A 72,089-nucleotide genomic window follows, 5' to 3' on the forward strand; every position below is an offset into this window, starting at 1 on the left:
CAAGCTCTTGGCTTTGATCAACATGTTCACAAGCTTATTTCTCAACTTATTTCTACTTCTTTTCTTTCTATTTTGGTTAATGGGGCTCCTTCTAATTTCTTCAAACCTTTGAGAGGTTTAAGATAGGGTGACCCTCTCTCTCCTATTCTATTCATTATTATGGCATAGTGTATTGGTAGGTTGATTGGGAAGAAAAGACAAGAAGGGAGACTATGAGGGATTAGGCCATCCTCTGCAAATGTTTCTTTTACTCATCAACAATTTGTGGATAACACTATTATGGAAGGGGAATCTTTTGTTAAGGAGGCCAAAGTGATGAAGGATCTTTTGGATGTGTATATCAAAGGATTTGGCTAGCTAATTAATTGGGAGAAGAGCTCAGTATTCTTTATCAATACTCATGTTCAAAGATAAATGAAGATTGATAGGATTCTTGGGTGTGGGATTGGTAAGCTATGCTCATGCTATCTTGGTCTCCTAATGGGAACTAAGCCTACTAGCTCCTTATGGAATGGGATTCTTGATAGGTTTAGCAAGAAGTTGGCTAGGTGGAAAGGAGTTGTATTGAGCCAAGTAGGTAAATTTCTTTTGTTTAAGTCCACTCTTTAGAATCTTTAGATCAACAGTTTGGCAGAATTTTGTGACTCTTCATGCTTCAGTGATGCTCTTTATGATCACTCCTTGTTCCTATTTTAGTGGACATTTTCCTAGTTGGAGGCTTCTTCAGTTCTTCACTAGGTTCTTACCTCTTTTTGGGGGAGGGTTTTTCCCACGTGGTTTTCTCTCTTTCCCCATTTTTTAGACGTTGCATCTTTGCATTTGTACATGGGTACCTAACATGGCCTTGTTGTTGGGACCCATCTGGCATTTCATCTTAGTTTTGTGAACTTAAGGCATTTCCCTGAGTTGCACTTAAGGGGGGGTGTTAGAGTAAATAATTAATTAATTATTAATTATTTATTCTATTTACTTAATCTTACATAGGTAAATGCATGTAGTGGTTAGTTGTTGACAACAAGGGAGTTTTTCCCCTTCTAGCATGTTCCACCTTTTTGTGAAAGTTTTCTTGGTTGTATCCCTTATCTTCTACCACCTTCCAACTTGTTCTACAAGCTTCCTTGAGGTCTTTATAAGCAACCTCTCTCTCATTGTAACACATCTCATTCTATTGTAAATACATTTTCTCTTGTGTTTGCATATTCTCTCTCATGTTCTTTTAGGGTTTTTCCCTTGCTCCATGCTCTTCTCTCTTTGGATTCTCTTTGACAGGTTTTCGGATGCAGGTGATCTTGGGCATCTTCAGAGTTGTCTTTCATTAACTCCAACAAAAGAAACTATGGAGGTATGTTTTGAGGCCTATTATTGAATATATATCCTTAGACACAAGATTTGATAGAGTTAGGACACACCATTTTGTTCTTCTCAATCATTTTCATTATGGGATTAAGGTCTCTTTTCCTTTCTATTTATATACTTCTATGTATAAAAATATTTCAATGCACAAGAAAAAGTAGAATTTGAATCCAGCCCTACATGAGGGTAATCTTCTTTTGATATACGAGCATTTCAAAGCTCAACCCCAAAGTAAAACCCCCACCTAGGCTGTTGCAACATCTGAGGAGATAGGGAGTTCAATATTTTTGTCTAACACAGATGATGTTCAGAGTATAAGTTCAGAGGATGAAGATATAAACCCTTCATGTGGAAAGAAGGATAAGGCTTTTGAGAAGAAATCACCTTCGACAGCTAAAACCCTGTGCAAGAAAAGTCCTAGGGGTTAGGGTTTAAAATTGCTAGACAATGAGATGAGGAGTATAATGAGGAAGGCGATGGGATGGATACTAACAAAGAGAATAAGGAAAAGGAGGATGATAAGAGGGAGGAGCTAGTAGCTGAAAAAAAGAGATCTAAGGAGGAGAATGTGCCCCCAGTGGGGAAAACGGATCCTAGGCCAAAGATCATTGCCATTCCTCTTTCCCCAATTTCCCTCCTCAAGAACATGACAAGGAGAAGACAGAGGATGAGAGTAGAGAGGTGGTTATAAAGGATAGGTGCATTGTTTGGAAAATTTTTAATGTTAGAATATAAAAAATGGGAATAGTGAGAGAAGCCATGAACCCTCAAATTCTTGAAGGTAAAGAGGAAAACTCCAAATAGAGGAACTCATCAATTTAGCCTTAGTGGCTATTATTGATAGTGCAAGGGAAGTTAGCATGAATTTGATTAATAATGCTAGAAATAGTATGATTGACAATTTTAGGTCAATTAAATGGCTCTACCATGAACTGAAGGAGGTCAAAGAAAGAGTAGGTTAAAACCAAGGGAATAAGTTAGAACATGGAAATTTGACAAATCAGGGGGATGGCCTCAGATTGGTGGAATTTTTTTTTAGAATTTGGAAAATTATAGTTATAATTTGGAAAACAAGATAATTTTAATTCTGACTTCTCTTAATGAAAATATATCTTCTCTTGTGAGAAAGTTGAAAGACAGGGGCTTCTTGGAGGATAATGATGAAAAGGATAGAGCTGGAGATAGGATGGATGAGGACATGACTATGGACATTACTATTAGCAACTTAGATCAAATGGGTTAGAAGAAGCAAGAGCATATGGCTAAGGAGATCCATAAGGCCTATGAAGCAATGGAAATGATGAAAGAGCTGGAAAGAAAGATAGAGGAGAAACTTAGGTTTTTTCATTTTCTTTCCTTTGGTTTGACTAGTTTCTATAGTTTTTGGTTTTTGTCTTTTCACCTATTTGTTGTTCTGGCCTTTTGGTTGGCCAAAGTACTATGGCTGGGCTTTTGTGCCTATTATTAACCTTTTGATATTTATGGACTGTGGCTAGGCTTTTGTTTCTTATTATCAATCTTTTGATATGATTTAACTTTTGGGTTTCAAGATCCCTATAAAACCTAATTTTCTAATCAAAAACTTCAAACTAGTCCTCTTAAGAAGATAGGCTTTGATACCAATTGTTGGAATTCTTTAGAATAACTGAGGGGGGGGGGGGGGGGGGGGTGAATTAGTTATGCAAGGTCTAGATGTACAAATATAACTTTTCACATCTTAGTGAGCCCATATCCATATAAAATATTCATCATGCATGCATCCATTAGATTATACAATCACTTAAACTTGTAGGTTACTATCAAATCATAATTGCAGAAATGTAAGCATGAAATATAACAAATTCAATAACACATTTGGTACAATGATTTTATGTGGAAACCCAACTTTGGAAAAACCACCAGTAACATGCTATTAATTCTCACTCTTCTAAAGTGATGCTCTGTGAAAGGCAAACCCTATTAAAGGTTACAATGGACAATGTTAAATGTGACCTAGTTAGAGGTTTCAATCACCCTATTAGGAGTGAGCCTTGTTAGAGGACTTTATATCATTCACTTAGAATATCACTTGGTTAAATGATTTACAAATTACTACTAGGTCAACCATAAGCCAAAGTATTTATCCTATATCAATGCAATGATTAGAGAGTAACAATAAGGCTTGATCTAATAAAAACTTACAACTTACTTTGCAGATTATAGATCTTTATTTCAGTCCTCCATTCCACTTGGCTTTCACACACTTTAGCTCTAATAATTTTTTCACTTTTGAAGCATCCACACCCTTAAGTCTTCTTACTTTGCAAGCCAATTGTAGACTCTATAGTTCAACCACCATAAGAAACAACACCCTAGACTCATTGTCTTTCTTGTGGTCTTGCATATGCCAACTATTGCTTCATTCCTTGTATCCCCTTATAATGAGAAATTAGAGTTTTTGTCATTCATCCTTGATCATCTATCTTAAGGTTAGGTAGAATTCAATGAATCTACCCATCTTTTTATTTTATTCCCTTCTAGAAACTTCTCCTCCAATCTTCTTTGAATACACCTCAAATAAGTTTATCTTGAATTTTGGGCCACCAACTCATCAAGGTTATCTTCCACATGGTTCACATAATCCAAGAAATCAAACTTGTGAGCTCAAATTCATCAAATTCTTGATCTTTCTCATAATGCTAACACTTGGTATTAACTTATTTCTGATGCTTGACACATACTACATTGATTGACATCCACTATCAAATCACTCAGCACAAATTAAAGTTTATTGGTGCTCGGCATCAACTAAACTTTATTCGACTTATATCGTGTCACTTAGCATACACTAAAATTTGACATTGCTCAACTCAAACTAATTTTCTATTCAACTTACACTAACTTTACTTGGCACCTACTATGTAGATTATTAAGCTTGGCAGACTCAATTCATTTTACTAGTTCTTTTGAACTTAAGTAATGTATACATCCTTTGCAACCTTAAGTAGATAATCAATGCACTATAATATCACCATCTTAACTAATCTTTGTACTTATTTTCCATATCAAAACTCAACTTTTCCTCTAGGTGATATTGTTACATCATTTGATCAAATCCTCTTGATCAATCAAAAAAATGTTAGTAATCAAATCATCTAAATGATTGTCTTACAAGCAAGTAGTAGGTTTGACATCAGTGAAAAAATAATGATTTAAACATATTCTCATTCTTGTATCAATTTTTTTTTAACAAAGTGCCCCTACAAGAATAGGAATAGGAGCAGGAACTAGAGCACGCAGCACAAGAGGTGTCATCACCTCTACAAGAGGAAGGGGCTACTCCTTCATCTGCTAAGAAGGCTAAGGTTGGACCTACTGTGAAAAGGACGTGGAAAGGGAGATTACAAAAGAAAGTTATTCCCATTCCTTAAGTTTCTAAAACCATCCCTAAGGTGAATGATGAAGAATACAAAGAAATAATCTCCCCTTAAGTGAGAGGACTCATTTAGCTAGGGTTGCTCAAGAAGAGAGAAGAATAAGATCCACTTTGACAACACCATCTATTCCTAAGAAACCTATCTAGGTTACCATTTATGAAGATGAGCAATTGTAGTAGATTGATGCTCAAGAAGGGCAAGAAACAAATATTTTCAACATTTTTGATTTTGATTTTATGCCCATACAAATTGAAATGGTGGGTGAAAAGATATGAGATACACCCATGAACCAAAATTTGGGAGAAGATTGCAACCAAATGCCACCTCTACCACTAGGTACATCACCACAATCATTTTAGGACTTGTCTTTCTTAGAAAAAGGCCCAGTCACTCCTCTTCCTCCTAATACTGAAGGACAAGAATAAGAAGCACCTGAAGAAGAGCCTAAAGAGAGGCCAACTAATGAAGTATCAGAGAAGGGATAGATACCTAAAGAACCTCAACAAACTTCTCAAGATACAGAGGCAAGGATTTTAGCTATAAAAAATTTATGGACTCCCAATGTAGATCTCTCTTTGAAGGATAAGACTCCAAAAAGGAGTGATAAGGGTAAAGGGCTAGTAGTTCAAACATCCTCTTCAGTTAAATATATGTCTCCCATGGGCACTCAACAAGTATGGATGAAGAGGGAGGTTATGATTTGGAAAAAGAGGCAGTTGGATATGAATTTTGAGGATAGTATGGATGAGTTGGTGAAAGCAATAAAGAAGCCTGAGCCACCTATGGGTGATGCACAATAATTAACCTTCATAATGAAGAATAAAAACCAAGATTTACTTTCCCATATAACTCCTTAACTCCTTAACTCCTACAAACACTTAAAGAAGGTTAAGCTTCCATTTTTAGAGCTTCTAGTGACTCTCATATCCTCTTATAGCTTCCTTTGTCTAATATACTTCTTCACTCTTTTTTTACAGACATGCAAAGGCTCATGCACCCATTAATTGATATAAACAAGGGTGAAGTCCTACTTAACACCATTTAGAGAGATAGTTTTATATAATTATTTCTTTTTTATTACTTTATAAGCATATGTTTGCATTAAAGGATCTCTCACCCTCAACACAAATTGTAGAGTTGATTTCTTATAAATTTAGGATTGTAACATGTATTTAAGGTGATTATTTTGATGCAATAATATATGCTATTGATGCTCTCATTCATAGTGTAGTTATTCTTGTCAGAGTGTGTTATTTTTGTGGATTATTCTTCATGACAATAATGGAACAAATAGTTTTGTTGTGTTAATTTGATTGTGTGTTCTTTTAGTGTTGGTGTTTGCCACATGTTGATGAATTTCATTAACATACCGAGTTGGAGAAGGGATAACCCTATTGTTCCTACATAGCTTCTTATCTCACATGAGTGTACTTTCTGTGGCCATGCAATTTGGTAAGAAGTGAAACGTCTTTTGATTTTTACTTAGCTTCCATCAACAATTGCATCGGTAGAAATTAGAAGCACAACTACTATTTTCATTGGTTTCCTACCCAATATTTTTGATGATTTAACTTACGAATGTATTTTTATCATGGTTTATGTTGATTAGGAATTACCTGTTGAAGTTATTTTCTTTCATCTCTCGTTACCTTATCTTCATTATTTTCTTTGCTAACACTTGGTTAAATTAAGAATTCATATAGTTGTATTGCTAGATTGCATATGTTAAAAAAAAAGAAAATCCCAAAAACATATCTCTTTTATGGTTATTTTTAAAACAACAAGTATTTTGAACATCTTATCTGAAATTGGTTAGAACCAACAAAGGAATCCCTATAAAAAAACACATTTATCTTCAACCAAATGGATTCTAGTAGGTAGTAAGATTTCCCAGAAGCTTGGAGTTGATCCTGGATTATATTTTCAAGAGAGGAGTTCAAAAGGATTCCTGTCATTAAGCATCATGCAAAATGAAAACTCAACAAAAGTGGCACTAAAAGGAGGGCCTAAAGCCATTTAGAATAGGAAGAAAACAACTTGAAAATTCAAAATTCTACATTTTGTAAAAGTTCATAATATTTTTTGTCCATCAATGTCTTAAGGTGTGCAAGGTGCACCATATTTTTGAGATAGTATGCTTCTGCAGAGGTGTTCTTTTTCCATAATTGACAAAAAATGGAAGATCCATATCCAACATCCTCATTTTAGTGAGCTTTAAGATCTTAAGATAGTGAGCTAGAGTTTTTAGAATTTGGTCATTTTCATAAGCCTTGCAGTGACAAAGGATTTTTGCAGAATTCTATCACTTTGATTGAACATTTCATCATCTTCCTTAGTTCCACCTCCAAACTAACTACCAATCATTCCACCAAATCTTCCACCAATGGAATTTTTTGCAAATGTTGTTGACTTACCAATCAACTTGACATGGGTACTAAATGACCTTCCTAAGAATCTTAAGAAGTTTTTCCCAAGGTTCATCTATGGAGAGATAAGAATAGTTGAAGATCACATCACGGTTTTCAAAGATATTTGTAATACTCATTGGGAAAATTTTCCATTAATTGGTACACCAATTTGCCACTAGGATGCATTGGAGGCTGGTACAATTTTGAAAAATTGTTCTTGGAACAATTCAAAACTTTCATCGACCCAGTTGTGATAAATCATCAATTCATATCAATCAAAAGGGACCTAGTTGAAAAAGTTTCATGCTTCAATCATCACTTTCATATGGCATACCATAGGTTGGAAATGCCATACACTATATCTATTGAAGCCATGGTTCAGATTTATCTAAATTCTATGGACCATCTTACGATTGTTTTCCTAAGAAGACTTCCTGCTAAAAATATTGACACATTGGAAAAAGTGTTCTCAGAAGCAAGTACCTTCACAAAATAAGCCAATCCTAATGGAGAAGGATTGATGCCCCTAGCTCAAGCTATTACCACACTATTAGCATATCCTTTTAGAGCACTAGTGATGCCTAGACAATTCATACCAATGAATCCAACATGCCCGAGATATGCACCTCCAAAAGATGCTTTCTTTGAGAAAAAGGCAACAACATCCACTAAAATAGAGAATAATGTTGTATCTGAGCTTGGTCAAATGAAGAAAAACATGTCTCAAATTACCAATGAGCTGACTCATTTGAGGTTGTTGTAAGGACAAAATAATAAATTTTAGAGAACAAATGCTAGTCCCTATAACAATAACAATTACAGTTAGAACTACAATAGAAATTTTAGTGGAAACAACAATGCAGGAAATAAAAATGCGGGAAACAATAACTGAGGAAACAATTCCAATCCTCTTGATCATAACAATGGTTTCCAAAGACAAAATTGAGAATGGAACACTCATCCAAATAATGAAAGCATTCCTACAAATAAAAACAAAAATAATGCCCAATATGTGGACATCAATCAATATGGCTATAATTAGAATGTACCTAACAATGATGGCTTGTATTATGATGGAAATTATCAAGTGAATCAAAATTCATAGAGAAATAGTAATGAGTCCCCTATGCAATTCAATTCCATGATGCTAGAATCTTATGATTCTTCATAGAAAATGGGAATGAAACAACAAGAAAATGAAGAATTTTCTTTTCCATTCAATCAAGACTTAGATACTCAACCAAAAGAAGTGTTCATCTTCTGGAATGATAATTGACATACCTACAATGTGTGAAGTTAGAAGGAACTGATGATCAATGATATTCCTCCTGCATTAGAACCAACTCCTCTAGATCTAAGAGCAAGTAATAATTGAGTACCTATTAGACCCCTGTATGGAGTACAACAAAATTAGAATCAAGGAAATGTGCTTACAATCTTGAAGAATCTTGCATGGTCTATTGAAAAGTATAGTGCAATGGAAGATTTGAAATGAAAAAAGGCCAACATGTGCATGTTTAACATGCAACAAAATTTTCCTAATCAACATGAAGCACTGATGAAAACTCTTGATCATACAAAGGTAACCCCTAATGCGAATATTGTCCCTCAAAAGATGGTGTCACAATAAGTTAATGCTTTGGAGTTCATGCCAATGATGTTTAAAGACAAGGTTGAGGTGCCTCCCTTTTTTCTTAGCATCAAAATATATGGGAATAATCTTCATAATTACTTAATTGATTCAGGATCTTCTTTTAATCTTATGTCACTTTCGATAGTACAAAGGTTGGGAGTCACTCCTTAGCCATCTAATTGAATAGTGATACAACTCAAGAAAATGGAAGTGAAGGTTATTGGTGTTTTGAAATATGTTTGGATATAGTTAACAGTTGAACCTCAAATTCAAGACATCATAGATAAACATGTGGTTGAAATTCTTAAAACATATGGATTGATACTAAGTAGAGAGTGGGAAAAATGCTTAAAGGATGGTTTTTAACTAATTTTACTCAACTATAGCTACCTTAAAAAGGGCTGAATAATAATATCAAGATTGATGTTGAGCCAAAATTGAAATCGATGATTACAAAATACAATGCAACAAACAAGGTGACATTTCTACAATCCAATTTAGGCTCTTACAAAGTGATATATTTTGATACAACTTCAACTAACGCATTAGATGATCAAAATTAAAAGACCATAATTCCAATCCCAAAAGAAGAGATCATGATGTAGTTCATAGATAGCATGGTTTAAAACTTACAATGCCTAGGTGAAGAAGCAAACCCAAGTGTTTTTCTCCTTCCCAGATTTTGTAGATTGCAAAAAGTTAGTCATTCAAATTTTGAATGTTAACATTGCCAAGAAGTGGTTGCTCAAGTATCAAATCAAATAATAAAAATAAAGAATGATCATGTTCCAAAAGGAGTACCCACAGAAAGATCAAGTTCCACATATATATTTGAAGCCATGGGGAAAGATGGAGAAGAGGTAGAAGATCTCAATATATCATTTAATGATACCTCTTTAGATGGAAGAGGTTTATCTTCTCCTCTCCTAGGAATGATTAAGATCCAAGGACAAAGACATTTCATAAATGGTTAGGGTTGGAATTTGGTAGTCATTCATCATAAGCCCAAAGTTAACAAAATTACAAAATTGAATGGAGAAATTCAAGATCAGCAAGAGAAATATATGCCTACTATATCATAGATAAAAAATGAAAAATCATCAAGTCCACCATGTGAATATTGCAATGGATCCCAAAAAAACAATCCTTTAGGGTTCAAGTTAAAGAAAAGCTACAAAAAAAAAGCATAAGTCCAGGAAGCCCAAAGAAGAACCAATCTAGACACTTAGTTTTGACGGATCCAAATGTAAATTAGGAGTTGGTGTAGATATTGAATTAATCAACCCAAAAGGTTGGTCTTTCTATGCAGCATATAGATTATAGTTTAGATGTACTCACAATGTTGTAGAGTTGAAGCCTTGATTCGTGGACTTCTCTTTGCATTAGAGAAGGGAGTCAAAGCTCTCATAATCGAAGGAGACTCCTAGTTGGTGACTAGACAAGTGACATAAATTTATTCTTGCAAAGATAGGAGATTACTCACTTATAGAAAAATAATATGGGATCTAATGGGTGACTTTGAAGCTTTGAACATAAAGTCCATCCCTAGAAGGAGAAATGTGGTAGTAGATGCCCTCACAATTTTAGCTAATGCATTACAACCCATCGAGAGAACAAAATTGAAAAGATTTTTAGTATAATTGGTTGTTTCCTAGTCTATCCTAGAAAAAATCCAAGTTTTCTAGGATGAAAAATACATACTTGAGTTTATCATGTGCAATGACCATTTTAAAGTGCAAGGGATTCATGATACTTTGGATGACAAACCTAAAGATGAAGAACTTAAAGATAAAGATGAGATCCTCAATTTGAAAACCAACACTATCCCTAAGGGGATGGTTGAGTTGGAGCACATCCTTGATCATGATGAATCAACACTTAGCAAGAGAATGGTCAAAGAAAAAGGGATCAAGGAATACAATTCATATAATTTGGGTACTGATCAAGATCTTAAAATTATAAGGGTTGGAAAGGCATGCAACACTCAAGAAAGGGAAGATATACTCCAAATTTTTAGGGAGTACAAAGATATCATTGCTTGGAGTTATGAAGAACTCAAAATCTATGATCTTGATATCATCACACATGAAATTCCATTGAAACTAGATGCCAAACATTTTCAACAAAGGAAAGGACCTATTAATCCCATTATTGAACCATTGATAATGAAAGAAGTCAAGAAATTTATTGATGCAAACATTATCTTCCCCATTTTCCATTCTACATGGGTGTCTAACTTGGTTCCAATGAGGAAAAATACCAGAGAAATTTGCCTTTGTATGGATTTTTACAATTTGAACCTAGCATCTCAAAAAGATAACTACCCTCTATCTTTACTTGATGAAGTATTACAAATTGTTAATGGATCCAAAATGATGTCTTTCTTAGATGGATATTTTGGATACAACTAGGTGATGGTTGATGAAGAAGATAGGCTGAATACTATTTTCATGATAAAATGGGGAACTTTTTCCTATAGAAGAATGTCCTTTGGGTTGATCAATGCATGGGCCACATTTCAATGAGCCATGGATGAAACTTTCAAGGGACTAATAAACAAATGTATAGTCATCTACTTAGATGGCTTTAACTATCTTTTCAAAGGATTGAAGCACTCATATTGTTGATTTAAGATAGGTGTTCAATAGATGTCATAATTATGGCATATTCACTTAATCCAAAGAAGTGTTTGTTTGGGGTCATGTTAGCCATTCTTGCCCCCCTACCAAAAAAATAAATTTTTAGGTGATCAACATGTCCAATGGTCATATTTTCAAATATTAAAATATTTTAATGTTATAGAGATACATTAAAAATATTAACTTATCCTTATATCCATAATTTTCAAGCCTTTCATGATATGTCCTGGTGAATGTTTCAAGTCACGACCATGCAACTACCTTTAATTTCCTAGTCACAGGCTATTAGCACTTAACCATCAAGGAAGCCACAAAGGTGAAAAATAGCTAGATCTACAATCAACACATCATTGCCACATTTTATGTTTGTATATAGTTTCATGTTGTGACCTTGCAATCAAGCCACGACAGCTAGAATTCATGTGGATCACAAGGTTGTGGGTGGTTAGGCTTAACCATGATAAAGGCAAGGACACAATGATTCCCTTTATCATTCATTCATAAGGTTAAAGAATTTAAATTAATGGTAAGTTATGATTGAGAGATTGGAATTTGATGTTGGTTTCATCATACGGTTTCACCGAGTTAAGAGTTGACCATGATTAAGACTATGAGGTGGTGAAGGCCTATTATGCACATGGCTGGAGGATCATGATCTTGACTCAAGGTTTAAGTTATGATATCACAACCTTTTCTCATTCACATGATTATAGAGAGGTTAGTATTAATCATGGTCAAAGCCCCAATCCTATGAAAGTTCTTGTTTGCATGGTTGTAGTGAGTTAAAAGCGGACCAAGGTTAAGGTTGTGGAGATGTGACAAGGTGCCGTGTGGATGAACCTCATGATGTGGCATTTCCATATCAAAGCATGTTGGCACAAATGCAAGCTTCAATTGCTCAAGTGTACAAAATTATGCAAGGGTTTTAGTTGTATTGTGATTGTCAAATGAAGGAAGATCCATAAATGTCGTATACTCACATTTTCAAAATGCCTGAGCATTAGCCATTGCAAGAATATGACAAGATGCCACATGGAGTCATGGGTCCGATTTCATAGTGTGGGTTGCAAGGGCTGACAAGATGCATCGGATCTTTTCTAGGTGGGTATGTTCTATTGTTTAGATAGGCTAAATTTCACCAAGGGTGCCATTTCTTCAATAGTCATTGATCAGGTGAGGATCTAGGGTTGTCGTATTCTCGCATTATGAAGGTGCTTAAGGTTTAACGAATGCAGGGGAATGAAAATCTGCCACATGTCTAGGTGGGCCAGATCTTCTAGCTCTTATTGTTGTAGCTTTGTTGGAGTTTTGTGCTGAACTATAGTTAAGGTTATGATCATGCATTCATCTCCTTTGCATGGTCACCATGAGTTTAAGACAATCCCAAGTTAAGGTGGCAACTGAACGGTGGTATTTTGGATCACAATTTCACATGGTTGCAGATATTTAATGCTAGTTGGATATTAAGTTAAGAAGGTGCAATAAAGTAAAAGGCTCTAGCTTCACAGTGTCAGAGGTAAGATAAATGTCAAAACCCTAACCATGACAATGGTGTGAGGAGTCATTTTCATGCAATTACAGGGTCATGACAGTTATGGAAATAAAGTGATGAAGGGATGTGAAGCAACAATAACAATTAGTTTGATGGTTTCATGGCTTTACAAGGTTAAAATGACTACTAAAAATAAAGGTGGTGAAGCTATGACTAGGGAAAAAGGATGGGTCAACATAATTTTGAATGCTAGGATGAGGTGCAAAAATGTTTTAATATCATTGAGCCATGTGACAGGTTGGACAATTGATTTTGTTTGACTTGCTAACATATTTGATTTGACAATGATAAAAAATACATAACCAGTGGCTCTTTAATGACCAGATTGATCTTTTGATCATGTGCAACTACTATTTTGTGTTCCCCATGCATGGTGAATGAAATTTCTATCTTCTTGTTGCTTTGGGTTATTCATCTAACACAATCCTTCAATTATGGTCACTATTTCTATCCCTTCCAAAGTTGAATATGCACATGGGGATCAAATTTTTGCATATGGGTACATACATGATCAAATCTTTTTAGATTTTGTAGTAATTGTTCTCTAAAACCTTAATGCCACTAGTTGATTTGGCTTTCAATAGAAGTTTCTCAATTATTCTTTAGCTATAAAAAAATTTTTTGGACCTTTTCCAAGGGTCGATATTTTCTCTAGTTCTAGAGCATTGTATTATATGCTCTATTACTATAGTTTCCTTTTCCTCTAAGTTAATATAATCCTCTATTGTATCTATTTCTTCCATTATCATACTATGCAATACCTTGTTTCTTGGTGTTAATGCATTTTTGATATCTTTTCAACTATATGATTGTATCTACTTAGCCTTTGAATGATATAGAGTGAAGTCTCTTCCTTATAGTGTTCTTTTCATTTCTAATCTACATATAGTTGTTGAGTTAAGCAAGGATTGAATCTATATGCTTTAAGCTTATGTTGATGAATTGTGCATTCATAGGTAGAGATAAGGTTGAACATACTATTTTGGTGTATCACCCCCTTTTGACTAGATTAGATAGTTTGCTTTGCACACATTCATTATCCCTTTTCCTCTCAAAGAGCAGTTACGTGCACCCTGATAGTAAGGAAGTCGACCTTCTCCAAAAAATCAATCTCACAATTCATGTCTTATAGTTTGGAGATTGTTTCCATGTTTCACAAGGTTTCATTTAGGTAAAATATTTAGGCATGGGTGCAAGCTTTTGTGATAATAGGTCACTAAAGGAAAGCTCCTAGGTCAGATTATCTCTAAGCTAGAATCTACATTGATCCTAAGAGAATTGAATCCATTCTAAAGTTTTCACCTCCATGCAATCATAAATAACTCAAGTCTTTCTTTGGAATGATAAATTTTGTGCAAAAAATTATAAGTGGATTTGTTGAGATAGTTTGCCCCCTTCATGATTTTATTAAGAAGGGAGTAAAAATTGAATGGGTTCCAAAAATTAATAAATCATTTGAGGACATCAAAGTGGCTTTTCCATAGCTCTAGTATTTTTTAGTCCAGATTCTGAGCTTCCATTTAAAATATACTCATTTTCTTCAAAATGTTCAGGTGCTAGGATTCTTATGCAAAATAAAGACAAAGAAGATAAAAGACCCATTGCTTTCATGAGTTGTCCTTTGAAGAATGCCGAGTTGAACTATTCTAATCTTGAAAAATAGTCTTTTTCATTGATAAAGGTGGTCAAGAAATTCTTCCATTATATACTAAGGAGCAAGGTGTATGCAATTGTGCCTAATCCAGTGGTTAAGACATTACTGGTGCAAAATGAATTGGGAGAAATACAAGGAAAATGGATGGTGATACTATAAGAGTTTGATTTAGAGATTCAACAAATGAAGTTGGTGAGAGAACAAGGATTGAAAAAGATGATAGGCAATAACAAGATTGGAAATGAGGATAAATTTAGATTTGATGATGAAATCAAACAAGAAGATCAACAAAAGAAGATTATAGTATCTCAAGTTGATATTATAGTAACAGATGTTTGATACTAGGATATTGTTTACTAGCTTTTACAAAATCAATACCCAAATTAGATGAATAGTTCTCATTGTAGAGGTCTCAAGATGAAGTGTGAATGTTACATGCTACAAAATTGAAAACTATATAAAAGGAACTATGAAGGAATCTATGTAAAGTGTTTGGGACAGGAAGAAGTAAAAGAGGTTTTGGAGTAGTTTCATGATAAGTATGGCATATGACATGGATTGGAAGAAGCTATGTCCCATATGATTTTAAAGATAAAATTAGTTGTGGCCTACAATATTCAAGGATACTTTTGAACATGTGCATACTTACCACATTTGTCAAACTAATACTAATAGAGAAAGACATCTAACAATGCCATTGTAACCAGTATTTGAGGTACACCGTGGGGGCTAGACTTTATTGGTCTAGTAAACCCACCATCATTGACAAGACATACATTTTTTCTCATAACTATAGAATATTACACACACTAGACATAAGTTGAAACCTTTAGAAATTGCATGACAAAGGTGGTTATAGATTTCTTGGAAGAACACATTATTACTAGATTTGGGATGCTATTCTTCCTAGTTTGCGATAATGGAATAGATTTTGTGTCAATATTCCTTTCCCTATGGATATTGGATTATCAAGTTCTCTTTAAATTACTATCCCTAAGGAAATGGTATGGTTGAATCTACAAATAAGAACTTGATCACGATGATAAGACGTTTGCTGAAAGAAAATCCTAAAGACTAGCATACTCAACTCAAATATGCATTATGGACAGGCTAAGTTAGGGTATATAATTCTTTAGGAGCATCCCCATATCTTATTGTCAATGGACAATAGCTAGTGTTCCCACTTAACCTCAGGATTCTTGTTTTGAAATTCATGATTGGGTACACTAGGGATGCTACCAGGGTTTAGATCAAATTAATGAATCCCTTATAAATGAATGAAAATGGATAGCTTCTTTAGGGCATATGGAAAAACATCTAGCTATCATTAAAAAATTTTTTGACAAGTAGGTCACAATCAAGTCGTTCAGAATATCTAACCTCGTTCTTTTATGGGACAAAGCAAAAGAAACAACAACCACACTATGTTTCAACACTTGTGGATTGACCCTTATCAAATCACAAAAATTTTGGTAGAAAATATTATTAGGTTGAGATCCTTACAATGGGAATTGTTTTCCTTGGAAATCAATGGATAGTTCCTAAAACATTACTTTGAGGCATCAAAGAGCAAAAATTCCAAAATTAAAAAAATTTCATTTATTCAAGTGGGTTTATTTTCTACAAGTGTGTTTTTTCTTCCAGTTGTGTGTTTAATTTTAGTTCTATGTTTACTTTCAAAGTTATTGTTGGCCAAAAGTACCCTCTTATGAAAAGATTGAATTCAAATATTTAACCCAGCCAACAGTCACACGATTTAGAGATCCAACATTTGAATATGCACAAGTGCACATTATAACCTTAGGTTATCCCTAATTTTTGAGCCATTTCATGTTATATTTTAAGTCCCAAAGTCACAACAAGATAATATTGTTCCAATCTTACAATGACCCTTAGATTGGAGGATGGTCAAGAAAATCAAGTTGTGGTAAGATTCTACAAAGCTCCTATTGGTTGAGTGGTTGGGTTGTCATAACATTGCAAATAGTTAAAGGATCATAAGACAAAGAAAGGTCTTGCTTGATGTTACAATAGTAAATGACCATGAGATTATAGGTGCAATAAGGATGTCCTCCAAGGACATGAGGTAAATAATTGGCATAACATTGGGTTGTCATGACATTGGAGATTTTATACGATCACAAGTCAAAGGAAAAGTGTTTTGACACCATGAAACACCATCAATCATAGGATCATAGGGTTGACTTCCCAAGTTGCCAATGCTACAAAGGGGGAGGTTGGTCATATGACCTTAGAGTCATAAGATCACAAGGTAAGAAGGGGTGGAGGATGGTTCTAGATGGATATCAAGTTTTTTGATCTTATGATATTCCTCTATCATAAGGTCGCACGTGCAAATGAGGAGACCGTCAAGGTTAGGATAGAAAGTTAGTTAACCATGATCACAAGATCGTATGGGTTATTGCTACAACTGTTGATTTTATTATAGACTATGATATAAGATCATGAAAGTCAAATCAACCATGCTCATAACATTGCAAGAGGAGATTGATGGTATTGCAACCTTATGCCAAGAGTGCTATCATGCCATTGTTATGTTGTGAGATTATAGGTTTTGTTGCTATCAAAGGATCGTAAGGATAATGAAGGATGGGATTGATGATATGAAGTATAGGCAATTGTAAGATTGTAGAGGTTAGGGTTATGAACAAAAGGTGACATGAAGGGCTTTGACCATAGTTGATGATCGTAGGATCGTGAGTTCTAGTGTTGACCAAAAATTTAATGAGCTTCACCCACTAAGGTGGAAAAAGAGGAGTCCCTGACCAATTAGGTAGCATGAAAGGTACAAAGTGATAGATAAATATGGTTGAACTATATTTTATATGACCTAGCATGCTGGTAACAAGGAATATGTAGCTCTCTAATGGTGAATTTGATCTTTCAATCTCTTTCAACCACTTTCATTGTTTCCTAGGCCTGATAAGTATGAGGAACACTCCATCGCCACATGTTGATCTATCTACTTAGTCAAAAGTGTTTTTCCATTTCTAACAAAAATTTTAATGGCTATCATTCCTATCCTCTCATAGATTTTTTTTGGGGAATAAGTGATCTTCCTACATTTGGATTTTTGCTATGATTATATCTTTTCTAGTTTTGTAGTAATTATTCTCTGTGAGCTTGAATGTAGTTGATGAAGTTATATATTAGGGTAGAATCTATCTAAGTTATTCTTAAACTATAAAAGAAGATTTTTAAATCTTTTTTAGGGTTAGATATTCTCTCTTTCTCTGGTATTACTTTGGCATACTACTATAATACCCTTTTTCCACTAAATTATATGACACTCTACCTTATCTCTTTCAACCATTGATGTAATGTGCAAGCTTTATTTGCCTCTCTTCGATGCACTGTGAATAGCTATAACCTATATGTATATATCTTTTTTGGCCTATGAATGATATAAGTAAATATCTTCTTCCTTGTGTCACTAATTTGGTTGTTTGATGTGTGTGTGGCTATTGGGTTAAAACAAGTCTGAATATGTATATCTTTAGATTGTCATGATACTTGTATTGTGCATGTATGGGAAGAGATTAGCTTGAATCTTTATTTTGGTAGATCACCTCCTTAGAATAGCTTAGGTAGCTTTCTTTTATGCATTCTTGCCCACTTTTTATCTCTTAGTGTAGTCTAGTTGCATCTTGATAGCAAAGGAACCCGACCTTCTCTTAAGACTCAGCCTCATTGTTCAAGTCCCACAAATTAGAGGTTGTTTCTATGTTTCACATGGTTTTCCTTAGGTAAAAACTTTAGACAAGGGTGCACACTTTTGTGACAACAATTTTTGGCACCTAGCAGAACCCTCATATTGAACATTCTAAGTTCACTAACATCAAAGAAAGATTTTATGTTCATGTTGAGGAGATAGTAATACCTTCAGTATTAAAGCCTTCAAGAGGCTTGTTTGTTCAAGTACTTGGTGACTCCAAGCTTCAAACATATTTGGTTTCCAGGCTAAAGTTGCTATGATTCATGCTCAAAACACACACTAGGGCATCTTCTAGAGGTAATTTTAAATATTTAGAGCTCTCATTTTCAAATCCCAGAAGAAAGAAGACTAGATTGTCTCTATTACTAGTTAGGAGTACAAAGGAAGTCCATACACTTGCAAGATCCATCTCCACCCCACCTATTGATAGATCTCAACCTAGGATACTATCTACTCATATCAATAGACCACTCATTTATATTTCTAGAGCACATGTTTTTGCCACCTTCAATGGTGGAAGCCCCCTTTTATTGATTTAAAGACATGATATTCCAGTGTCATCCCTCAAAAGTATAGTTGACTTCATTGGTGAAACTTCCATCTCCCCTATAGAACATATTCAAGAAATCTTAAATGTCTATAATATACATGGTATTATAGAGGATGATGTAGTAGTCAGGCTTCTAGCCTCATCCTTAAAGGGGAAGACATGAAAATGGTATAGAGGATTGCCTCATAGCTCTATAGTTGATTGCGATGGGTTAGGAGCAGTCCTATGCAAACATTTTAAGGATAAAAGTGACTATCTTTCACTTTTAGAGTAGCTGAAAAGCATCAAGAGGGAACCTCATGAATGTATGATTAATTTTAATTATAGATTTAAAAATACATGGGATAGAATACATACTACAATGAAGCCCTCCCCTTGTAATGCATTCTTGTATTACCTTAGAGCTTTCAACAGTGACATTACTACCACTCTGCAGTCTATGGGAGGGGATACTTTACCAAATGCATATGACATAGCTATAAGGGAAGAAAATATCTTGATATAGGGAGGGATGTTAGATCCAAGGCTCTTAATGCCTTTTTCCCCTAATGTTCCCAATCATCAGCCTATAATAGCCCTTATCCCTACTTCCTTTACAAGTCAACCCCTTGTTATAATCCCAATAGCTTCCACCTCATCTAATGGGGTTGATAAGATCGATGCCATGATACAAACATTAATGCAAAATATAGACAAGATTTTGCAAGATCAAGAAAGGAAGATCGAGGAAAATAGTGCAGTAATGCAAAAGATGGGTAATGTGTTGGTGACTATGAAGAGGCAACAAGCTCAAAATAATAAGCCTCCCTAACTCCAGTATCAAGGTCCCATTCATAATAGATCCCCAAACCAAATTCATGTCCCTTATAATTAGAATAGACCTATTGATAGTTCCCATGCTACAAATACCAACCTAAATGGGGAATACCAACATAAATAGGGCTTTAGTCCCTTAGATCTTGCTCAAGATCAAGATTTCTGTTGTTCTTGTAACTACTCCTATGGATATTGTATGTGTTAGAAGGCATAATAATCCTTGACATTAACTATACCAGGGAAAGAAGTTGACTAACAACACAATGCTAATCAACCTATTGATGCTTCTTTGTAAGGAAGTTTCTCCTTCATGAACCATCAGGTTGAAAAGCCTTGAAATGCAAACCAATATTCCTATTCTTACAATAATAGGAGCAAAAGAAGAGTTGTAGAAGATGTTTCCCCTTGTAATTAGGCCTCAACATCAAGTGTAATACCTCAAGTACAAGTAGTTGATCACCAAAACAATGGTAATCAACTTGCTAATGCTTCTTGGTAGCAAAGGAAAAATGATAGCAGGAGAAATGTGGATGTTCCTCAAGCTATTACATCTCAACCTTCTATACATGAAACTCCTAAGGTTTCTACCAAAGGACCTAACACATCATTTAGTGTGGTAGATCAAATTAACAAGACCAATGTGAACATTTCTATGTGGGATGTTGTTGCTACCATACCATTATAGATGAGGCTATTGCAACAAGAATTGGAAAGCATTAAGCATAGAGACTAGCTACCTAGAGAAGAAAGTGTAACAAGCCTGGTGTAGCCAAGAAAAGAAGGATAAAAAAGTAAGAAAACTAGACCTCCTCCCTTCTATGTCTCTTTAATTATAGGAGATAATCTAGTCCATAGTTGTATGATAGATTCAGGGGAATGAAATATGAGCCAATTGTTAAGGATTTATTGCAGCTAGATGGTAGTACTATCAATATTGTAGGAATCCTTAGGAATGTTGAAATGGCCCTACATGAATGCCCTAGTCATACTATAGTTCAAGGTATATCAATTGCTAATGTCAAACCATACTTTGCTATCTTTCTTTCTAGAGACTTTACTTCCCAAATAGGTGGCTATATCTCCTCTAATTAGTAATACATTTTTTTTAGAACAAGATATGGATTGGAACATTTGATCAGAGTAGAGCCTCTAGCCCTCCATCATACTAAGCCCTATACCCCTAGTCTCATCAATATCAATTAGACCATTTATGAAGAAGAGGAGGGAGACAAAGTAGATGAGCCTGCTACTTCCCTAACAAAGATACCTGATTTCCACTTAGATGAATGGGCTAGTGCATATCAGCTTGACCCTATATTAGAAGCCATTGAGATAAGCCTTTGCACATACTGTATATAAGAAAAGGATTCTCTTATTCCAAACCTAATGAAAATAAAAGAAGATGCTATTGGAATATGGAGCATGTACTATGATGGATCTAGTAATAAGAATGGATCAGGGGCTGGTGTGATGTTGGTTTCTCTTGTGTTAGAAAAGTACTACTACTTCTCATTTAGGATTCAATTTAGTTTTACTAATAGTGTAACAAAGCATGAGGCACTGATTCAAGGTCTCCTACTTGGTCAAAAAAGTGGAATTCAAGTGTTAAGTGTATATGGAGATAGTGAGATGATTGTTCATTAGGTGAGAAATTAGAATATCACTAAGAATGGTTTTCTCAAGTCTTATAAACATAGAGTGTCAAATTTTCTTGAAAGTTTCAATGCATTTAATATTCAAATCATTCCTAGGAAATAAAATAGAAATGTTGATAGACTTGTAGTGGTTGGTGCATCTTATGACATTCCAAGTAGTGTTGAAGATGAGAGAAGGAAACATATTAAGATGGTGGTTAGACCTACTATCCTTGATAACAATATCAATTGGAAGGTGTGAGTCTGATGCACAAATTGCAAGTTTCTTGTAGAGTGAAGTAGAGTTGTCAGAGAGAATTTAGTCAAGGCTACATGGTCAGTTTGGTGATCAAATCATCAAGATGAGCTCAAACAATCTATGTAAGGGTCTAATTACCTTAAAGTACACTTTCACTCTTGATAATAAAAAAAGAGATAGAGGCAGAAACCTTGTTGTAAGAAAGGATGATTATATTCTTATTGTTGTTGCTAATAGGAGAACTCTTAATATTGGAAAGGTAAGTTTTGAAATTGAGAAAGAAATTTTTGTTCATCTATGTGAAGAATTTGACGATATATTTGCTTGGACATATGATGATTTAAATGGTTTAGACCCAAGTTTGCTTCAACATACTATAGATTTAGTTGATAATGTCAAACTAGTTAGGTAAAAATAGAGACCAATTAATTTGAAGATTGAGCCATTAATGGGAAAAGAGCTATCCAAATTGATTGAGGCCAATATCATTTTTCCTATCAAGCACTCATCATGGGTAGCTAACCTTGTCCTTGTTAGGAAGAAGAGTGGAGAAATTAGACTATGTGTAGACTTTAGGGATCTTAACCAAGACTCTATTAAGGATAATCACCCTCTCCCTTACATGGAACTGATATTGTCTAAGGTTAGTGGTTCAGAGAGATTCTCTTTCTTGGATGGATTCTCTAGTTAAAATCAAGTGCTGGTCAAAGAGTCTGATAGATATAAAACTGCATTCACCACCAAGTGGGGCACCTATGGCTATAGTAAAATTCCTTTTGGACTAACAAATGTAGGTGCCACATTTCAAAAAGCAATGGAGATGGCCTTCAAGAACATGATTAAAAGGTTTGTATTGGTCTACCTTGATTATATCACCATGTATTCAAAGAATGTTGCAAATCATTCTAGCCATCTTAGATAAGTATTCATAAGAAGTAGAGAGTATGGAGTACCCTTGAATCTAGGCAAGCATGTCTTTGCCACTAATCAAGGGAATTTTTTAGGACACATTGTATATAAAAATGGTCTAACCATTGAGCTAGAGAGAAAAAAAGAAATACTTGCTCTCTCTCTTCCTAGTCACAAGAAGGGGCTACAAAGTTTCCTTGATAGGATTAATTTTGTAAGAAGATTTATTCCTAATCTCTCTACTATGGTGAAACCTCTTACAACTATACTTAAGAAGAATATGGTCTTTGCATGGACCAAGGATGGGAAATAAATTTTTGAAGAAATAAGAGAAGCCATGGCTTCAGCCCCCACTCTCATCAATCCAAATTTTGAGGACTTCATTCTTCAAAACATTTCTATTATTTTGACTCTATTGAATGATAAAAATAAAGAACAATCCATTTCCTTCTTTAGTGAAGGGCTTAAGGAGTATAAAGACAAGTAAAACTATTGGAAAAGAAAACCCTTCAGTCATAAGATTGTTATAAAAATTAAGACATCTTTTGTTCCATAATAAGATTCACTTGCTAGTACCTCACACTAGCATCACACGCTTCCTTTGGAGTAGAGATATCAATAAAGTTGGAATACTAAAGCGAAAAGTATGATGTGGACATCCAGATTACCAAGCTAGTAATAGGGAAAGGATTATGCAAATAGATGTTCTCATACCAAAAATCAAAAGAGGAGGTTTCCTTGGTATCAATATAGTAGTAGGAAGTAAGAGATGATAATCCTAGTAGTTGGGAAGATGGCATGAAGGCTTTCTTGTTAGGTAATGGATACCCTTAGGGTTTGGATAGAGAAAAAAGAAGGCAGTTTAGATTGGAGTCAATCTCCTATGTCATAATTGATGGTATTATCATTAAGAGGGATTTCAATGGGGAATTGCTGAGATGTATTGATGTAGATTAGTCTAAAAGGATGATTAAAGAGCTTCACGATGGTCCTGATGGTGGTCACTTTGCAGCAAGAACCACTACCACAAAAATAATGAGAGCTAGTTACTATTGGCCATCCTTGTTTCATGATTGCCACAATCATGTAAGGAAGTATGAAAAGTGTTCTTTCTTTTTGGGTAAGAAAAGACTTTCAGCCCTTCCACTTCATCCCATTCAGGTTGATCAACCCTTTGCTCAATGCAAATTAGATTTCATAGGTTCCAATAATCCACCTTCTAGTTTTAGTCACAAGTGGATCTTGGCTGCAATAGATTACTTTACAAGGTCGACAGAGGCAATAGCCTTAAAATATTCCACAAAGACTTCAGTAGTGGAATTCCTTAATGGAATTGTTACCAAGTTTGGTGCTCCCTCCACCATAATATCAGATAATGCCAAGTCATTTATAGGAGCTCAGATATGTGCATGGGCAATCAATCATGGTATTTACTTGAGCACATATTCTAATCACTACCACCAAGGTAATGGTTTAGCTGAGTCCTCCAAAAAAAATTTGATCAAAACCATTAAGAGGACTATTGAAGATAATCAAAGGTGTTGGCAATAGAATTTGAGAACAGCCCTATGGGATGAAAGAATAATGCCTAAGAGGGCTATTTGAAATTCTCCATTTATGCTAATGTATGGTAAGGAAGCTAAACTTGCTATTTCATTGGAATTTCCATCCATGGAACTAGCCCATCAGTTGGAGCAAATTGAAAATGATGCCATGTCTATAAGAATAGAAGAGTTGATGGAGCTAGAGGAGAAAATAAATTAGGCTATGTAGACCTTGGAGACACATGAACAATAGATGAAGAGGAGATTTGCTAAGAAGGCTAAGGTCAAAAATTTCAAGGAAGGTGATCTTATTCTCAAGTGGGATGCAAATAGAGAAAAGGGAGGGATATACTCAAAATTTTAATCCTTATGAGGTGTTCCCTAAGTCATTATTAGTTATAAATAGGTCAATGGTTTCTAGTTAAGCAAGCTTGATGGTGAAATTCTATTGATTCTAGTTAATGGAATATATCTTAAACCATTCTTCTGAGAAAGATGTTGTTTCATGTATATATTTAGATTAGTTTTCTTTCATTTCCTTCTTGTTTTCCAAGAAGTGGTAGGTACACTTTGTGTTGTTCCTTTAGAATGACAATTTTGAGGAGTTTTACAGAGTTGCAGAAGCAGAATGGGGTTATTTTGTGGATCAAAATATAAAAGAGGTGATGAAATTGATAAGTTTCACAATTTTAGAGACTCCATAGCCTAATGGATTTTTTTTATGGTCACTAGTCATATGCCAAGCAGGCCCCTTGAGTCATTAGAAATGTTGGCCAAAGTGCCTTCCCATCAAAAGATTGAATTCAAATATTTAAACCACCCAATAGTCACAAGATTCAAAGATCCAACATTTGAATATTCATAAGTGCACATTATAACCCTAGGTTATCCCTAAGTTCCAAGACATTTCATGTTATATTTTAAATCCTAAATCCATGACAAGATAATATGGTCTTGATCTTATGATGACCCTTCTATCAGAGTATCGTAGGGCCAATCAACTAGTGGTAAGATGGTACAAGGCTCCTATTGGTCGAGTGGTCAGGTTGTCATAACATCACAAATAGTCAAAGGATTGTAAGACAAAGAAAAGTCTTTCCTAATGTTATGACAGTTAATGATCATGATATTGTAGGCCTAGTAAGGATGTATTTCAAGGACATGAGGTAAAGAATTGGCATAGTGTTGGGTTGTTGTGACACTAGAGATTTCATGGATCATGGGGTTGACTTTCCATGTTGCTGATGCTATGAAGGGGAAGGTTAGTCTTATTATCTTAGAGTTGTGAGATCATAAGGTGCAAAGGGGTGGAGGCCAATTCCAGATGGACATTGAGTGTTCTGATCTTATGATGTTCCTCTATTGTAAGGTCATAAGTGCAAATGAGGAGACCATCGAGGTCATGATAGAATGTTAGTTAACCACAATCATAAGATCATAGGGTTTATTGCTATAGCTTCTCATGTTATAATTGACTACGATTATAAGATTGTGAAAGTCAAATCAACTGCTCTTGTAACATCATAAGAGGAGATTGATGGTACCATGACCTTACAAAAAGAGTGTTATCATCCCATTGTTTTGTCATGAGATTGTAGGTCTTGTTATCTAGGAGATGAAAGGTGACACAAAGGGTTTTGACCATAGTTGACAATCATAGGATCGGGAGTTCTAGTGTTGACCAAAAATATAATGAGCTTCACCTACCAAGCTAGAAAAAGAGGAGTCCCCAAACAATCAAGCAGTAGGAAAGGTATAGAGTGAGTTGAATATGGTTGAATTTTGTTTTATCTACTTGGTGTGCCAGTATCAAGGAATAAGAAACTCTCTAATGGTGAATTTGATCTTTTGATCTCCTACAACCACTTTCATTATTCCCTAGGCCTAATAAATATGATGATCACTTCATCGTCACTTGTTGGTCTATCTACTTAGTCAAAAGGTTAATGGTCATCATTCCTATCCTCTAAGATTTGTCTAGATTTGTGCTATAGTCAAATCTTTTCTAGTTTTACAGTAATTATTTGTTATGATCTTGAAGGCAGTTTTTGAAGTTCTATCTTAGGGTAGAAGCTATCTAAGTTATGCTTACACTATAAAAGTAGATTTTTTAATATTTTGTTAGGTTGCACAATTTCTCTAGCATACTACTATAATTCCCCTTTTCCTATGAATTATATGACACTATATCTTATCTCTTTCAACCATTAATGTACTATGCAAGCTTTATTTGCCTCTCTTCAATGTTCTATGGATATCTATAACCTACATGTCTATATTCTTTACCTACATGTTTGTATTCTTTCAGCCTACAAATGATATAAAGCAAATCTCTTTTTCCTTGTGCCACTCATTTTTTGTTGTCTAGTCTACATGTGGCTATTGGGTTAAAACAAGTTTGAATTTGTATATCTATGGATTGTCATGATAGTTGTACTATGCATGTACGGGAAGAGATTAGTTTGAACACTCTATTTTGGTGCATCACCTCCTTAGAATAGATTAGGTAGATTTCTTTTATGCATTCCTCCTCCCTTTTCTCTCCAAGTGTAGTCTAGGTACATCTTGATAGAAAAGGAAGTCAACCTTCTCTAGAGACTTAGCATCATTGTTCACATCCCACAACTTGGAGGTTGTTTCCATGTTTCAAAAGGTTGTCCTTAGGTAAAAAAATTTGACAAGGTTGCAAACTTTTGAGACAATAGTTGTGTCAGTCCAAGGGTTAGGTGCCATCAAGATTCTATCTTGACACTTTTTATAAACTACTTTTTCTAGTTTTGACTTTTGGGAAGAGGTATTTCTTTGTTAAAGAATTCAAATAATCTTGTTTCTTGTACCAGCTAAAGAACGAATGTTACTTGCATTAATAGAGGACTTTCAATCTTGAAATTAGAATTGAAGATCAACAACTCTCAACACTTTGAAAATTTAAAGGGTTGACTATCTTAGTTTTATAAAATCAAGGTTGATGGTAGAAAGGGATAGTTCAAACAAAAGGTTTTTTGAAAGGAATTGCTAAGGTCATTATTTGGTGTGAGAGTTTCAATAAAGTTCTTAAAAAAGGAACACAAAGCTTATCAACTAAAGAATGAATTTGAGAAATGACTCCAATGCCTTGGACACACTATTTAAGCATAGTTAGGGCATAGAAAGAAAATAAAAAAGGAAAGGTGGTCTTAAAAATGAAAGATTCCATATGGTCTGACATAAGTAATCTAACATTAGGGATATACACTCCAAAATGGCTATCTAGTATCTATACAAATGTTTTATGGAAGAATCAAATGGAAAAATGCAAGCTCAATGAAGAAAAAAATTCAAAAGATTATCTAGAACCTCAAAGGAGAAAAAGTGATAACCCATAAAGAGCCCTCAAAACAAATTCTATCATCTAGTTAGATAAGTGAGTGATAAAAATGTTTTGCAAGGATTCCTAATGAATGGACTACTAGGATGAAATATTTTCTCAAAATTTCTAAAAGCTCACAATTAACTACATCTAAGAATTTGAAGGAAATGAATACACTAAGCACACACTGAGTTTGAAGATTTGAGATTCTAAAGTTTTGACTATGAAACAACTCGAAATATACTTGAGGTATTCACAATTCAGTTAGTATTTGAAACATGTTAGAATAATTTTTCCTGATGAAGCAATGCCTTTGTCATTTCTTCCCTTTTGCTAGGGCTATTTGTTGTGGTTTCACAATGCACACCCCATTTTCCCTAGAAATGGGGACCCCCTAGTAATTTTTTTATTTTCCCAAACCCCTAATCTAGGGCCTAAGTCATTTTTTGGACTTTATCCAGAGTTTAGATCCTTCCTAGTTCTCTATTTGAGAACCTATTAGTCATAAATGGAAAATTTGAGAAGAAAGGATGATTTTGTGCCAAGGTGTGCAATAGCACACTTAGCACACATGTGTGCCTTATATAGGTGCACAAGTGCGCTAGATGAGCAAGTGCACTTCTATCTCCCTTTGGAGATTCACACCTATGCAAATGTGTAGCTGTGCACCCCCAAAGGGTGTAGATTTTCCCAAGACTATAAAAGCCAAGGACCCCCTCCTCTTCTCTCCATTATTCTTTTAGCACTCCATCAACACACATCTCCACACTTTCAGAGGTGTGCCAATCTCACAAACTGAAAACACAAACAAAGACATAAGTCACCAAAGGTGTGCACACCTTTTCTCACACTCAAAACCTAAAGAGGCTATAAAGAACTCACCAAGGAAAATAACCAAGGCAAGGTGTGTATGTGCCCATCTCCCCAAGGTGCACACATGCACACCTTTCTCACACAAGAAAAAAATTCTAGATAATGGTGTGCAGATGTGCACCTACCATTTGTTTTACCCTTAACACTAAGACCAAAGGAAGGGTGCACACATGGTAGTTCATGTGCGCACTCCATAAAGTTGTGCACCTATACTAGTGTGCAACTATGAATAAAATGACTATCTAAGAGTCATTAAGTGCACCTAGCACACCTATCAAGGTGTTTAAGGAGTGCTAAATTGCCTTCCAAAGATTTTAAAGGGGATTTGAGTTATTTTTTAAGGTTTTTCTATTTTGGGTTTGATTTTTGGGCAATTAGGGTTTGTTTAGGGTTTAATTTTCACCTATTCAAACTAATGATTTTCTATTTTGTGTAGATAAAATAACTTCCCCATGATCCTCACTTGCTGAAAAGACTAATCTAAAACCTGTTGTCTTCAAGTTTCAAGGTGCACAAAAGAAATCATGTTTTTAGGATAATCATTCGAAGATAAGAGATATTGAGTTAGAACATATAGACTAGAACACATTCCTTGTACTCTAAAATAAGCTTAAGGAGAGGTCCCTGATGGTGTTGACACTGATTAGATTATGGTTGGTGAATATGGCATCACATTCCACATCTGTATAGTCTTCTAAGTTCATTATGACTCTAGCCGAGAATTGCATCCAAAGAAAGAGTTGTCAAAAGTGTCATAGGGAGACAGTCCTAGACCTAAGACCAAGGAATGTTGAGAAATTTTTCCATATCCCAAGAGATAATCAATCTATGAAGGTAACTTATCATCAAGCAAAAAGGTTGTGTAGGGAGAATAATAAGAAGGCCACAGAGATCATCCAACAATCATTTTTTATTGATAGAACACCATTGGGATGAAGAGTCAAAAAGGTAGACATGAATAAGGGATATATGAAAGATGACATTGGATATTCTAGAGAATATTTATGGGTCTATAAAAATTTGGGCATCTTCACATCGAGATGGTATATTTTATAGAGACCATCAGAACAACCAAAATGCCAATTGATTGAGCCACAATACTAAGTGAAAACTTAGATGAAGAGCTAGTAGTAGTTAAATTTGACCTCAAGTGTTACATGACATCATATTTTGTGTACTTATTAGCAATGAGGACAACTAACTATCTAGGACTAGACAAGAAGGGAAGCATGCAAGATGCCAATGGTTGGCGCTATGTTGTATATCCCCAGTTGGTAAAGAAGAAGTTGTTAGTTCAGAGCAAGGAATTATGGATAGTGAATGATTCTTTTATATTTGCAATCATTCGATTCATAGAGGGTGAATATGCTAAGAGGTTACCAGTAGAGGCAACAAAAAGGATCACAAAGATTTGTTCCAATTACATCCATTTTAAAACATTCACTTACTTAAGGTTAGTTGGTACAATGGTGAATCCAAATAAACTCCTGAGATATCCATTAGATTGGCTCATTTTATTGAAGATTTCAAGATAGCTCACATCTCCATATGATAGAGTGAGAAAACAACATAAGAAGACATGGGTATGGCCTATTACTATGGGTGCATTTGAGGTAAAGTAATAGCAAGATATCATGACCTTTGATTTAGAGTAGGATTAATATCCCTTGGAAGATTACAACTCCCCTCGTCCCTATTTTGATAATGTTGGAAAAGTTTAACATTTGGTAGAGAAGTAGTTTGTGCATGAAGATGCCATCAAAGATCATTAGATGAATGCAATAAATGACTATGATATCCAAATTAGGGATTATTGTAGGATGAATCTATATTTGGTAGGGAACACCTTAAAGATAAAGGTCCCACTCAAATTTTTTCACCAAGGCACTCAAGACGTCTTGGATTCCTTGTAAAATTAAGACAAGATATATGATAGGCCAATTATGAATGCATAGATTGACAGGGATGACAATGCAGATATTAACCACAAGGCTAGGCACATAATTTAGTTGACAAAGGATTTGATCAAGAAGCCTTTTAACCTTGACCAAGTTCCATAGACTATTACCTTTCAAGACACAACACACCCAATTAAGGGTAAAGGTACAAAAGTTATAGTACCAAATTTCCCTTCTTAATCTCCATTCAAGTCAGAAATGGTATATCAACATAAAAGGGATGTTGGCTACTTTAGATCAAATAAAGGAAAAAATAAGAGGAAAAGAGATTCCCCAAAGCAAGTTGAGCCCAAAGTTGAAGAGTCTCATTATAAAGAGGCAACTCAAGAACAAGACACTGCATAGGTACCACCTTAGGAACAAGAATAGGAGCAAGATTCAAAGTAGGAAGCACAAGAGTTGTCACCACCTAAACTTGAGGAAGAGGCCACTCCTTCAGCTACTAAGAAGGATAAGGTTGGACCTACCATGAAAAGGACATGAAGGGGGAGATTACAAAAGAAAGTTATTCCCATTCCTTAAACCATCCCTAAGGTGGATGAAGAAGAAGATGAAGAAGATAGTATCCCCTTGAGGCATAGGACTTGTTTAGCTAGAACTACTCAAGAAGAGAGAAGAAGAAGCTCCACTATGACACTACCATCCTTTCCTAAGGAACCTATCCAAGTTACCATTTCTGAAGCTGAGTAGCTAGAGTGGAATCATACTTAAGAAGGGAAAGAAATACATATTTTCAACATTTTTTATTTCTATTTTATGCCTATACGAACTGAAATGATGGGTGAAAAGATACAAGATACACCCATGAACCAACCTTTGGGAGAGGATTGGAACGAAATGCCACCTCTACCACAAAGGTCTCTAGATACATCACCACTATCATTTTAGGACTTGTCTTTCTTAAAAAAAGGCTCAATCACTCCTCTTCCTCCTATCACTGAAGGACAAGAACAAGAAGCACCTAAAGAAGAGCCTAAACAAAGGCCAACTAATGAAGTATCAGAGGAGGGATAAATACCTGAAGAACCTTAGAAAAATTCTCAAGATACAAAGGCAAGGATTTTGGCTACAACAAATGAAGGGACTCCCAATGTAGATCTCTCTCAGAAGGAGAAGACTCTGGAAGGGAGTGATAAGGTTAAAGGGCCAATAATTCAAACCTCATCTTCAGCTAAATATATGTCTCCCATGGGCACTACACCAATATGGCTAAAGAGGGAGGTTATGATTCAGAAAAAGAGGTAGTTGGATATGACTCTTAAGGAGAGTATAATTGATATGATAAAATCAATCAAGAAGCATGAGCCACCTATGGGCGATGCAAAATAATTTTTCTTCATAATGAAGAATAAAGACTAGGATTAATTGCTCATATAGCCATCCTTCCTCCACATACCAAGGATTTGACTCGTAAGGACTATTAGATTAAAGAAGTCCTATTAGAAAATCCCATGGTAGACATGGCTAAAGTAATGATCACTATGAGCATCAAGGAGGTATTTAGCCAATTAGATAGAAATGAGTCTAAATTGGTGATGTTGCATAAATAGAATGAGCTTCTAAGAGGTTATCTTCATGAGATTGTAGGCCCTTTGTACCAAGACCACCCAAAACTTACTCTTGTTGTAGCATTGGAAAAGAAAGATAAAGGGAATGTGCAAGTCAATTCATTTTTGGGAGCATGTCAACAATGGCGTGATAGTTTTGAGTAGAAAGGTGTAGAGATAATTCATGGTAATCTGAACCTATTACATTAAATTTAGTGTAATATGGAGAAGTTGGTATCCATAGTGAACTAGGATATTATTTTGACGAATGAGGTGCAGACTTGGGCCAAGGACCTTAAAGTTTTGATAGTAGTAACGTGTCAAAGATATTACACTTTGATGGATTTATATACAATAGAAGAGTTGGATAAAATAGAAGATTGGATTGAGAAGATAGATGTTGGTAATAAGGAAATAGAAGGACTTCATGAAGATATTCAAAAGTTAAAATACCAGACTCAAGAGATAATTTTGGAAGTAGAGAGGTATTATGATGCTATTACTCTTGATATTTTTGAAGATGAGTAAAAAATAAAGATCAAGTTAGTGCAATCTTTGGTTAAGTGATTCCAAAGAACTTTTGAGGATGCTTCATCTAATGAAGATATTAGGCAAGAATTTAAGTCTAAAGAGGTATTGTTAGAACTAGACACTAGACTTGATGATTTTGTGAAGACTCAAATGGATGTTAGTAATTATCGACAAATGGTAAAGCATAAATATGAGGCTTTAGATTTACTGGATGTTACCAAAGTGACAAATATTATATAGAAATTCAAGATAAAAAATCTAGACATAGCTTTGGCATAAAGGGAAATAAAACAAAGAATCTAGAATTCTAGTTTGGGCACTTGGGAAAATTTTGGATTTTTTGAACTTGCCACCAAGGTGTGCAAGGTTCCCTATTCCAGAGGTGCCCCAAATTTTTTGAAGAAGTGATAATGCACTAACAATTAACTTCTAGTTGCTAATTTAGAGCTTTCCATGCACTATAAATGCATTTCGATGTCAGTTTAGCTCCCGCAAGTGCATAGAGAAGGTTGAGCTTCCATTTTTAGGGCATCTAGTGACTCTCACATCCTCTTATAGCTTCCTTCTTCTTATCTACTCCCTCTTTCTTTGTGTTAAGACATGTAAAGGCTCATGCACTCATTAATTTATATAAACAAGGGTGGAGTCCTTCTTAAAACCATTTAGAAAATCAGTGTATATATAGTTAGATACATTTTATTAGTTTATAAGCATATGTTTGCATTAAGGGATCTCTCACTCTCAACCCAAATTGAGGAGTTGATTTCTTATAAACTCAGGAATGTAACATGTATTCTTGGTCATTATTTTGATGCAATAATATATGCTATTGGTGCTCTCATTCTAAGTGTATTTATTCTTTCTAGAGTGTGTTATTTTTGTGGATTCTTGTTCATGATAATAATGGAGCCAATAGTTTTGTTGTGTTGATTTGATTGTATGATCTTTTAGTTCTAGTGTGCATTGCATTTTGATGAATTCTATTGACATACTAAGTTAGAGAAGAGATCACTCTATTGTTCCTCCATAGCTTCTTGTATTGCATGAGTGCACTTTTTGTGGCCTTGTGATTCAATGAGAAGTGAAACATCTTTCAATTTTTAATAAGTTTCCATCGACAATTGTATCAATGGATTTCAAGAAGTGTTGCTCCTATTTTCATTGGTTTCCTACCCAATATTTTTGATGATTTAACTTACTAATGATTTGTTACCATAGTTTATGCCCATTAGGAATTTTTCATTCAAGTTATTTGCTTTCATCTCTCATTACCTTATCTTCATTATTTTCTTTGCTAACAGTTGGTTAAATTAGGAATTTATATAGTTGCATTGTTAGATTACATTCATTTAAAAACCAAAAAATCCCAAAAATATATCTCTTTTGTTGTTAATTTTGAGACACTAAGAAGATTGAACATCTTATCTAAAATTGGTCAGAACTAGCAAAGTCCTCCCTATGAACAAACAAATTTATCTTCAACCGAGCAGATTCTAGTAGGTTACAAGATCTCTCAGAACCTTGGAGTTGATCCCAAATTATATTTTCAAGAGAGGAGCTCAAAAGGATTGCTTCCATTAAGCATTGTGCAAAATGACAACTCAATGAGACTTAATTGAAAAAATAGGTCCCACGCAAAGAGAATGATATTAATATACTTGAAATAGGATGTCCACTACTCAAGATGGAAAACATATCTATATCAATACACATACTACAAGAGATAAGACAAGAGGAGGATGGTCTAATGGATGATACTATAGCTGAAAATTCATAGAAAGTGAATGAATATGTGGATAAACTCAGACTCCATTAGAATCTCCAAGGCATTGAAGTCTTGAAATGTAGGAAATAAAAAAAAAGGAAAACGGGTAGTAGATCGTGATTTAAAAGAAGCAATTAGAAAAGAACTCGATCAAAAAATGATACAAGATATCCTTAAAGCTAGGAAGGGAAGGTATTCCCAATGAGAAGTGAGTCTAACCATGTGGAATGTTAGGGGTTTAAATGCCCATAACAGGAAGCACTTTCTCAAGTGAAACTTCAGCCTTTTAAAGTAAAAACTCATCTTAATTCAAGAAACTAAACTAAAAACTTTTGAAAGCCACAAGCTATGTAAAAAATTACAATTATAGAAGACTAGTGTGATTGAATTGAAGGGGCATCTAGTGGAACTGGTATAATTTGGGACCCAACAAAAATAAATTTTGACAAATTAGCATCAAACAAAAATAAAATAGGGGTGGAGTTAGATGGTTCAGATCCAACATCCAATTTATTATAATTAATGTATATGGCCTAGTAATGATAGAAAATAAAATAACATTATGGAGACATTTAAGTAAATTTATGGCTTCTCACTAAGTAGAAAACTTCTAGATTGGAGGAGGCTTCAATTCTACCCTAGAATTGGAGGAGAAAAGTGGAGCATCACTAATAATAACCCTCCTTAGTATGAAATTTGGGATTGATATTTGTATAGGAGTTGAGATTATCTCCTTAGCATGGTACAAGTGGGCCATTTAGGTTCCACGAGGTTGAGTGGCAGTGTTTCTTATACCATTGAGACCTGATAGTTGGATGCCATTGCTGGATGTACTTGTGCAGTTATTCCTTTCATTTTGGTCTTGTGTTTCTGTTGGATGGTTATATTCTATTGTATTATACTTGATTAGTTGGAGATCTTATGAGATGTTGTATTTATTCATGATTTACATTCTTTAAGCTTTTCATACCCTATGACTTGTACATTGGATGATTATGCATTATGGTTATGCCATAAGGCATCTTATGCAATTGTATATTATTTAATTAGATTTGTACTTGTGGTTATTCTATGATGTGGATTTTGTTATGTATCAGATTTAATCTAACCTAAAGTTTCACTAAGTTTGCCAAACATTTTTTTCTATAACCCAAAGATCAAAATATAGAACCATGACATCTCATACGACATCATAAAATAGGAACTCCCAGGCCTTTGGTAAACATCCAAAACTAGTCAACATACTAAGTCAACCGGACCCAACACAAAGTAATCATACATCACAACAAGTGTTGTTTTATAATTTGTTTGGTTTTGAAAACATAAGATTTTCAATTTACAAATAGGGTTCAAGTATTTTGTTTCTTCACATGTCATATCTAACAATGTTTTCTCAAGTTCACAAGTATAGAAAAATTCGTTAGTATACAAATATTTCATAAAAAAAAATTGAACCCTTTCTAAAATAACATTCTACATAAAAAAAGTATTCTTAGTTACAACTAAAAATTCATTTATTGGTATATTTTAATATATGATTATTTATATAAAATAATAATAACATATTATACCAATTTATATAATTAAATAGTATTATCATAATTTAATAATTATTAATAATTAATAATTATAATATTTATAAAATTATTGATAAACTAATATTTATATATATATTAAATTAATAATAATAATAAATATTAAATTAAATTATATAATAATTAAATTATTAATACTAGTAATAGTAATATTAATTATAATATTTATTGAAAACTATAATTAAAATTTTATTTAATGAAAAATATATTTAAAAAAATTGATCACATGCTATTGAAAGGCCTGTAGGCTGCTTTGATAAGCAGCCTTGGCTGCCTTTGTAGCCAAGCTACGATGCAGCTCAGGGATGGGGAGGTGATGATCCTGATTCTCCATTTAAAAAACTAAATTATTTTGTGTAAATATAAACACAAAAAAGACCAGCATTCTGACAACATTCTAAAACCCAAATTTTGGGTAAGACTAAAATTGTTATTTCAATATAAAATTATCATAGAAGTTCATTACTATGGTAATGTTATATATTATATATAAATATATATATTTTAAACAAAATCTAGCAAAGATCTAATTAGGAAGCAATTACAAACTATCAAATTTGTTAATATAATTTTTGTTATTCTTTTCCATACCCCATCCCAAATTCATATTTTTTTTAAAAAAATTCTAATCACAAATATCAAGATTTCTCAAACAAGGGTTTTCAATTTGATTTCATTCACATACAATTTCAATAATGGAGAATAATAAATTTAAACAAGAGCTTCAACCCAAATTTATTTATGAAAATAGATCTATAATAAACACAAAGAAGACAAAATAATTTCGAAGAGGAATTACTATGCAAATCACAATAAGATCCTACCTTGATCTGATGCTAACTAAATGAATGCTCAGAATTCACAAGAATTCTCGTCTTCTCGAAAACCCTTTTCCTCAAAATTTTCTCCTCCAAACTTGTGTGTGGAGAAATGAGCTCTAATTTCTTAATAATGAGCTTTCCCCCTTTAGGGTTTTGGTTTTACAATCATGCAATCCCTTTTTTTACTATTTTAATTTCATGCGCAAGCTATTTTTCATTTTAATTAAGATAAACTTTACTAAATTTATTTTCTCTCTCTTTTATTCAATCAATGGATGCCTTTGGTAGGCAAGAGCCTACAACACAATGGCGAATTGTGAGCCTCTTAATTGGGAGGTCTTGGGTTCTAATCTACTCAAGATTAACTAGTAATTGAAATAATTAACCACAACAAACAATAATAATTAACCTTAGCTTCGACCTCTTACCAATAAATTAAAAAAATCACTGGATGCCTTTAATAATATATTTATTAATTTAAATAATAATAATATTTAGAGTTCCTTAATTAAAAATGAAAATCCTAAATTAATTATTACTAAATTAAATAAATAATACTACGCCAAATTTGGAACTTTAATTATATCTTTTAAATTTAATTATTCTATTTAATTAATTTCTCAATTAATAAAATATAATTAAAAATTATTTTTTCTTTATAAATTTTTCATTAAATTAAAATATTTTAAAAATATTTTTATTTTATTTAATTATAGTTGAAAATACAATAGAGTCATAATCCAAATAAAGCATAGATTCAAACTCAAGGGTACAAATCTAGAATTCTCGTCACTTGATGAATTTGAAAGGGTAAGTAATCATATACTTACCCTATTTTCAAGGACAATTGGCTTAGGCTTAGGATTTGGACTCAAGAACTATCTCCCCTCTTTACTATTGAGATACTGTAATAGGGAATGCTCATCCTGGCAATTCAAGGAAGTCAATGTCCAATACCTACAATCTATAGAATAAGCTATGCATGTAGATATACATATAAATCTAAACTAAATAGGCAATGATGAGGAGTGGTGCATTATGGAGATCCCAACTAGCAAGTGACTACAACTCCCTACGTCAACCACATTAGAAACATCAAACATAAAGTAAAACATACATGTACACCATACACATGCAAGTATGGGGTAAGTATCCATAGAAACTGCATATATAAATCATCCATCTTCCTATCATCATGAAATAACTGAAATCATTATATGCATCATCATTGAAGAATAATCATGAACACATGAAATATCTAAGCATCAAGTAGCTCATCACATATATCAACTGAGTATGAAATAACATTTAATCAAATTGGGTAACCAAGTACCACCAATTATAAAACATAACCATAAAGTTGGCCTAAAAGAATTTTACAATATAACATGAAAATTAAATTAGGGGTAGGCATTACATCCACCCCCTAGACTTAAGCTTACTCTTGGAAGCCTATAACCAAGATAAACTCAAGCACTCAATGTGCGGGTCCTATTGGACCATTTCCCCCATAGGAGGATAAGACTCCACTGAAAACACCCTCTACAATCTATTCATATCTCTTACTGTGGGTTTGAAAACTATAGGTCTCTAATTTGAGAACTGGGGTTTCCATTGAGGACAATGTGATGATGTATGCCCACGTTGTCTACATGTGAAAAATTCTCCAACAAAACCCCATTGCACTATAGGTGCATTGGACTGCTGAAAAATACATCCAGTAGTAAAAGAATGAGTACTCTGAGCTAGTTGGTCATATTGATTGTACCTATTGTGTTAAGAGGATTGGGAATCCCTAGAGTGTGAACCACCATCACCACTCCATGCTAGAGGGTAAGATCATCCCTACTTCTACTATTGATTTCCTCCTGAAGAAATATGCTTCCTATTACTAGCTATTCCCTAGTTTTTGTGTGCCTTTGGACTCAAATGGTGCATGTCCACTAGTAGGTGCACCCACACAACCACAATGTCCTGAAATGATATTCTTCTCTACAAGAATAATATTCTTCAACATAGAAAAACATATTTAGAAATTAACCACTACTCTACTACATATCATGTACCAACTCCCTTACTATGTCCTAAGGATAGTAAATAGGCTACATAAAACTATAAATGGGAACCCTCATCTTTAAAATGGTCATAATTAAACTTTGATGGGGCATCTTGGCTCAGTGAGACAAGGTTTCTTCTTTACTTCAGATCTAGGATCCTGACTTGTTAAAAGGGCTAAATTACTAGGTTCAAACTCAAATAATTTAGTGGATATGGAAGCCCTTATAGAAGACTTGAAACTTATCTTAGATTAGGGTATTAGGAAATTCATTATAGAAGGTGGTTCTTAGATAATTTTGAACACTCTTAGGAAAAGAAACACTCCTAATTGGAGACTCAACTCCAAAATAGAAAACACTTTATCCTTGGTTGATAAATTTTAAGAGACTAGAATACAACATATGTATCAAGAAGAAAACAAAGAAGTCAATAGGCTAGAAAATCTAGGAACTAATGGGGAAGAGCTTACCCTAAATAATATTTAGTTTAGGATCTTCTTGTTTAAATGACCAGTCATCAGAGAACTTGACTTTGTTCTTGAAAATATTGATGAAAATGTCTATATTCCTAAGAGGAGCAATCATGGGGTCATAGATAGGGCCGTGCTAGTCCACCCAATCATAAAGAAAAAATACAAGTGGAAATTTGGAGAATGGAAGGAGGAAATCATACAGAAATAGATGCTCCCTCTAACGGCTAGAAAAACCTATATTTTTGTAGAATGAAGAGGTATGGGGTGTTACCTAGAAGAGAAAGATCTCCATTAGTTTTATAATTACAAATAATGTTATCTTTTTGGTTTGATAAGCTCAACTCCATTAGGTTCCCCTATTCTTATTCTATAAGATGTCTTGGCACAATCACTAGTATCCTCTATCTATTCTAGGTTTTGAATCCTTTCTTGGTTTAGGTAGTCTTCTAAGGATGGGTTTATCCATATGACTGCTTATTCTCATCAAGTCCATATTTTGGTTTTGTTTCTCAACATTAAAGGATTCGTTCTTCTTCTTATAGGTGCCTATATAGATTCCCTTCTCTTTGTGACTATTTTTTTCCATATTAGTAATGAAAATACTAGAATATTAATGTAAATAGAGAAAAATATAGTTATACTTAAATTGGCATTACATTGGCCCGATCTTTCTTTTTCAATCTTTACATCGATTAATCTCAAAAATTTATTTCTTAATTTTATTTCCCCAACTATATTATTATGCTAAGAACTGGATACCCCAAATCTCATCTGGTCTATCGACATTATTAAGTATTAACAATAAAATCATATATAATAACTAGCATGTACAAAAAATATATACACAATTAATGACATGTATCAATAGAGAATGACATATAAATTGTGAACAACATGTTATTAAAAATGAATTACTACACTAGATCTAGGATTAAGGTTTAGGATAGGACAATTAAATTTCTTCTTGGTTTTATTAAAGATCCAATAGAATTATTGAAAAACCCTTTCAAAATGGCATACACATAGTCTTAATCAAGACCTATTTAAAATATATTAACTTCACATAGCATTGTAAAATAATCAAGGAAGCAAGCCCCTTTATTTCACATTAATGATCTGAATGTATGATACAAGAAAAAAATTAAAATTAATTTACTATAATAATCAAATAATAAGGCTAGTAGGTTGAACTAAATTTTAAACATAGATTGAGTTAAAAAGGGTTTAGAATTGATCAACCAATATGGAATTCTGGTCAGTTTAATTTTTCATGGAAATGATGGAGCATATTAGGAGGTATAGCTAGTTATAGATCAATTTAATCTTTGACTTCATTAATTTATTATCTTAAAAAATAGGTTTGACAAATCTTTAAGATCATAATTAACATATTAAATATACAAATCACTGATACAATATATATATATATATATATATATCTTAGCATAGAATGAAAGGAAAGATCTAGAGATGAGAATTTTTTTAATTGCTTTTGTGCTAACCTTTAAATGGGTTGGAAATTGCTCTTGAAGATACAAAGAACTATGAAGGCTTTGAGGATGGATCATTATCTAAGTTTAATTTCTAGTTAGAAAATAAGGCTTGGGAAATCTAAATACCCAAGGCATCTTGAAACTAATCTACATAAAGGGCCTCCAATGAAAAAGGAGGATGACTATTCAAATTCCCAATATGTAAAGGGATATCAGCTAAATGTTCAATTATTCCATTATCAAATCTCATTTTATAACCCTCATTATATTTTGTAAACTAGGGTATGCCCCTTTTAATTCATGTAATAATATAAGACTTTAGTCCTTGGCAAGATTGTATTTCTTCTTTGTTCTTTCCTACATGTGCCTATTTGAACAAAGATTTTTTATTTTGTATTTTCATTCTATATATATATATATATATATATATATATATATATATATATATATATATATATATATATATAGGGCCTTGACCTTTTACAAATAAAAAATATTTATTTATATATTTATTTTTGATTAGATAAACATGTTTTAAAGGGATCCTGAAACCTAAGTTAAAACAATACATAAGGTTGAAAATAAGCAATCGAAGCCCAGCCAAAGGACAACAGCCAAAAAAAAGGCCGATGAAACAAATCACCAAACAAAAGGTGACCAAAATGACAACTCAATAGCTACCAACACAGGTTTTGATTGGGTTCCTGAAACCCAAAGAAGAAAAGGGGAAAAGTCCCTGACCAAGATACAAAAGAAAGAACAATAGGCCTAAAACCAGGGGATAGAACAAAGAGCAATGAGCCAAAAATCAGTCATGCTTTTCTTTTAGATCCCTTCTTTTGAGAACGTAATGCCATATCAAAAGAGGTAGATGAGTGCTTGATGTTTTTTCATTTTACTGTAGTCCATCCATCCTCCACCAAACTAGCAGCCTTCTACCATCATAAATCAACAACACCAGAGCCAGTCCTAGAATTGCTTGAGACCAGGGAAGAGACCATAATTGGAACATCTGCAACCTGAGAAGGAGCCTAAAGAAGGTCCATCCTAGATAAATTAGAAGTGGAGGGCTTGACCATATTTCTTATTACTATGGTCCTTCCAGCCCCCACCAAACTAGCAACCTTTTGGCTTTGAGAATCAGCAAATCCACAAACATGCCCAGAAACCCCTGAAACCAGGGAAGAGACTATAGCTGAGGAAGTTACAATAGAAGCAAGAGAAGGAACAATAACTTGAGATGGAGCTAGAGAGGGGGCTGCCCTTAAATCACTAGAATATAGACCAATTGCATCCATAGTAGGAGCCAAAGGAGGAGCCACCATCAAATCGCCAGAAGCCAGGACAATAAAATCCAGAGGCTGATTTGTTGCAACCAAAGGAGCCATAGGATGATTCTTGGAAAAAATTCTAGGAACAACAGTAGAATCCACCACCCAGATTTCATGAAGAGTGTCATCATCCCCTGTGGAGAGGACCTGATGTACCGTGTAGTGATCTTTCAATACCCCTTTCCACCAAGAAGGGGGCATTTTTAGTCTTGATTTTCTAGCAGAGCAGCCTGTAGCTAGGTGACCAACCTTGTGGAACTTCCTACAGTGGAAGGGGATACCCTCATAGTCAAGAAGGATATTCCATGACCCTAAAGTAGAATCCAACAAAATCATTTTTGGAAGTCCCTTAGAAATATCAATTTCTACCAGTATGCGAGTATATGTCGTTTGAAACACATTGATAGAATCCTTATCTATCAAGAAAAATGCACCAAGGGATCTCCCCACCTCCTCCAAAATAGGGTGTACCCAAAGGTGAAGGGGGAGATTCAGCAACCTGACCCAGACAGGGAACTTATTAAAAGATTATGTCAATGGGTTGAAATCATTATGCCAAGGTTTTGCCATCAAGGGAAACTTTGCTTCCCAATAGAAAACATGGCGAAGGATGGCATCTCTATCTATAGAAAATTCAAATTTTACAATGAAAAGCTCCCTAGGCATAGGGTAAATATGGGCTATCTCTGAAATGATAGGGTCCCAAAAATGAGAAATCCATGCATGCAAGTTTGACAAAGAAAGACAAAAACCCTTGAAATAAAATATAGTAGCATTGGCTAAGAAATTAACCATATTAATAGAGATCTCATCAAAAATATCAAATTTTAAATCAATCTTTAATGGGTTACTAACCGTAATCAGCACCCTCGAATGCATGGTGTCATGAAGCCCTGACTTTTTAGAAAGACCATCGATACTAGCCTCAAAGGCAGCCACATCAGTATAGGAAATGGCCAAACCACCCACACTAGACGAACCAACCCTAGAAGCTGAAGGGACTACCATGAAGTTGAGCACAAGAAAAAAGATGAACTGAAGCCAAACACAGGATCCAAAGCGGGACCCACGTAGGAGCCGAAGACAAAGCTAGGCATAGAAGCCGACACCATAGTCAAAACTAGGCAAAGAGGCTGGATTGAAGCTAGTAGCTGAAGCCAATGTGAAGCACATGAGAAAAGATGAATTGAAGCCAGACACAGGATCTAGAGTAGGACCCATGCAAGAGCCGAAGCTGAAGCTATAGAAGAATCTAGGTGTTGAGGGTAGATCGAAGCCAAGGGTCAAAGCCGAAGCCAGGCACAAGGAGCTAGGCGGGCAAAGCTACATAGAAATCTAGGCGTTGAGGCTGGGTGAAAGCCAGGGGCTGAAGCCGAAGCCAAAGCCAAGCACAGGGAGCCAGGTGGGAAAAAAATTCAAATTTTTTTCTCTAAAATAAGTGGATATTGAAGTTACTATTGTTTTATTTATATTATTCTTATTAGATTATTTAGAATTATTATTTCGTAAGTTATTATTTATTCTAGTCATTTCCTTATCTATAAGGTAGGGAGCTTACGTTCCTCATTGCACATATGCATTAATTTTGGGCACTAGAAAAATTGAAGATCTAAAGGTTTGCGATCTATTTATTTTAAAATTAATTATTTTCAAACTTTCTAATTTTGTGATTGGACAAATTTTTTTTTCCAAAAGTTACTCTCTTTTTTTCTTGTAAAAGAAATTAAAAAAGAAAAAAGGCAGATGGAGAACAACTATAGATAAAGATGAAACAAATGCATTTATTAGGAAGACTTTAATTTATCACCAGTTTCATTAGATTGTTTGAGGAATTTTCTAGAATCACCAATCATTCATCTTCAATGCATAAATCATACAATTTTAAAAAGAAATGTCAATTTCAATGTTGAATATCTCATTGCCTAAGAAAATATGTGATGTAGGAGCATCCTAGGTTGCCTTGTACTCCTACTCATTTGTTCATTCTGGTAGTTTTAACCAAGATACTAAGTGTTAATTGAGCTATCATGTGTTAACTAAGTTCTATAATGCTTGTCATGTTACAATTTTGATTGAATTCTTCAGTGCTTGCTAAGTTGAAGTTCTAACCGAATTCTTGTGTTGATTGAGCTTTCTAGTACTGATCGAGTGTTGCTTCATGTATTGAGTGAACCTATTCTTTGTTGATACTCAAGTTCTTCTTTGACCGAGTTGTCTCTTATTGGTTTTTAGTTTGAGCTCACTCATGTATTTAATTTGAATTATAAATTTAATGATAGTATATTGTCTTGGGATGAGTGAAAACTATTTTGAGGTTGGCCTTTCTATTTTGTAATGATCTAGAATTTTTTGTAAGCCATTTTGCAAAGTATATGTAGAGGTATTTGGTTTAGTCTGGGGTAGAGGACTTAGACAGTCAATGCAAATGTTGTAAATTTGAAGCTGGACTATAGATGTTGAAATTGTATATTATATCTGGACGTAACCCAGAAAGCCTCACAATAGGGCATGTATGTTGATAACTTGACAATTCAATAAAATTTCTTATTCTCTCTCTCCTTGGTGTTGTTCTTTGTGTGTTTTCTTTCATTGTGTTCACTTAGCAAGGTGGTTGGATAGTTGGGTGTGCCTTTGGCCCTAGTTGTTCAATTCCCTTGTTGTGCCAGGTGGTATTGGAGCTTGAGGTTCATCCTTGTGGAGATTGGATCATGTAGAAAACTTAGCTGGATTTAGTTTTAGGCTTGTAAATTTATATATTTGACCTATAACTTGTAGAGGGTTATGATCTTGTAGGAACTTGTTTATGGTTTGAGGTAGAGGAAATGTTGACACTACTATCATGGGCATGTTGAGACAAATTGTAGCCAGATTAGATGTTGTGGAGACAACCCAGAGGAGAGGAGAACATCTTGATGATGTGAGTGATAATGAAGCAATGGCACCAAACCCTAATCTAGCTATTGAAGAGGATCAAGATGAGGAAGGATCATTGAGAGTAATGTCTAGGGCATATTCAAATCCTATTGTAGAATTTGTTCCTTATGATGGAAAATTACACACTAATATTGTGTTGGATCAGATCTCTAATATGGAGAAGTTCTTTAAGTTTGAAAACACTCCTGATAATAGGAAGGTGAAAATTGTAGTTATTAGGTTGAAAGGTCATGCCTCACTATGGTGGGAGCATGTCCAAACTGATAGAAAAAGGAGAGGAAAGGAGAAGATAAGGAATTGGCTAAAAATAGTGAAAAAGGTGAAGAAGAAGTTCCTTCCTACCGATTACCAATTTAGCTTATTAAGGAAGATGAAAAATTTGAGACAAAGGGATATGACTGTAAAGGAGTATACTAAGGAATTCTATAGAGTGGACATCAGATCTGGACATGTAGATGATGAGGCTGAAAAAGTTGCAAGGTATCTCAATGGATTGAGATTTGGAATTCAAGATGAGATACATTTTGTGAAATTGGAAAGTGTGGAAGAAGCATACCAATATGCCTTGAAAGCTAAGGATATCTTGACAAATAAGCATGAACAAAAATAAAGAGGTAGAGGTGGTAGATTCTAGAGAGCCAAAGGTTGATCTTATGGAGAACATGACAAATCTTACAATTCTATGCAAGATAAGGGAAAATATGAATGGAAAAATGATGACAAAGGCAAGACTGAATGGAAAGGTGGTAATTCTTACCAAGGAGGTACTAGTTCTTACCAAGGAAGAGGTAATTCTTATTCTAGAGGTGGTTTTCATGGTAATTGTTTTAGATGTGGAAAAGAAGGGCATAGATCCTTAGAGTCTAGATCCTTTTGTGAGAATGAAAAAGGTAACATAAATGTTATGATCGAAGGAGACATTAAGGGTTCACATACCTAAGGCTAGAGAAAATTTGATGGTGAGAAGAACTTTGTGTAACAAGGGAATTGATGAAGAACATGTTCTAAGGAGAAGTCTTTTCAAGATATTATGTGAGATGGCTTGAAAATGCTACAAGGTGATCATTAATAGTGCAAGTTCAAGAAAATTGGCATCAGAGGAGCTGGTTACGAATTTGTAGTTATAAAGATTGAAGCATCCTAAACCATGTCATTTTTCATGGATCAAGGATGAATATAAGATATTGTTAAGTGAACAATGTGTTGTGAAGTTCAAGATTGGGCATTACTTTGATGAAGTTTTGTGTGATGTTATGCCTATGGATTGCCATCATATTTTGTTGGGTAGACATTGCCAATATGATAGATATGATATACATGATGGAAGATTGAATTAATATACTCTTTGGGTGAATGGGAGAAAGCAAGTATTGTTTCCTTTGATTAAAAGTCTAGATGAGGTTAATTGTACTATTGTGTATAATTACTCAAAGACTAAGTTGAGCCCATAATAATTGAGTGATAGAGGGTAGTAGCAATTGAGTGATAGAATATAGAGATGATCGAGTGACAAACAATGGCAACTGAGTGACAATAAAAGCTAGTAGTCTTGACCAACTGCCAATAAAAATTGTAAGTTTTGTAGATGACTATAAAGATATTTTTGCAAAGGATATGCCTAATGGTTTACCACCAGTAAGAGGTATAAGTTATTGTATGGACCTGATTCTCAGAGCTAGTTTATCGAATAAGGCACCATATAGATTGACACCTACAAAAATGGAGGAAATTAATAGATAATTGCTTAATTTTTTGCAAAAAGCTTTGATTAGAGAAAGCTTGAGTCCATGTGTTGTACCTTCTTTATTAGCACCTAAGAAGAATGGAGAATGGAGGATGTGTACTACTTCTAGAGCTATTAACAAGATCACAACGAAATATAGATTTCCTATGCCAAGGATGGATGATATAATGGATTGTTTGAGTGGAGCAAAGTATTTTCCTAAGATTAATTTGAAGAGTGGTTATCATCAGATCATAATCAGAGAAAGTGATGAATGGAAGACTACTTTCAAGAGAAGATGGTTTGTATGAATGGTTGGTTATATTAGACTAATTACATATTTTCTATTTAACTCTAGTCTACTTAACCTAAACTTTAGGTATCTAATAATTAATATCTTTCATTAATTATTATGATACAACCTAGATTAAATTCTCTTCCTATAATTAATAATTATTTTTTAATTATCTTTTACCTCGATTAAATGCTCTTCCTATATTTAATAGTTGTCTTGTAATTTTTAAATACCCTAAAGAGTTTTATGTTACCTTTTTAGGTTTTGATGTCCTTTATAAGGATGATCTCTCATTATATTTATAACATATATCTTTTCTTTATTTGAGAATACAATTTTTATATTTTTAGACCAAACCCTTGCCTCTTCTTGCCTTTTTCTTCTTTGTGACAAGTCTTCTATGTATAGCTATTCGAGGGCTTGTGGATTTAATTTGCATACTTTTTTAAATCCTACATGGTATTAGAGCCAGATCTATTATAGCTTGTTCAAAATTTGGAGAGAAAGGGAGAGCAAGCATTTGACATATTAGATCTAGAGTTTTTTAGGTACTTCCTAAGAAAATGGGGAGGCCACTAATTTTTGAAGTATCTTGAGGAAAAATAGACTTCATGGATGGATCCAAAAGGTGTCAAAACCCCTATTTCCATATAAATCTTGTCCATTTTGGACATCATTGATCCAGGAGGCAAAATGTTTTTGCCCAACAGGGCCATACAACCTCTGCATGCACTCCAATGCAAGTTTTTTGGCAAAAAATCACAATTTTTTTTTTTGGTGGTTTTGAATGCCACGATTAGCTAACCACATTAGAATTTCTATGATTACCACTAGCAGTCACGACTTAGCAATCCACCTAGCAGCTCCACTAGTGACTCGACCAATGTTGTCGCCATAACTTGAGCATACGGGCATATTTTTCGATCTAAAAGAAGTGTCAAAAATTTGGTTCTAAGATAAAGACATTGGTGTAGGTTTTTTTTGGTTTTGATGTAGTTTTGTTTCCTATTTTGGTAGTCAAAGATAGATGTTCTATTTTTCACTCCAGTGAGCATATCTTGAGCGTCCCATCTCCGTTTTTTGAAAATGTTATATTTTTAGAAAGCTGGTTCAATCCTCTTTTTAGAAATGATGTAATTTCCTTCAGATTCTACTCAATTCTCTTTATATTATTATTTTTTTCTTTTTTTCACTATGGTGGATATCTCGGGTGTTTCAAGTCTAGGGATCATTTTCATGGCATGGTATCCTTTCTTTTAGGGTGTACTTTTTGTTGTATCAACTCTTTTCCCTTTTTGATCATTATTGATATCATTTGTAAGAATTTTTATGCAAATGCACTTAGATAAAGTGCCACTCCTTTCTTTTCAAGATCTTTTTCATCATTGTGACTTATTGTACTCGCACTACATTATAAAGTGCCATGAGGGGATAGTTGTTTTCCTTTTAGTGATCTCTTCCTTTGTTAAGTAACTATACCTACTATGAAATTAGCCCCATGATGTGTCAATGACACATGCCTTTATAGGTGTTTGTACCTTTTCCTCACTCTCGATATTCTTGGTTCTTTCTATAGGAGAATTTTGGCCCACTTTCTTAGTTGCCTATCACCTCACCCTGTCTGCATTGGGGGGTTCTTCTATTATTTCTAATACTTCCTTGGTTCAATAGAGTGAGCTACTTATTTATTATTTGATCCTATGTACTAGGTGATTGTAGTGGCTAGATACCTATGCATTTCATTGAGATGGATCATTTACCATATAGACACTCTTCTTTTCATTCCTACTTTGGTTGAAACCTTCTATTTTAGAGGAGGTTCTATAGATCAACAGTTTCCTTTTGACAGAGTTTGCAACTTCTTCATGCTTCAGTGGTTTTCTTCATGATCACTCTTTATTCCTATCTTTTGGGGCATTCCTAATTTGGAGGCTTCTTTAGTCCTCCACTAGTTTTTCAAAAAAAATTCCATCCCTATTTGGAGTAGGGTTTCTCCCATGTGGTTTTCTCTATTTCTCCTCTTTTTAGAGATTTTTTTGTGCTTAGGTACCTCATTAGGCCTTGTTTTTTGGGACCCAAATCTACTTTTAGTAGTAGTTTCTAGGTTTATAGCTACTCCCTAAGTTTATCTTAAGGGGGGGTGTTAGAGTAATTAGATGTTTTCTAATTAACTCTACTCTACTTAAGCTAAACTTTTGGTATCTAATAATTAATATCTTTTATTAATTATTATGATACAACCTAGATTAAATTATCTTCCTATATTTAATAATTATCTTGTAATTATTAAATACCCTAAGAAGTTTTATGTTACATTTTTTGGTTTTGATCTCCTTAATAATGACGATCTCTCATTGTACTTATAACATATATCTTTTCTTTATCTGAGAATACAATTTTCATATTTTCAAACCAAACCCTTGCCTCTTCTTTTCTTTTTCTTCTTTGTGATAGGTTTTCTGCATGTAGGTATTCGAGGGTTTGTGGATTTGATTTGCGTATTTGCTCAAATCCTATAGGTTATGCCTTTTGGTTTGACTAATTGACCTAGTACTTTCATGAGGTTAATGAATGAAGTTGTCAAGAGATTTTTGGGTAAGTTTGTGACTATTTATTTGGATGAAAATTTGATATTCAATAAGACTAGGGAAGAACATCTTGAGCATGTTAGAAAAGTATTGTAGGGATTGAAAGAGGAAAATTTGATGATTAACTTGAAAAAGTGTTCTTTTATGCAAGAGGAGATTATGTATTTGGAATTTTTTTATTTTAGTTGATGGTTTAAGAATAGATTTAGAGAAGGTTAAAGCAATTTTGAAATGGCCTAGACCTGAGAATGTGGGTGAGGTAAAGATCATTTCATGGTTTTGCTAGTTTCTATAGGAAGTTTATAAAGAATTTCAGTTCTATTTGTAGTGATATGACTAAGATAGTGAGAGGAGATAAAAATGATTTTAAGTGGACACATGGAGCTGATTAGAGTTTTGAGACTTTGAAACAAAAGGTTGTTGACTTACTTGCATCGGATTTTCTTGATTTCAATAAGGTATTTCATGTTGAATGTGATGCAAGTGGTAGTGCAATAGGAGCCATGTTGACTGAACAAGGTAAGCCTATTGTTTTCTTTAGTGAGAAGTTGAATGATGCTAAAAGGAAGTATTTTCTGTATGATCAAGAGTTTTATGATATTGTTCAAGCCTTAAAGAAGTGGAGACATTATTTTATTCCTAAGGAGTTTCTGTTGTATAGTGATCATAAATCTTTATAGTATTTGGGAAGTAAACATAAGTTGAATCAAAGACATATGAAGTGGGTTGAGTACTTGTAGAGTTTCACACCTGTAATCATGCATAAAAGTGGAGTCACTAAATAAGTTGTTGATGCATTAAGTAGAAGACATTCTTTGTTGATCGAGATGAGGGTGAACCCACAATAGTGGGTTACACTTTTTTGCTTCAACTAACATTGAACTATGAATTTTCAAAAAATCTTTCACTTTCAGATGCAACTTGCCATTTAATGGGTAGGAATTTGAAGATGAAGTAAATTAGAGTCTTTTATAATTTTTTGTGTAGAATCCAAATATATTTTAAGAAAAAAAATTGCCATGATTTGATTGAATTATTTTTTCTCCCACGAAAATCGTTATGTTATCAAAAACCTAATTTTTAAAAAGTGACATTGTTTTTGACACAACCTTTTTTCTACAATATATATCAATGTGATTCTTTCAAATTTAGTTTGTTAACATCCATACCAAAACCACAGATGTGATATGATGTCTTTATACTTAGTATTTCATATTTTATCAGAGTTTAAAGTTGACCTAACATGAATTTGGACATACATGGCTTTTGACACATTTAACTTATTATATATTTATCTAATTTAAAATTTTCTTTTTTTGATTGAAAGATGACTCGAATATGGAGATTGTAGTTATTTTTAAAAAAAATTATTCTCTTACTTACTATTTTTCCATGAGCGTCCAATATAGAGGCTTATTTTTTATAATGAACCTTTGTTCAATTCACGTGAAAAAATGTATACCTTAAAAATTCAAAATGTACCAAATTCATAGTCATTAGAAAGCTCATTCAGAGAGCTTCTATCATGCAAACTGACATGACTTTAGGCCTCCATCTAAACCTAGTAATTAAGCCTAGAAGCCATTAAAACAACTAAAAATATTATAGAATTTGTAAAAGACATCTAGTTTTCTAGTTTCGATAGAAACTAACTTTCTATCAATTTTTTTTAGATAGTTTCAATAGAAACTATTCATATATAGTTTTGATATCAAAATGGCGTAGGCCAATTTTTTGTTGGAATTTTTTTTTGATCGAACTATTTAGTTTTTACAGTTTCAATCAAAACTATTTAGGACCCATTTTTTTTTTTTTACTTAGTTTTGATCGAAACTATGTTAAAAAGTAGTTCCGATAGAAACTTTTATAGTTGATATTGAAACTATATGATTACTTTATATTGAAATTTTTTGGGCAAAAAAAATGTCTTTTACGATTTTGGAGGAATTTCTTCCTCCAAAAAAGTGTAACCCACTATTTTTGGGTTCATCCATGAAGCCTGAAATTCTTGGTTTTGATGAAATGAAATAGTTGTATTATACTAATCTTAATTTTTTTGAGGCATGGAAAGAGTCCAAAGCACCAAATATTAGATCACATGAGTAGTTATGATGAGTATTTCATTCAAGAAGGTATGATGTTTAAAGGAATTCAGTTGTGTATACCAATAAGTTCTATGAGAGTTAATTTGATTAAGGAAAAGCATTATAGTGGATTGGTTAGACATTTTGGAATTGATAAGAGATTGAGTTTGTTGAAGGATAAGTACTATTGGCCACAGATGTATAAGGATACTTAGAAGTTTGTAAAGAGTTGTGGAGTTTTTCAAGTTGAAAAAGAAGAAAGTTGGAATACTGAATTGTATACCCCTATTTTTGTTCCTGAGAAACCTTGGAGTGACATTAGTATGGATTTTTTTCTTGGATTGCCTAAGAAAACAAAAGGGTATGATTTCATATTTTTTGATAAGTAGGAGATAATTTCCATAGGAAGTCTAATTTCCACAAAAAATGGGGTTGCAACCTTTGGGTTTAACCATAGAGGAAACTCTGTAGTTAAGCACACTTAGGCTGGAGTAGTACTAGGATGGGTGACCTTCCAAGAAGTCTTGATGCTTCACCCCTATGAGCATCACATAGATCCAATGAGTGCTAAGTGTTCTATTTATTCTCATGAGAGATGGATTCGTGTTGAATCACTACTCATGAAACATGGGTCAATGAGTTTGACTCAAAATCACACAGTTAAATCCCGATACCAATATCACATTCATATTTGTTGTTGTGGATAGATTTTCTAAGATGGCTCATTTCATACCATGTAAGAAGACACTAGACATTGTGCATGTTACTGAGATTTTCTTCTAAGAGATTGTTAGATTGGATGGATTACTAAGAAGTATTATTTCTAAAAGAGATAATAAGTTTGTTGGTTATTTTTGGAGCGCTTTGTGGAAGAAGTTGGGTATTGAGTTAGGATTTAGTTCTACATTCAATCCATAGATAAATGGATAGATAGAGGTTGTGAATTGAAGCTTGGGTAATTTATTGAGATGCTTAGATGGAGATAAGTCAAGTAATTGGGAGATGGTATTGACCTAAGCTGATTTTGCATATAATTATTCTGTGAATGGGAGTATAGGAAAAACACTTTTTGAGATTGTTATTAGAATGCTTTTGTAAATGCTTGAGAGTGTTAAAAGCCGAGTTGCAAGTTCTTTAGTGCTTGTTCAGTTGCAGTTCTGACTGAGTTCTTTAGTGCTTATCAAGTTGTAGTTCTGACTAAGTTCTAGTGTTAATCGAGTGTCCCTTCATCTATCAAGTGAACTTGTTGTTTGTTGATGCTCAGGTTCTACTTTGATCAAGTTGTTTGTTATTGGTTCTTAGTTTTAGCCGACTCATGTATTTAGTTTGGATTGTGAATCTAATGATAGGATCTTGTCTTGAGATGATTGTACACTATTTTGAGGTCGAACTTTCTATTTTGTAATGATCTAGAATCTTCTGTAAGTCATTTTGGCAAGTATAAGTAGAGATATTTGGTTTAGTCTAGGGTAGCGGACTTAGAGAGTTAGAGCAAATGTTGTGGATTTGAAGCTGGATTATAAATCTTAAAGTTGTATTTTATATCTGGTTGTAACCCAGAAGGCCTCACAACTGGGCATGTATGCTAATAAGTTAATGAATCAATAAAAGTGCTTGTGCTCTCTCTCCTTAGTGTTGATCTCTATGTGTTTTCTTTTGTTGTGTTCACTCAGCAAGGTGGTTGGATAGTTGGGTTTTCCTTTGGCCCTAGTTGTTCAATCCCCTCCTTGCCTCAATATGATAAGTTGCTAGAAAATTGTACAGATTTCAAGCAATACAAAGTTAATGAAAAACCAACCATAATCTATGCTTTGTGACATGAGATTATGAAAATTTCTAACTATGGGAAAATTGGAGCCTACATTTACACGATACTGTTTTTAGTTTTTTTTTGTTATTGCACTTTAAACACTTGTTGTTATTTGATATATATATATATATATATATATATATATATATAATTATTATTTAAATATTATATATTGTTAAGATAATATGAAGTTTTAATTAGAATAACAAAAGTAACATATATTTACAACTAGTATTTTTTCAAAATTTTAACTCTTATTAACACATATTCTATTATTTATGCATTATCAAAAGATGATTTCAAATTAACAAGTAATACACAAGTTACACATTATTGTCACAAAATCCTATTTCTTTTGAATAAGTTCATTTTCAATCATAATTTTTAAATATAATATATTTTTATATTGTATATCTTCTTTTATATATTTAATTATTTTTTCTTATAAATTTAATTATAATTTAATTTAAATGAATCTAAATTATATTTGTACATATATTCAATAATTGGATATTTGTTGGATAAAAATGAATTATGTAGATTTATTGATAATGTGTAATGCAACATTTTTGTTAATATTAATATTAATCGAATCTAATTTAATTATCTAGTCATAGCTCTATTTAAATATCTATGTCAAGAACCTATTATGTCTTTTCTTTAATATTATTTAATATTTATTTATAGATATAAAAAATATATTAACACTAATTTAGGTGTAATAATTATTGGCAAAATTGTCAACAGATGAAATTAATCAGACACATTCATTATTTTGTCATTTGTTACAGTCAATAATGATACAAAAATCAGGTGAAGAACTTAGCCTATTCTTGATTCCATATGGCTAACCGTAAAAGATTCCATTATAATTCTAGAAGTTAGCTTTGAGTAGACAATTATGTGCAAATTTGATTCTATGGAAGATTGTTGTTTCAAGATTAGATCTATAATGAAGATTTCAATGTCTAAACAATGCTTGTAAAATTGGAAAGACAAAGCAAGTACCCACTTGTAGTGCCAATAGAACACATTTTACAACATATTAGGAATATAACTTACATGCGAATGATAATGGATCAAAACCCACATATATATGTGTGTGTGTGTGTGTGTGTGTGTGTGTGTGTGTGTGTGTGTGTATACATATGTATGTATATGTATGTATATATAGATATGTATGTATATATATAGATATCTATATACATACATATCTATATATATACATACATACATATGCATTATCAAAAGATGATTTCAAATTAACAAGTAATACACAAGTTACACATTATTGTCACAAAAATCTATTTCTTTTGAATAAGTTCATTTTCAATCATAATTTTTAAATATAATATATTTTTATATTGTATATCTTCTTTTATATATTTAATTATTTTTTCTTATAAATTTAATTGTAATTTAATTTAAATGAATCTAAATTATATTTGCACATATATTCAATAATTGGATATTTGTTGGATTAAAATGAATTATGTAGATTTATTGATAATGTGTAATGCAACATTTTTGTTAATATTAATATTAATCGAATCTAATTTAATTATTTAGTCATAGCTCTATTTAAATATCTATGTCAACAACATATTATGTCTTTTCTTTAATATTATTTAATATTTATTTATAGATATAAAAAATATATTAACACTAATTTAGGTATAATAATTATTGGCAAAATTGTCAACAGATGAAATTAATCAGACACATTCATTATTTTGTCATTTGCTACAGTCAATAATGATACAAAAATCAGGTGAAGAACTTAGCCTATTCTTGATTCCATATGGCTAACCATAAAAGATTCCATTATAATTCTAGAAGTTAGCTTTGAGTGGACAATTATGTGCAGATTTAATTCTATGGAAGATTGTTGTTTCAAGATTAGATCTATAATGAAGATTTCAATGTCTAAACAATGCTTGTAAAATTGGAAAGACAAAGCAAGTACCCACTTGTAGTGCCAATAGAACACATTTTACAACATATTAGGAATATAACGTACATGCGAATAACAATGGATCAAAACCCATATGTGTGTGTGTGTGTGTGTGTGTGTATACATATGTATGTATATGTATGTATATATATAGATATGTATGTATATATATAGATATCTATATACATACATATCTATATATACATACATACATATACACACACACACACACACACATATATATATATATATACATCTTCCAACTCCCATATATATATATATGTGTGTGTATATATATGTATGTATGTAGTATAAATTGTAATTCACAGGAGTTGGGAGGTATATATACATACATACATACATACATATATATATATAAATTGTAATTCATGGGAGTTGGGAGAGATGTCTAATTTATATATAGAGCTTGAAATACTACAGGGGAAATACAAAAGCTAACAAGAGTAATTGTCATTAGTAATTAATATGTGTTTCTTCTTTGTACTTGAAACTATTAGTTATATTTTTTAATTTTTTTTTGTTTCTATGCATCTATTGACTTCTAAGCATCCAGCTTCCAACCCTTTCACAAAGCAAGGACTCAAGCTCTTCTAGAAACTCTTGTTATTTCATAATTCTTTATTCCTTTTATTTCTTACTACCCATTTGACATTGTCTTTAACTTAAAAGATATCTCTATTAACTATTTTTGTTATTTTATAACATCTACATTTTTTATATATTGTATATTTTAAATTGTTATATAAATAATGACACAAGACTCAAACTTTCCCATTATTATCATAAAATACACCTCAACATTCAAAACATGATTTCAAGTAGAGACATTTTATATATCCCACCTTTTACCCATTCTGAATTCACATCATTATATATTACTCTTCTTTCAATATAAAACTACTTAACAAATTGGCTTAGAGTCATATTCGATCAAAAACATCAATGATAAAGTTTTAGTTGACCAGTTCACCTCAAGAAATGGGTGACATATATTCAACATTATCGCCTCTCTCTTAAATTGTCATGTAATCAGTTTGGACAGCTTCAAAACATCGGACATCACACTAACAAATAATCTAAGATGGAGAACAATATAAGATTAGCTATGAAATCAACTAAACTAGATACTATGCAACTAAAATCGAACATTATGATGATGTTCCAAGTAATTGGTTATATGTCATGTGACGAGTTGGTCATATGTCATATGTCATGTGATGAGTTGGTTATATGTCATATGTCATGTGAATAAGACGTGAATGGGTTGGAATTTGATTTTGTTTGAAAGGATTAATTAATTTGGATGAGCTATGTAGTTAAATATTTAATCTAATTACATAATAGGAAAAATAAAATTAAAAATAAATAAATTATTAAATTAAATTAATATTTAATATGACTAATTTTTTGAGGGGGAAGGGGGGCAAATGTTAGGAGATTCAAGTTCGAGGAATGATAGATAGAAAATTCTATTTAAAAATGTCCAATTCGTAAAGGTACGGTGGGTGAAATTGTTTTTGGTTTTCCATCAATGATGGTTGAATGTATCTCAAGTCCAATTCCTTTTAGAAATATCTCATTAAAATCTAAATATTCCTTGCAAGGAAAATATTATCCAATCCAATACTTTAACTTGAGTTGAATTTGGAACCCTAGTGTGATCTATAGGATCAACATATTCTATTATATTGTATCTTGCAATATCATCCTAACACTAAAAAGGTTGCACAAAGGGCTTGATCCTTAGAAGAAACTAAATTTTAAAAACCATCATTCTTACCACTTGCATCAATATAGTAGCTACATCATGATTAATTCTTAATCTAGCATGGAATTAAAAATATTTTTTAAATCCTTAATGGACCATTAGGCCTTTAGTTTTAAGTCATACTTTGATAGCATAAAGGACAACCCAATGTACTTGACAAAATGTATACAATTTAATTAGTTAAACATCTTAAGTTTTTCCACATTATAAAGGAATCTAGTATTATAGAATTAATAAACCCCAATTAAAATTTGTGGAAAACTTATTGAAATTTTCTCAGGCATCAGCATACTTGGATTCATGTGTCATATAATAAAAATGTTCTTAATTATCTTAACACAAGATGGTAGTTGAGAGATGGCTCCTAATACAATAGTAAATATATGTTGAACCATGAAATTTTAATAGAATCAACACGAGAACATATGTAAAACTCCAATTGGTACATTTTCACATTTATACAATCTAAAGAATATTTGACATACTTAAATTTCAAATTTAATATTTGACACTTATTTTCTTAAGGATAATTTGGATAGTGTAATGGGTGAAAATATATACACCACAATGCAATGGAATACACCTCACTTATGTGTATACATGTATAGGAGGAATACCAATATTCCTTCTCAATGGAGATCCAATTACTATAAAGGGAAGTGTTGATAAGTGATTTTCTCGATGTGGAAATTTCTTGGATTTTGTTCCCTATTTACCTAAGAGAAGGAATCACAATAGAATAAAAGTAGATTGAAAGGCAAGACATGCGAGAAATTTTTTAGAGATAAGCACATGGGAGGATGAGACGTGATACATCAAAGTAAGAACTATTAAATGACAAATGAAGAATAAAACTCACATTGAGGACTAATAGACTATGGCAGTACAAATCCACAAACTAGCTAGCAAACTACACCTAAAACTAGAACAAAGATAGATCTAGAATTAAGAAGTTGAGATCTATAGACTATGAAGATTTGGTGGTTTTAAACAAGGGTTGAGATGGAAGGTCCAAGTTGAAATGGAGGGTCTAGGTTGACTCCTAACTTCTCAACACACAAACATGACGTCAAAAATTGTGCCAGTAGAAACAACATGCCTTGCTAAAAGAAAAATGCATGAAATAGAGACTACAAAGAATGACACACAACTCAAGACATATGAAGGATCAAAGTTTGCACACTTAATATGAAGATCCAAAATAGGTCCTTGACCATATGTTAACATCATATGCCACAAAACCATAAGCAACAATGGCTACTCCACAAATAATAGCCTGGTACAAAAATCAATAAATATTTTTGGTTGATGCAAGATGTCTCCAAGGCCTAAGATGCTTCTACATTGGACACCTGGGGTTAATAAATAACTAATGCCCACTTTAGGCGCTATTTATATTCTGACCTAATTCATAAAGATCCAACATAGTTTGTGTATGCCATGAACTATATTCAATTGGTATGTCTTTCCACTAAACTGGGTATTTTATGTAGGCTTTTCCTCTAGTACTCTTCCTTTCTCTACTATTCAGAATCTTCTCAATGTTGTCTTTCATCTTCCTAGGATAATAAAAATTATTTTCATTATCATCACCAGACTCATAATACTCAAAGATATCTTCAATGTTGAATACAAGTGATATATCTATATCTCCTAGTAATTCTACTTCATAGGGATTTCCACTCTCAAACTTCTACAAAATCTTACAAGGTCCAAACTTCTTCATTCTTAACTTACTGTAGGTACCAACTAGAAATATATTCTTCTTCAAGTGAATCATAACCTCATCACCAACTTCAAAATATTTATCTCTCTTTCTTTTATTAGCTCTATGTTTATACATTTGATTATTTCTTCCAAATTCCTTTAACTTCGTTGTGAAAATTGTAAAATCTTCAGCTTCAACACTTCTCCTTGTCTCTGTAGGTAAATCTCTTAAACAATGATTCCTTTAGGATGAAATATAGCAACAATATCAAAAGATGTTCTCTTAGTGCTTCTATTCACAAACTTATTGTATGAAAACTCTTCCTATGCCAAAACTAAATCTGAATAAACAAGCTTATCTCCAACTAAACATCTGTTGGTATCTCTAACTAATTCAAACACTTAGTCATTTACAAGACAGAGTTAGACAATCATCAGTGAAACTGAGCTACTCTATATAGGTCGAGTCATGTACAAAAGTATGTACTGAGCTTTATAGGAGCTGAGTAAGTGTATGGTCACCAAGTATTTCCTATACAAGTCAAGCTCAATGTTGACTCAATAGTTTTAAATATACAAGTATCGAGTTGCATAGTATATGGTGAGAACAATATAGATTAGTTAACAACAATGTTAAGTGTCAGAAAAAAGTAAAGGCCAAGCAATGTAGAGTTTACATAAAAGTCAGGAATGAGATAGATTTTGAGGTAAATCATCTTCAAGCCGACATGGAAGGAATATTTAATATTTGCAGAGGTTTTTATAGAGATTTTTTATGTGTTAATGATATGGATTACAAATCCCTATGTTTTATGATCAATGATTTAGATGAAGAGGCTAATGTGGAAGCATATAGAAAACTCTTTACAAAACTCTTTAAATAGAGAAGGTCTTCACCTAGATCATGTGACGTTGTAGATGAAAAGAGAAGAGTATGCATGTGAATGAGGAGTAATATGCCAATAGTGAAGTGAAAGATCAAGATTAGATTAGAAGTTAGTGAAAGTGTTATGTTATCTCTTAATAGAGTAATTGACCTAATCAGAACAGTGAAGGGGAAGAAAAGTAATATCAGATTAGAGGAGAGGATCATTTAGCAAGGAGAAGACTCAAAATTAGCTTACAAAACATACCAAGAGTCAAGTACTGAATTGGTTCTAACCAACTTGAATTAGGGTAAAAATCTTAATAGGGTGGTCTTAATAGATCTTTGTAGAACTCCTAATGAAGTCCTTGGTTTATTGTAAGTGTTAAATCCTCTAACAAGGTGAGACCTAGCAGTCTCTTAAGCTTTTAATAGGGTAGACCCCTCACAGGGTAGATCATTTATTATGATCAAACATTGTAACCATAATAGGTTAACTTTATTTCTACACTAGTGAAGATTTGTGGGTGTCATCCCCACCACAATTTTAAATTCATCTTGGAGGGTTTTTGGGTAACAAATATTGTGTTATATGTTAAATCTTTATACATGTGATAGATCAGATTTATATGTTATAGTAATTTTATTTTTCCAAACATGCACAAGTTTTTGAAATAAAAAGTGACCAAAAACAAGGGGGTCGGCCCTTACAAACCAAAAGCTGGTAACCAGTGCATTACCAATAGTGACCAACAACAAAAAAAAAACTAACTAAAACTTCACAAAACCATAGAGCAGCTAACTTAAGAACAATTAAACTAAAATAAAAGTCCAGAAGATCTAACAACTACGAAAGTTTAACAAAATAACTGTTGGCATGTCAAGCCAACCCAAGTCTTAGTTACAGCTGGATACCAACAAAACTAGAAACAATAGAATAACATAAAAGTCTTGGATCCGAGGATCCCATTAAAATAAAAAAACTTAATTTTGTTTTATCTCCTTCTCCTTCACAGCCAACAAAATCTGGGACTAGTCTTTAGCAAGGAATTTGAAGAGGAGCTTATGGTCCTCCATATCCATCCCAGTATCTTCCTTTTCCTATGCCAGCAGCTAAAGGGTGGTAGCTATGACTTGGGTGACTTTAAGGGAAAATTTAGGGAAGGTAAAGAACCCTTCCTCTAATATTTTAACACTCTTATCCAAATTGGCATACACCTTCTCTTGCTCCTTGGTCTGTTCCTTGATATCTATTTCCACCTTTTTTGCTTCTTCCTTCTGTACCTAGATATCATCCTACAAAACACTAGGATTAGTAGAAATCTTAGATTTTTCCTTAGCCGGGGATGAGATAGTTACAGGGGAGGTGTCCACTTTGCTGCTTTCTTCACAGAAGGTTATGGGCTAGAGGGTGAAGCTAGCGAAAGCTTGGGTGATCTCTGTGGTAGCAACATTATCAGCTGACACCTGAGTCTGAGCATTTTTAATAGAATTATCCTCTGAGTCAACACTTTTTTCCATCTCCTCCTTTCAATCTTCTCTTTTAGAATTAGAGTATTTTTCCTCCTCCCTTTCTTCTTTATTATTTTACGAGCTTTCCTCCTCAACCTCCTCAACTCTGAATCTATTGGATTTCTATTTGCACCTTGCCTAGGATTAGGCGAGTCTTCCAGATCTCCTCCTAGTCTTACCTTAGCCTCCTCCTTTGAATCCTCCTCTTCCACCTCAATAGTTTTTTACACTAATATCTTTTTGTTGCCCTTTTTTTCTATAGCTATATCAAGTATTTTCTTTTTCTTGATTTCTTGACTAGGGGAGGGACAGGGGGTATGGATTTTAGTGCCAGTACTAGTGCTCAGGGGTGAATTCTGGCGATGGAGCTAGTTGTCAACCACCACCACCCTATGGGGGTGTAGGGCAAGGTGGAATTGGTAGAGGAAAAAAATTATTCCTTGATGGATTATGATAAAGTTATGCCCTTTATTCCTCTTTTCCCTAACATCAGCTACAATATCCTTAAGAGAATGCAGAAGGAAAAGTGAAATAGAAACGAAATCTCTATTCCTAAAATGATTTAACAAAGGGAAATGGTAGTAGTAGTAAACATCAAACCTACCCTCTAGCATCATATATCTCATGAGAACCAGGCACACATCATCCCATGGGGCTGACAACTTGTCCCTTTTAAACCCTCCTCTATATCGAACTAGTTCCTCATCTTCTGCAAAAAAAATGTTCATACTAGCCTCATCAACAATTTTAGTGACCTTTCTCCATTTTTTCCCTTTCATTGAAAGGCCAGTCACCATGGCAATCACTTCCTCATTCACTTGGAAGGTGATTCCATTAATGGTGACCTTGTAGCCATTCCACCCTTTAACAAACTGGAGGGCACAATTCTTGTCGTACCCTGCCATCAACTGCATGTAGGGCAAAAAGCCCTCTTCCTTTAGCAAAAACTAGGTGGCCATCCTATCTTTGAAGTTCTCCATTTTCATGGGCTCTATACTATTCAAGTCCCCCCCCCCCCCCCCCCAATATCTATTCCACCAATATCCCATTCCTCTTCTTTAGTGGTGTGCATCTGAACTTCCTGCTCTGCAAAATCTTTGCAACTGCTTTCCACCCTAAGACCTTTAACAATAAGCAAAATAATTTTACAGTTCCATGCTTGATAAGTTTCAAAATCCCACGCAATTTCATTATGGGAATCATGATTGTATAGTATCATAATTTTCACACCCTAAAAATCTTTGACAGTATGATAAAAGATATCATTTGTACTTTTAATTAGGAAGTAATTTGAATTCCGCAATGGGTAACCATAATGGTGAAAAGACATCTCTCTTAATTTGAATTCACTCATTTTTTCCATTTGTAAGGCCATGTCTTCTAATCATTTCTAAAAAGCCTTTGTTAAATTTAGCGAACACCAAAACAAAAATTTCCAAAATTGGCCTTGACTTAAAAATTTATAGTCATAACTAAATGATATTCCTACCTCTTTCTTTGGTTATTAATGACTTAATGTCTTCGTTAAGATCTATCATATCCCTCCAGCATGTGATTGTCATTGATTTAAACCCCATGGCAGCTGCCATGTCAGCCACCTTATTTCCTTCCCTGTAAACGTGCTGCAAGTGGACACTTTCCATCCTTTTCAAAAATTTTCTAATATCCATAATGATAGTTCGAATATTCCATCTTGGATGGGACATTCCCTTAACCAAATCAATGATTAATTTGGAGTCTCCCTCTATTTTTATTTCCCTAATTTGCATTTCACTAATTAGTTGAAGACCCCAAAACAATGCCATTGCCTCAGCCAAATTATTGCTTCCATTTCCCACCTTCCCAGCATAAACCAATAATGCATCACCATTCTTATCTCGCAGCACTCCTCCCACTTATCCTATACCTCCTCTTGCAGCACCATCAAAATTTAGTTTATATTGTGTAAGGATAGGTGGTTTTCATCTTGTTTATTATCTTCTCAACATTTTTTAGTTATCAAAGAGGAAAAAATCCTCATGACAACCCCAACTTTTAGAAATGTGTAAATGAATTTGTAAATGACAACCCCACATGCAAAAGTTAACTAGTGAATGTGTAAATGAATTTGTGGTAAATAAAAGTTCTTAAGATTCTAATTCACCCCACCCCCCTTCTCAGTATCTTGTTATCCTATTTATACTTCCATCAACCAATAATTGGTATCACAACATTGGTTCTCTGAGAGAATTTTAATCACTTGAAGATTAGATCTTGGAGATAGAGGATTTTAAACTAGACAAGGTTATTGATAATCAAGTGATTGGAATCCAACTCATATTGTAGAGACTTGAGAAACAAAGATAAGATCTGAAGAAATCCTTGAAAAGAAGGACTAGATTTTCTATCTAGGATAAACAATTTTCTTATGAAGAAGTTGAGACTGGAGGACTATTTGAATCAATCAATCAAAATGACAAAGCATCTATAGATTTTGTTGGAAAGAGAAAACTCATAAATGAAGAAATAAGATGACTAAAAAGAGAACATGAAATCTAATTAGTAAGATTATGTGAAGTTACTAAACAAAAGAAGAAAGATGAAGAAGACAAGACTATGGATGAGGAAGGAAAAAGAGTAATGGCTACCGGACTTGAATAATAGCTACCAAACTTGAATAAAGGATATCAGATGTATAGATGAATCAAGTAATGCTTGCAAATTAGGAATTGAATCACAAGGATATAGAAATTGCAAATCTCAAATCAAAGAAGGACATACTAAAACATAAGCTAAAAATCAAGAAAGAATCTATGGAGAGATTCAACAAAAAAGAGAGGCAATGAAGTACTTTGAAGAACTTATAAAGTCATCTATTAGTACTAATGGGTTAGGACATTCATACATTGAGAAAGGAGAATCATCCATGAATGGAGAGCTAACAAATGCAAACTCAAAAGACAAACCAACATTCTATCATTATGGAAAACTTGGTCATACTAAAAACATTTGTTGAAGAAAATATGGTATGCAAAATTCTAAACCTAAGTTTACCAGTTACCACTTTTACTACAAGAAATAAGGACATAAAATATATGAGTGTAGGTCAAGAATGAGGAATTCATCTACTACACCTATATTTTAAGGATATTTCTATAACTCTCAAAAATATAGGCATAGAGCGTATGAATGCAAATATCAGACAAAACCTTATTGGGGAAATTATATGAAGAGTTATGCACCTAACAATGCATGTTTTGAATGTCACAAGTTTGGGTATCTAAGAAAGAATTGTAGGACTCTAATAGATTTAGAAAATCAAAAAAGAGATAAAGGTAAGGAAAAGTAGACATTTAGAAAATTAAGAAGGAAATGAATAAAAAATGGAAAAAGAGAGCAGAAGATGAAAATAATGGAGCAAATGGAGCTGAGGTCACCCAATTGAATGGAGAATGTGATCATGTCATCTCAAACTAAGAAAGAAAGGTATGTATGGAACTGTATATTTAATTGATATATCATACATCATTTCCTTACATGAAATGCATGCCAACATTCATATTTTCACATATAGATATGCATAAGAATGAATTTATGGAAGGTTGCCAAACATTAGTAAGAATTTTCTATGTTGACCAAGCATTATAATATAGACCGAGCACTTCAGAAGTGAAATGGTAGAAAGTGAGTGAAATGGTAGGGACCAAGTGAAATGGAATAGAGTGAGCTATAAAGAAAAGACCTAGTTAAAAGGTACCAAAGTCGAATGAGATAACTAGTTTCTTCCTACTTGAGTACATAGCATTAATGGAACCCTAAACTGATCAAAAGAAGTTATTTATCAAAATTTGAAGACATTATCTCACACCTTGCATAAAAATTTCAAGAGAACAGAGTGATTTGGCAATTTGAGTGACTAGCAAAATATTTCATGAGAGATTTGGACAAAAAGCATGAACAAGTGAAGATCTAAACTATGTCAAGTAATTCAAAAGAGAAAGAAAAGACTTCAAACCCTAACAAAAGATATGGAAGCTTCATCTACCACTGGAATGAGCCAAGAGTTAGTCAAATTCAATTGGTGAAGAGTGACATTTGTCCAAAGTTTCATGTTATTCTAGAAATTGTAATGAAAGAAGGTTCAATCAGCGCACTATCCTCAATATCGCCCAAATTTATTATGATTCATGATGTTAGGAGCTATCATATGTGTAAAATTAGAGAAGTGGGAGACTACGAGATCAAAGAAGCATATGAGAAGCTATGTAATGAAGGAATCTTGAAGGATGAATTTAAATTTTTTGAAAGAGAAGGGTTAACTCATGGCCTAGAATTTCTGAAGAATTTCAAGATTGAATGGATTAAAATTGTTTTCAGAAAAATCAATTATATGAGGTATTGGTTATGGAATGGACTTGTGGAGATCACAAAGAAAGTGATTCGTAGAGTGATAGGCTATCCAACCCTAGAAAAGAAGAAAACCATGTAATGCCTAAGTCAAGAGGACATTGGGGAAAATAGAGGTGTCGAGTGAAATAGATGAGGTCTATCCATTAGTAACATTTAGGATCCACTTGTTGTCACTTAGGTTTGCACCCTTGTCCAAGACCTATGCGCGAGGACAACCTAGTGAAACATGGAAACAACTTCCAAGCTGTGGGACTTGAACTACGGGGTTGAGTCTCTGGAGAAGGCCGGCTTCCTCTTACTATCAGGGTGCACCTAACTACTCTCAAAAGGAAAAGGGGAAGAAGGAGATGCAGACAACAAGTCTACCCTACCTAAAGTACAGAGGTGATGCACCAAAATAGAGTGTTTAGACTCATTTCTGCCCATATATGTGCTACAAAACCAAACTAACATTCGAGAGACATACACATTCAGAATTATGTCAATCAATAACCACATACAGATCAAGAAACCAAATTGAATAACATAAGGAAAGGGAGGATTCACTTATATATTATCCAATAGGTCAAAATAGATACAGTATACAAGTCACAGATCTCAACAATACACCAATGAGAGGCAAGATGGATGCACATGCACATTGATGGCTGAAGGAGATGATACAGAATGTTATAAAACTTAGAGACAAAGGGAATTTTACACTGCAGATCTGTAAGCAGTAGCAGAGAAATCAGAAAGAGTCGACCCTAGAAAAAGATCACAAAATTGCTTTTATAGTTCAGGCATAACTGAGGATTTTGCATTACATTTACTTCTCACCTACTGGCATTAACTTCTCACCCTGGGAATCCAATCAAAGATCTAATTTGAAAATGGTTTGCATACCAAGAAATATCTGATATTTCTCTAAGAGAGAGCCTGGAGAAGACAGAAACGGTGCCACAACATTTCCTGACATAGTAGATAGATCGACTAGATGGATGGAGTGTCTTTCTGCACCTGGTATTCATTCTGAGTTGGTAGCAATTAATCACACGATCAGATTTATGGAAAACCTTTGATCTCTTATCATTCCTGGTCTCATGAATCCATTGAAGTCAAATAGTCAACCAGGTTATACAAGCCAGCTGGGCCATGCGGGCCAATGATACTCTTTATTTTTTGCCACCCTGAAAGTCTTCCCATGGTTGACCACCTTTATTGAACTAATGGTGCCACCCTTCAAATATTAATACTAACTGTGATCGTTACATTAACTGCCAGTCGCCGACCGTCAATCTCGACCAGGCTAGTGAGACATGTGTCATTAGGGCGCTATGTCACCAACATATACATCGTACAGCTTCTTCATAGCGATACAACGCCATCTGTTGATCTCTGCAGATTTGACAATCGTGAAGACTCGTCATGTGTCATACTTGCTTCTTACCCTAGGCCCATCATACCTGGTGCCACCTCAACAACTGCACCATTCTCAAGCGACACCGGGCCATCTTTAGCATACATTCTTTGGCAAGACCTAGTCCCACGAGGACACATGTCCACTAGGCACCAACTCCCTATCGTAAATATAGTGCAACTTCTCCATAGCGCGATGGTGCTTGCCGTCGATCTGACTTGATCTGACGGCCATGAATGATCTGCCCCTTGACTGCGCTGGCCGAGTTGAAGATCTGGTCCCACAACACATCTATGTTCTAACTTGGCATATGTGGTGATTCCTCATTGGTCCAATGAAGCACCACCCTGGAAGACTCAAGACTTGACCCCACGGAGTGGCCACGTGTCGACTAGGCACCATGTCGCTATGAAAAAATTGAGGTCAAATTCCCATAGTGCCATAGCACCCAACTGATGACATGTCCTCTCTCTTGCACATGGCTCCCTCTAATTTGATACCATGGCACCAGACTCTGCCAACTGGGCAGATGAGGTATGAAATAGGACCCAACAACTTGCCTGAAGCTCTCGCCGTTGATCTCTTCTGTTGTCGCGAACCTTGCCACCGACACTAGGACTCACCATAGAAATAACCTCCGGCCAGCCGGGGGCTATGTCGCTATCGAAAAACTTGTGAGTTTTCTTATGGCGACATGGCACCTTGCCGCCTTGTGGACTTTTCAGCCCGTCATGAAACTAACCGCCCATCGCTAACTTTCTCGGTGACGCGACCTGCCTGCCACTAGACCTTTCTGTCGGGCGCTATGTCGCTATGAAGATTTCTTGGCCAACACGTGATAGCGACATAGCGCCTACGACGTCACAAAACTTTTTTGACCTAGCTTTTGTTGTAACTTGCTCGCTGAATGTGGACCCACCATGGCAACGTGTCATCAGGGTGCCATCTCGCTATCCTAAATATCGTGCATCTTTTCCATAGCGCGATGGCGCCATCCATTGGTCTTCTTTGATCTGACTGTAGAGAGCTTATGAGCTGCACAAAATATGTTATAAGGTTCAAAACTTGGTATTTTTCAATATTTCCATGGGTATTAAAATATTACTAATTGGGGAGGTGACCGTTGGGCAGGGTAACATTTGAATTTTGAAATTTGGCGGGGCAAACAAAATGTGGTAACATTCTAGCAACTCATAGGGGATGCAAGCCTGCTATGCATCACCACTAATTGAATTTTTTGTGAGGGTTATAGCTCAAATTTTTTACCAAATAATAAGATTGAATAATGTGTTGTGTATGGAAGTGGATCAAGCATGGAAGATAATGATGAAAGATCATGAATATGATCTTGTCAAGCTACAAATATTGTAACTAGCAGAGAATATATCATCTATAAGAAAAAGAAAAGAATTGAATGTGTAAGTTTGGATCCCTTGTTGTATGTATTTTATTTTATATCCAAAAGTATTTTCCTAGTGTTGGTGACGTTGTTTGGGAATAGAAAAAACCCATGACTAGATAAATAAATGAATACATTACTCAATTAGGAGCAAATTTTGAGGATGGCATGGATGCTTATTTTGAGGAATTTAAGAAAATAATAAAAAAGAGGATGAGGATACCTCAAGAATTGGTCACAAGGTATTATAGTGACATTTTTTCTTGTAGATATAGACAACACAATTGTGCAGATAGAAAATTTGAGAAAGACTTGTTTAAAAAGTTTTGATGAAAATGATAGTGATTTTGTGAGTACAAACATTGTTGCACTATTGAAAGAAGAAATAGAAACTAAAATTGAATCTTTTAGAAAATATGAGGAAGCTAAGGAAAGAATAACTGTAAATATCAATATATCTTCTGAGGATATGAAAAGGAAAAAGAATTATTGAAGACCTAGAAGCAAAAATAGGAACCCTAGGCAAGGGAAAGGAACAATTACAGATAACACAAGGTCCTTAAGAGGATGAAGAAAAAGGCAATGGTGATGATGAAAAGGAAGAAGTAGAAGGAGACAAGGATAAAGCTATAGTTTCTATCACTCCATCAAGTAAGAAGGTTCAAGGGACCAAGAAGAAGCTAGTAATGACACCCCTCTCTCCTCCACCACCAAGTAAACCAAGAACCAAGGCACTTGCTAGTGCTAAGAAGACTGGAAAATAGAGAGTAATAGAGACTACTACTCCTAGTGCCCGTAAGCTTGACATAATGAGATTGGTCAAAGGACCACCCAAAGGACTATCTAAGTCTATTGAAGAGGTATGTGAAGCTCTAAGAAGATCTTTGAGATTATCTAGCTCTAGATTTGTAAAATATGATACAATGGATAATTGTTTTATATCCAAAATTGAGGAGGCTATGGTGGATATGATTTTTAGTCATAAGCTAGCTCCTAGTGAAATTGAGAAGAAGCTACCTAAGGACTTATATGAAATATTAGAAAGAAGATGGAAGTAGGAAGAAGAATAAGAGAAAAGTATAAGGGCTGACACTTTAGTCAGAGTTATCCTTGATCTATCCTAGGATCAACAAGAAACATTTTTGGTAAAGTATAGGAGAAGATTTGTTCCTAAACATAGAATTCTTTTATTTTATAGAATAAAATGGAAGTTTTAACACAACAAGATGAATTTATTTGGAAAAGAACTTTTTGGCTATCAATGAAGGGAGTAGAGACATAGAAAGAAATTGAAACTGTGGACATTGAAGATGATTACAATAGTGGAGAAAGTTCAGATGTGTCAAGTCCGCAAGGCAACGTGTCACCAATATATGCTGACACCCCTAACACTCCATAGGCCAAGCAATCAAGGCTCACAAATATGGAGGTAGGATCTAAGGTCAAAGACAAAAGTATAGATAGTTAGACTATTTCAGCACCTCACATCAAGGAAAATAAAGAAATAAGTAGAGTTGAACTGAATGTGACCATTCTTGTCTCAAGCACCGATGCACCATAATGACCAAGTGATGAAACTCCATCATGAACTCCCAAAGAAGTGTCAAGTAGTAGCACTCCTCTGTCAAGTAGAAGAGGTAAATAAATAAAGTATACTTCACCAGATATTGAAGTCATTCTTGATGAGATAATTGAGATGCCACAATTAGACTTGGAAAAGCTCACCTTGTAATAGACAATTTTCTTACAAGATATTTTGGCAAAGAAGAAATGGGACAAAAATTTAAGGAAGGAAAATTAGGAAAAGAAGGTACTTTATGATGTGAAATTTTTTTTTGTTGATTCTTTGATTATTCAAAATTTTAATGAAGGAGCCCAATCATTACCCATCCTATAAATATTGTTGAACAAGTCAATGCTAGTAATATGGAATCGAATGAAAAATTGATTGATTGGTTAGTTAGAAGATTCGAGAATAAGATTGTGGAAAAAGTTGTCATAACCATTATAGAGAAGAAACTACAATTGCAAGAGCATATACATGTTATGATAGAACTAATACAGAAAGTACAATTTGTATAATATTTGGTCAGATGTACTAAGATTCACAAGTGATCTTTAGGTATAGATAAATTAGATTTCTTCATCTCATCTCATCAAGTGCCTAAATTCAACAATCAAGGATTGTAAGCTATCAATTTTATTAGTCTAATACTCTCTAGCAATTGTATTAGAAAGGCAAATCCTATGTTGATAGGTTAGCTTAACATCTAGGTTGTAGATCCTTTAAAGAGGTGATAAAATCCTTTAATAGGGTGACACTTCATGTAAAGTGTTTGTAAATCCTTCAAACAGGTCACTATTGATATAGTATAAAGTCTTTAATAAGGTAGGCCTTTCATAGGACAGACCATTAGAAGTGGTCAAACATTATTGCTGTAGTGATTTTGTGGGTATCATCCCCACCCTAGTTTTACCTCCTCATTTTGGAGGGTTTCTAGGTTACCAAATTTGGTGTTATGTGTTGTGATGCATGTGTTTACTTTATGGTTGTTTGATATGTTTACATGCATGCAGTTTATTTTCAATTAAACATTTTTAAGCTTAAAAGTGTGATACTTCTAATTCACCCCCCCTCTCAAAAGTATACTTCTCATTTGATTATTCCAACAATTGGTACTAGAGTTGAGTTCTCATAAGGAGAAGCCTAACAACTTAGAGAAAAGATCTGAAGATGGAAGTCTTCAAACTTGGGAAGACCATAGAGAATTAGGTGCTTGATGTGCACCCCGCCCTACACAACTTGGAGGAAGCTAGAGAACAATTGAGAAAATCCTTAAAAAGAAGGAAGGATATAGCCTTAGCTAAAAATGACACACACTACAAGGAAATTGATACTACATAAGTTTTTTCCAATGGAGATTCCAAAGAGTTTGATGCAACAATAGTAGAATTGATGGAGAAAAATAGAGCTCAAGTAGAAGAAATCAGAGTACTCAAGCTTGAACAAGAATCACAAGCCATAATGCTTTGTGAAGTAACTGAACAAAAGAAGAGCACCATTGAAGACAAGGCCATGCTAGAAGATGACAAGAGAAATCTTACTAATAGATTGGAGGAAAAGACAATTGAGTTCAAAAGAATCTCAAACATGTAGCTAGATACCTTAAGCCAAATGATGAATTCACATCATGTGCTAAATATGAAGGACATTGAGATCTCTACACTAAAGATACAGAATGAACAACTACAAAATGAATTGAAAAGAGAAAAGGAAGTTGCAAAAAGTTTCAACAAACCTAATGAGGCCATCAAGTACTTTGAGTAGCTACTAAAATCACCAAGGGCTAGTAATGATACTTCAAGACTTGGTTACACCAGCACTAAACAAGGAGAATCATCCAAGACTACAGAAGAAAGGAGTAACAAAGGTAAGAACACTAAACCTAATTTTCATTTCTATGGTAAAAAGGGACATACTTCTAATGTATGCAAAAGCAAGAATGCCCATCAGCATGATATGCCTAAGAATGCAAAGCTATTGTCATAAGTGCAAAAAGCAAGGACATCAAGCACATGAATGCATGACTATGACTATAAGGACACCAAATTTTGAAGGTCACTATTACAATTGCAAGAAGTATGGAAATAGAGCTTTTGAGTGTAGATCAAAGCCTATGTGGACATCAAATCAAGAAACAAGAGAAGGTAACTATGGTCATCACTGCAATTGGGACTATAACAC

Source organism: Cupressus sempervirens, chromosome 6, assembly GCF_028749045.1.
Source record: "Cupressus sempervirens isolate cs-2001-9-10 chromosome 6, ASM2874904v1, whole genome shotgun sequence".
NCBI lineage: Eukaryota > Viridiplantae > Streptophyta > Pinopsida > Cupressales > Cupressaceae > Cupressus > Cupressus sempervirens.